At 34.5% G+C, this 72,089-nt stretch overlaps 3 protein-coding genes and 3 long non-coding RNA genes across 8 annotated transcripts in view; 1 reads left to right on the top strand and 5 right to left on the bottom strand.

Annotated features, from left to right (window-relative positions):
• LOC124451035 overlaps positions 1 to 9,584 on the bottom strand; it is a 10,056-nt gene extending 472 nt beyond the window's left edge. The window contains exons 1-14 of the mRNA XM_047001666.1: positions 9,422 to 9,584; positions 8,682 to 8,814; positions 8,212 to 8,327; positions 6,906 to 7,114; positions 6,543 to 6,729; positions 4,181 to 4,260; positions 4,025 to 4,097; positions 3,426 to 3,656; positions 3,139 to 3,180; positions 2,757 to 2,891; positions 2,559 to 2,619; positions 2,340 to 2,385; positions 1,982 to 2,114; positions 1 to 298 (exon numbers count right to left, since the gene is read on the bottom strand). The exon at positions 1 to 298 is cut by the window's left edge and continues 472 nt beyond it. Coding sequence (XP_046857622.1) covers positions 1 to 298; positions 1,982 to 2,114; positions 2,340 to 2,385; positions 2,559 to 2,619; positions 2,757 to 2,891; positions 3,139 to 3,180; positions 3,426 to 3,656; positions 4,025 to 4,097; positions 4,181 to 4,260; positions 6,543 to 6,729; positions 6,906 to 7,114; positions 8,212 to 8,327; positions 8,682 to 8,814; positions 9,422 to 9,478 — 1,801 coding nt within the window. The 5' untranslated portion in view covers positions 9,479 to 9,584. The remainder of the gene's footprint in view (positions 299 to 1,981; positions 2,115 to 2,339; positions 2,386 to 2,558; positions 2,620 to 2,756; positions 2,892 to 3,138; positions 3,181 to 3,425; positions 3,657 to 4,024; positions 4,098 to 4,180; positions 4,261 to 6,542; positions 6,730 to 6,905; positions 7,115 to 8,211; positions 8,328 to 8,681; positions 8,815 to 9,421) is intronic.
• An 8,982-nt stretch (positions 9,585 to 18,566) lies between these two features.
• On the bottom strand, positions 18,567 to 30,713 carry LOC124451432 (GDP-D-glucose phosphorylase 1-like). 2 transcript variants are annotated; one of them, XM_047002047.1, is made up of 11 exons: positions 30,673 to 30,713; positions 30,545 to 30,610; positions 28,800 to 28,916; positions 27,471 to 27,578; positions 25,277 to 25,405; positions 25,087 to 25,148; positions 24,297 to 24,399; positions 23,898 to 24,001; positions 22,186 to 22,337; positions 21,456 to 21,521; positions 18,567 to 18,832 (listed from the first exon to the last, which is right to left on the bottom strand). In XM_047002047.1, exons 1-11 carry the CDS (start codon positions 30,709 to 30,711, stop codon positions 18,711 to 18,713), a joined length of 1,068 nt encoding a protein of 355 aa, XP_046858003.1. In that variant the 5' UTR covers positions 30,712 to 30,713; the 3' UTR covers positions 18,567 to 18,710. The 2 variants fall into 2 exon arrangements, with proteins under 2 accessions (XP_046858003.1, XP_046858004.1); XM_047002048.1 differs by having other exon boundaries at positions 25,087 to 25,145.
• A 13,262-nt stretch (positions 30,714 to 43,975) lies between these two features.
• LOC124451016 lies at positions 43,976 to 46,650 on the top strand. 2 transcript variants are annotated; one of them, XR_006950311.1, is made up of 3 exons: positions 43,976 to 44,096; positions 45,109 to 45,212; positions 46,366 to 46,650. It is a non-coding gene; the product is annotated as an uncharacterized LOC124451016 (long non-coding RNA). The 2 variants fall into 2 exon arrangements; XR_006950312.1 differs by having other exon boundaries at positions 43,980 to 44,071.
• Positions 46,651 to 51,445: 4,795 nt separating this feature from the next.
• Positions 51,446 to 53,707, bottom strand: LOC124450945. Its single transcript, XR_006950271.1, has 3 exons — positions 53,628 to 53,707; positions 52,578 to 52,643; positions 51,446 to 52,091 (listed from the first exon to the last, which is right to left on the bottom strand). It is a non-coding gene; the product is annotated as an uncharacterized LOC124450945 (long non-coding RNA).
• A 3,291-nt stretch (positions 53,708 to 56,998) lies between these two features.
• Positions 56,999 to 66,612, bottom strand: LOC124451425 (probable ATP-dependent RNA helicase DDX10). Its single transcript, XM_047002042.1, has 21 exons — positions 66,390 to 66,612; positions 66,153 to 66,213; positions 65,421 to 65,551; positions 65,254 to 65,334; positions 64,179 to 64,377; positions 63,973 to 64,087; positions 63,299 to 63,332; positions 63,160 to 63,222; positions 62,976 to 63,080; positions 62,433 to 62,595; positions 62,245 to 62,329; positions 61,839 to 61,902; positions 61,505 to 61,542; positions 60,705 to 60,792; positions 60,537 to 60,625; positions 60,186 to 60,228; positions 59,957 to 60,121; positions 59,229 to 59,339; positions 58,437 to 58,616; positions 57,921 to 58,003; positions 56,999 to 57,804 (listed from the first exon to the last, which is right to left on the bottom strand). The coding sequence occupies exons 1-21, from the start codon at positions 66,555 to 66,557 to the stop codon at positions 57,660 to 57,662; spliced, it is 2,211 nt and encodes a 736-aa protein (XP_046857998.1). The 5' UTR covers positions 66,558 to 66,612; the 3' UTR covers positions 56,999 to 57,659.
• Positions 66,613 to 71,972: 5,360 nt separating this feature from the next.
• Positions 71,973 to 72,089, bottom strand: part of LOC124450824 — a 3,026-nt gene continuing 2,909 nt past the window's right edge. The window contains exon 3 of the long non-coding RNA XR_006950213.1: positions 71,973 to 72,089. This exon is cut by the window's right edge and continues 119 nt beyond it. This is a non-coding gene — a long non-coding RNA (uncharacterized LOC124450824).

Below are 72,089 nucleotides of genomic sequence, written 5' to 3'. Positions count from 1 at the left end.
CCAAATTGCAATTTCGTTGAATGTCAGCATTCGCTGCTAAGGAAAGCCATTTTGATCTTCCAATGCTTGTCTTACGATATTTTCCATCTGCTATAATACCATATAAGGATGAAGCTTTATATGAAATAGATATAAATCTTAAGTCATTTCCTTGTTTCATTCCTAAACAAATTTCATTAAATGAGGTGGTCCAGTAAGTAGAAAGTTTCGTTTCTTGCTCATCGAATCCAGTTGTTCCTCCTCCAACATTATGAACGTCTTTGTTGCTCCAATAATTGGATGAATAATGGAAAGTGTCCTGAAAAACATCACGTGTTTTCAGTAGCATGACAATGATTTAATATACAGATTTTATACTTTAATTACTTACTTAACTAGCTACTTACTTATAACTACTTACATATTTACAACAATTATATATTTTTTTAATCAAAGAAGCAAAATATCAGAGTATTGCATGATTACCACGAATCTTTAAAGATCAATTATTTTGGGATAAAACCATAGATATAAAAAACATAGATTGCTGACGTATATACAAATTATACGTAGCCGGCCGTAGCAAATTGAACATTCCTAAATGGCGGCTCAAGCGGGCAAAAAAACTCTAATTTGTATTACGAAAATTAGGTTTAGCGCGTTTCCGTCGTTGTACCCCTTCCTGGACCTTCTATCAAAGTTCTAGCCACTTTTTTGGAAATAGAAGGACATTTCAGAGTTGTTAAACGTAAACTTGGATGCATCAAAGGAAATAACACGACAAATATTGCTTCGTTAAATTTTTATCGAGTTGTTCCCTGAGTCCAACTATAGCAGTTTTGTTGAGTCTTGACTTATTCCAGATATTTTTATGAAAAGGAAATAATAAAAAGCTCAAAAATAGTGATGTTTCCTTGTTGGGTTTTTTAATTTAATTTGTAATATACACCAAAAAGAGCAGAAACAGCCGAAGACCTTATTAGTCAAAACACTTGAGGCTGAGGAGTCTGCCTGTTGCTTTTCACTACCCACAGAGATGGACAGGTCAAATCTACATTTTTTGAAACTACACAGTGCATGTGCATGGTGAAGCAGGCTGACTTATTATTTGTTTGCCAAAGTTAAGTAAGTTTGGTCAACTGCAACATCTACATTGGCTCTTTGATAGTATTATATGTTTGTCTGAGACTAGACTCTTGATGTTTGACACAATATACTAATCTCATAGAAAATGATGAAAAATAATGAATAAGAATAAATTATCTGAAGTCGGCTAAAATGCCTTTTAAATGATACGGTGAACGTAAAAACTTACAAGACAAAGTGCTATTACTAATGTTGTGCGTGTATTGGGGACACTTATGACACAAGTTGTTCAGTTCATATGTCAATCAAGATATGGTTTAGAAGCATAAATATAAAGTGTTGCAAGAAATTCTGCAGCCATGACATACTGAGGCAAATGGATTTTTTACTGTTTCATTATTCATAATGACAAACCACACTCATTATGTGGACTGTGGGCGTGTGTAATACTTTTGTGTTCACAGGACCATAATGTTGCCATAATATGAAATAGTAAACTACATAACTGTAAAATACTTCAATTCGTGTAAAATATTTATATTTTATTTCAAACATAAGACTTTGGTCGATTTTTCTTCAGTCGTTCAAATGTAATGTAATACGACATACACTGGATCTATGAAACATTGTATATTTGCTCTTATGGTTTAGTCCTTCATCATAAATCACCTTTGAGAATTTCACATTAAACCAAACTCGGTACTCCTTATGTTGTAATGCTCGATTTTATTAAAGGGACCACTTCATAAAAATTTGTGTAAGTGATATTTGTCGCGTTATTCCTTTAATGCATCCAAGCTTACAAGTAGAAACTCTGCAATGCCATTTCCCACATCTTTGGAATGTTCAATTCGCTACGGCCGCGCGATGTGCATCAGCAATCTAGGTTCTATTATATCTATGTATAAAACATCACCTTATGACCACTGATTTTCATAGTTAATGTCCATCCACCTCCAGAACATCCGGGCAGCGATGTCAAGTGACAATACACATTAGTGAAACCATTCGCAGGATATTTGATTTTGTAACTACCAGGTTTTGTTGATCTAAATACGAGAATTGGAATATAATTGTTCATTCTACAAACACAATGTGTAGCATTTTAGAATCACCTCTTTCGACCAAAAAGTATCGTCAGTATATTGAGATGCACAGGCAACAAGCATACTCTTTACATCAAGAAATTTTCAGCAAAAAATTGCATTTCTTGCTGCATGAAAATATAATTTAATGGTCATGACCAAGTATAGAAATTAAGAATATAAACGTACCCTGTTTTTTTTTTAACGTCCTTACATGATGCATAGTGTTCGTTCTCTGAAATAAAAAATACTCTATGTCAATAAAAATAAGGTTTCCAACATAGCAGAAATCATGGAATTAGCTGATACTTTGATACTTTATAGGGGAAAATATTGCATTATTGCCATCCTGATTTGCAACCATAATGAACATGGTGTGTTATATAACCAATGTATTAAACACGGTACCTTGTTCTACTATTTTCAACGTTTTGCTGATTTGTATTAAGTCTTTCTTCAATGCATTAATCTATAGATTAAACAAGTTAACACAGCTCATCATGTTATGCTTTTCATCAATGATCATAATTATATGCACATTCTTTCAGCACCAATATAATTCCATTAATCCTTTATCGATGAATGTATGAATTTTTGAAGATGCACCTGTTTTTCTTTGGCGATCTCATTCCACTTGTATTTTCCTCTGAAATAAATATCTCTGTTATCCATGCGATATGAAAGGAGTCCCTCGATATTTGGTAGAGCTTGCAATTTTGTTTTGTCTTGTACAACAGCAATCTACATTGTCAATGTCAGTAGCTAAGAAAAAAGTCTTGGCTTCTACGATTCAAGCCAGAAGATGAAAATTGCTTAAGGTTTTATAACACTGACTAACATGAATCAGTATAGTTTACATTCAATCCTAACTGTTTTGTCGCACTGCAAATAGCTCATTTGGCAAATGTGTATATATGAATATGTTTCGAGAAGCAACCATAAAGCAACCGGATCCATCTTTGGTGCATGGTATTGCTCACGTACTTACACCATTAATTAGTCTCACTTCTCCAGGATACGCACATGGTCCCTATAAGTATCGAATAAAGAATGTAAATCGAGCACATTTACTTTTCTGAAAAATAAAATCATTTGAATTTTTAAAAAGGTTGTCCATATTTGACATTTATGTGCTTCAACCTTGTCTTGCAAGTTTTAAAGGCAAATGAATTATATGCTGCTTTGTTAATGATACCTCGTTATAGTTTTGATTTTCTCTTGCGTTTTGTTCATATTTTTTGCTCGATTTTTTCTCAAATGAATAATCCATCCTACCTTTTGAGGAACTTCCGTTTCTTTATTGACGTGCCATAAAAAAATTTTCCCGTTCTTATCCATCTTTCTATATTCCATACATTTCTTCCAAAGACGTTTTGGTAAACCTGAACGCACCCAAAACCAAGTGTGAATTTTGTTTTTATTACTTATTACTGTACCACCGTTTATTGCTTTGCACTTTGGACCACAGTAGTCTCGGTTGCTGTCGGGACCATAACAAACACAACACTGTTTGAAACACAAAAGTTTTTAATTGTCATGTACATACCAACCCAGCCACCAAGGGTCTTTGAAAGGATATTACTATTGGGGCGACTAAAAATTGAATTGTGTGAGTCTGTGACAAAGGAATCATAAAAAGAAAGAGATGTGTCATATTTACAAGCATTTCTTCTTTTTTTGGGGGGGGGGAGGGGAGGGGGCATCTGTGCCGTGCCCAGCCTTCACTCCACAGGATTGCAACAATAACTTTTCACAAGCTCTCAAATAAAATTACCCCCATGAAATTGTTTCTCTGAGACCCTTCAAATGGGCAAAGTAATAGAAATAAAAATCTGCTGTCGTAAAGAGTTTGCTTTAAAAAAACTTTGAGTTACCTTTCCAGAATCACAACCAACAAATGCGGTTGAACTATCAGAAATGCCCGATCTTGGAGACACAGAGCTGAAACTGCAATCACGAAGATAATATATATGATCATATCTATTCACATGCACATTTTTTATGTCTATATTTATATATGACTTGTTTACCTAAATGAGCCAGTTGTAGATAATTTTAGATGAGCAAATCCCTTTTTACAAGGTGATCCGAGGCATTGATTCATCTTTCCCTATCATAAAGTTCATTTAACTAAATGGTTTGAATCTGGGAGTATCGTAAATTGTTTGTAGATGTAGATCATCCAGGCTAAGAATCCTGAGGACTGTTGGTGTAGATTTAACTGACGTTTTGACGACCATAGCGGTAGTTATGTGAGGAGTAAATGACGGATGTTGTCGAAACTTCAGTCATCATCAACACCAACAGTCCTTCTCGGGTCTCTACTTTCCTGAACAATCTATATATGTACAAACATATAAGATTAATTTGTTGCTTGATTATATTCTCATACTAAAACCATATAACAATAATGAATAAGACGAAGTGCATTAGTTTAGACAATACGTAAATTTTTTCAAGAGTTTAGTCGAATTTTTATGTATATATTTCTGAAAATATATGCGTAGTTTATCTCGTTTTTTTGTTAGTGAAGCTGCTTCTAAAGGTTGTCAATAAGGTGGCTTGAAAAGTTTGATCCACTGCTGAAAAAATCAGAGCCAAAGTTAAGCAGATGTTTAGTGACGTTTTGATGACCATGCATTTCATAGCATTTTGTCACAGCCTTCGCAGATTTTAATGAACGATCAAATCTTTCAACAATTTTGTTGTGTTCACTTTATACACAGCACGGGGGAAGCATAAGTGGAACCTTTCCTTTCTTCACGGCAGTTTAAAATTCACAGCTACGTATAAAATGCTTTTTTCTAGCGTCTTGAATGGCTAACAACTTTTCATAAATCCCCCTATGCTCATTAATAGACCATTATGACGGCAGTGTTGCGATGTCCTTGATGTATCAGGATTTGATATATTTTGAAGTGGGCTTTCTAAAGTCATCCTAACTCTTACCTATATCAGGTGAATCATGCTCTATGACAGATTGATAATCAAAAAAATCTTTTCTTCTTTTAGAATTTCGTGATCGTTCATAACCATATTTTTTTATCAACATGATTTCCTACATTTATGCGTTAGTAGAAAACTTTTTCCACCAAGAATAGACAAATCAGTTTACGTTATAGACAAAAAAAAAACCCATTTAGGCTCAGGACTCCAAAAACCTGAATAATCTATATCTACTAACTTGAAACGATAGTCCTGGCTCACTTTGATAGACATGTCTGTCTTTTACTAGCAAAAAAATCTAGCAAAGTTTTTTATTTTTTGTTTATTTCAAATTTTTTTTTCTTGAAAAAAAGTTTGTCGTAAACTAAGAAAGATTATTCTCGTTGTATGGCCTCAAAAAGGTATATGAATTGCTTAATATAATCTTTCAAGTATTGCCACTTGAACAGCAGCCAAAAATTTTTAAATCACCGTTTTGTTTATACATAAGACAACAGACAAATAAGTGAGCGATGTTCATTATTGTGTTTGATATTATGCATGATCGTATGAGATGTATACAGAACATGCATTTATAAGCAATGTAGTGGACACATAGTGGTTTACTTTGTATCTGTGAAGTGAGATTGAACTTGATTGAAGTGAGATTGAACTGAGATTGATTCCGTATGGATTTAAGCTTTGAGATTGAGAGACTATCAGGGATCATTATATCAAAATATAGGTAATATGACTGCTCTAAAGGAAAATGTAAGATTTTCAAGTGTTCGGAGCATCGGAGACTTGTGTAAGGATGGAGTGTGATTTGACCCACATATTATGCACGATAGTGTTTACACTTGATGATATAGATAATACAAAATCGCTCGAATTTCGGAATCTTGTGATTGAACGTATACAAAAAGACAAAATGAATGTGGAAAGACCTATTATTTGAGGGAAGGAATCATTGTAAAACCAGTTAAACCTGTGTAGGAAAAGTATAAATTAATGAGCTTAGTCTTGGGCACGGTTATACATTAGGTGTATATGTATAAAAAAATACATTGTGAACGTATTTCCCTTCTTGTGTGAAGACGAAACGTTACTTTAAAAAATCTCTTTGACATTCATTAAAGGCAATTCAAGTCTCTATTTTATGCGCTCATTTTTGTGTTATACACATTCGCATCTAACATTACAATCTAAGAAATTTTGAATCTGATATAAACTTTGCAAACCCCGTGAATTTTTAAATTATATGCAAAACCTACTTTCATATAATTCACTTTCAATTACAGACAGTAACTCTCGCCTTTCTGATCAAACGCAAAAGGAAGCTGCGCTACTGATTGCAGTATAATTTCCTTATCTTGTCTATTTTGCAATGTGGCGATTAAAAAGTGGACAACAAAATCTTGCTGCCAGTCCAGGTTTCTCGCATGCAAAACAAAATCTTAAACTTACCCAACCGAAGTTTTTATGAAAATGAGAACCAAATCTTGAACAATTAAAATTTGTCGTGATTATTTTGTTGCTTCTTAGGTCTTTTACATACTGAATATTTCCCACACCAGGAAAGAGTCTGCTGCAGCCTCCAGAATCCCGCAGGAGTAATTCAGTCAGTTTTCTTGGAGAGTGGAAATGATAATACCTAAAGTGATTGAAGATTTTATTGCATATTTTACCATCTTTCCATCTTACAAAAAAAAATTTTGTTATGTACATACAGGCTTGAGCATCGGCTATTGTTACAAATACAAAGTGTATGAAAACTTTTTAACCGTATATAATTATATATTTTTTGTAGTAATTTGAATAAATTCTAACCAATGTGCTTTGGTATTATCAAAACTCTTTGAAATCGATACTTGAATACGAAATTCTTGAATAAACATGTTTCCAAATGAGCTTGACCAACGCCTAGTATCTAATGGTTTTATTAGTTTTGGGTATGATGGTACATCCCAGGTTATTGGAGAATCTTGTACTCCTATCAACATAAATCCTCCGCCATCTGTTTCCATGTCACACCAAGCCTATTGTGAATATAAAACGTTTGAAATAAAGCTAGAGAGCTTGTAAAATACTTTTATTTGTCGCTTTTGATATAAATGGTCCCATTTTTTATTGCATTTTGCAAGTAGTCTGGATAACGCATCTCTTGTGAAAATTGAAGCCGGTAATTCGATCATTTGCTACTGGCTTCATGGAGGTATTGGTCCGACTTAACTATACAAAATCACAGTTTTTGCGTTTTTATTCCTTTTACAAACTTCTGATTAAGGCAAAATTTTTACGAGATGTAGAGGAAAACCGGTAGAGAGTTTTAACACTAAAGCTCTGTTTTCTTGGCTTTGTAACGACTGCAAAACAAGATGGCAAGTTGTACTGAAATTTGAAAGTTGAAGGTGAACGAAGACAATTTCAGCCGTGCGAGGCATTTTTAGAAGATTAATACTTAAATTACAACAAAGTGCAAACAAAGGTATTCACATCTTCAATATTTTTTTCTATATTGAAGCTGTTCACAAAGGAACTGGCTTAAAACTTGCAACACAGAGTGGTACTTTCGCATATTTTGATGATGTACATCTCGTAGAGCTTGATGTTTTCATCTTATTATTGTTCATCAAAATGTCTTTTTGATTATTTGTCTATGTCGATTTGTTTGTTTAACAACGTAATTTGAAATTATAATGATTTTTGCGATATGAATAACAACCTAAAACAAAGTGTTGTTAAATGTGTAAATTTGCTGCAATCTTCCATGAACGTCATTGCAGATGAAATTTTGGCAGCAGTAGTAGAATTCTGTAATGTTTCCACATTTTTTAAGAAGCAGCAGCATCATATAATCTCCAGTTTTTTTCAAAACAATGCAGGTCGACCTTGTACCATCTCATACTCCTGGCATTACAAAGCCAAGACAAATATTTCAGGTTTTAATATTTTTGCCAGTCATTCTGTACCTTTCAAAAAAATTTTGTTCGAATCAAAAGTTTTTAGAACGAATAAAAACTCACGTAGGTCAAAAGCAAGTGAGCCAACTTCCGGCTTCAATTTTCGTACTATATTTTATACATGGTGCGTTATCCAGTGTAATATACATATCAGTAATGTCCTGAAATACAACCTTTTGCGGCCCATGTTCTGTTTGTATCCAGTAAACGCCGGTTCGAGCTTCAGAAACTCTATCCATGATATCCGAGCAGTCCTTAGCTGGATCAAATACATTTCCGTATGAAACACCTACGACAGGCAAATAAATAATGGCCTTGCAATCGGCTAAAAAATCTATTCACACCGTATAACAAAAAGCCTTTTGACGACGTTCACTTTGGCAATCAACACGTCAATAAGCGAATCAAAAATTCTTTCAAATGCGTTTTGCGTTCTGACAATATAAATTCGTTAGTATAAGCGTACAATTTATGTTATATGTTCAATAACGTGTGAAAATACTTGTATCAATGGATATAAAATGTGAAAAAGAATATATTTTTATAATAATAATAGCCGCAATATTTATGCTAATTTTGGCATAATTATATAAACATACTAATAAGCCTGTAAGACAAAGAACGTCTTAAGAAAATAATTTACCATCAACCATCCTCCAACGAAATTCCTGTCCATCGCTGTCACAAATTAGAAGTTTTGCTTCCCCAATTCGATCTTCAACAACAGTCTTATTTCCCTCAAACTTTTTATTACAAATCCCAGGATTTTGAGGAATCTAAAATACAACTATACAGTAAAGTGTTCTTTTATATGTAAAATATAACACTAAAATAATTTAAGTACTCGCCATAACTATATGACTGGAGAGGAGAAGACAAAGCCCTGGAGAAAAATTGTTCGTTTAACGTGTAAAATGAAATATTTGCCCCTCATTTACTGAACCAAGTCTTATTTACCTACAAACGTGAATTACAATTCTCAATATCTACTTTCATTCAGGTTAAAGCCTCTGCCACACTGTTCGACGATAACGATAACGATAAACGATAAACTATAAGGATATTCCATGGTCACATACTAACGATAAATAGTTATCGTTATCGCTGCAATGTGACCGCACACAAGAGTTTGAATAACGAGCAATTTTGTTTGTGTCGTTATCGGATCGTTATCGAGTGCAGTGTGACCGAGGCTTAATAGTTAGAAAAATTGACGATTTTTTACAATGAAGGTTAACTTGCACCGAGGTTTATACAGAATAGAGCCAATTTATACAATGCTTTCATAAAGAAGTACATGCATATTGTTTTAATAACAAGCACAAACGTAGATATGTAGCACAAATTATACTTCGAATTACTCAAACGCACCCAAGAACTTACCGCTGCAAATGACAGGATTAAGCAATTAAAAAGAAGCCACAAACACGAATAAAGCATGTTGTAAATTGTGAGGTTGATTGCTCAACAAGTAAATTCTGAATGAAGTTCAATTATTAATTGCAGCACTTTCATGTCTAATAAGTTAGTGAAGATTCTTCCTTCAGCTCAATGCTCAATGCTCGACCCCCTGTTGTCTACATCTGTCAAAGAGATTAGAGGTTGATGCAGTGCAGACATTAATATGTTTGCTGAGGAATAATAAAAGCTTTTTAATGACATTGATTTTTATGAATATTGAGAGAGTGCATTCTTAATAATCAGGGATATATTGCTATCGCTTATTCATATATTCATGATATACTGTATTAATATCTTTTGAAATGTATTGTTATCTACGGATTTATAATATGCATATATTAGCAATAGCAATACATCCCTGTTAGTAATGGGTTAACGAAACCATGCTTTGTGATGGATTCGATAACTATGTTGTATCATGTCGAGTGAGAATTGAACGAATCCACTGCATATATCATACATTATTATCTGTCCTGTCTTCGAGCTATGACATGCATGTATAAACATTCATTTCTGCCAACACCTTTTGTTCAACCATGTAATTTAATATACTGCAGAAACTCATAAGTAACATTTAAACCATCTACACTATATTTGTAATTTATCAATGTCTGATCATGTCTTGTGAATGGAGACAAAACGTTATGCTTTTTATATAATAAGTCTTTTATTTAACTTTCTATATTAGTATTATTAGATGGCTCTTTCAAATGCAATCTGCTGAGCTTTGATATTTATGATTACCATTCGCTTCCTGTTATTTCTTTGGCAAACATCTCAATGCTCAATAAAAAGTAGAAGCTATCGAATGATTTAATTTAATTAATTAGTGTAGACTGCAATTGGGAAAATCTTTGTTTACTTACAACTGCCTCCATGTTTTATTTGAATTGAAAAGAAGTTTGTTTTGTGCTGCTTTTCAGACAAGTAGGTTACAGTAGTTACAGTGCAATTACATTTTCTAAAGTGCAATTACAGCTTCTCAAAAGTGCCATACGCATTTTCACAGTTTAACTAAAGACAAACTGCACTGCAATCAACCAATCAAAGTCTAAAAATATGTCAAGCATTATTACATTGGGATATTTTCATGTTATAAAGCCTAAGCTTCAGTAAATTTATCTTGTTAACTTGCTATGTACTGTTTAGATAGCCAACCTGTTTAGATAGCAATATTTTTTTGTGCATGAAATTGTAAAAAACCCAATTTGTTCCACATAAATGGGTTGTTTTGTGATTAAGTGCAGCAACGCGACAAGTTTGTCACGCCTCGAAAATTCATCCCAAAATGTCAGACACGATCGCAGCATGGTAAAGCTAAAACGGCCATGCCTCATATGTGAGTCCAAGTTGTAGCAGGCGGCATGGTTAAGTGATTTTAACAGAAAATTAAAGCAACTACTTTCTAAAAGTTATAAGTGTTCGATGAGGGAATTTAGCCATGTGAATCGATACTCAGAGAGTTTGTAAGCGCAATATCATTTGCAAAAGTCTCACAAGTCCATACAATTTGATAAACAGCTACGTTTTGTTCCCCCCAAAACCACGATACAAATCTTCTGAATTACAATCGTTTTCATTATTTCAAAGTATTCCAATTCGGGCATTCGAAGTCCAGCAGCATGTTGTCAAAAACATAGATGCCGCCATACGGCAATTTTTGGACGAAAATGTCAAAGGAGTTACACAGGCTCATGCCAGGGAAACTTTTCTCCCCCTCCTAATTTCAATCAACACTAAACTATAGTATTCATGCGACGATTATTGGCGACACTATTCCAAACCCTATAAAAAATCTATAAAATTTCAACAATAAAACATGCTGAAAACGTGTGTGATACTATACTTGTTTTACTATACTTGCAGTGTGATAGCATTTTTTTGGTCAAAGTTTTTCGCCACTACTTGATGTTTTAGTTGATGTTGGTTTTGGCCAAATCATTTCTATTTTTTAATTAAATGCATGTTACACGGTGTGAAACTTTTCGAGATGTGCATATCTTCAAATTGATGTGCAAATCAACAAAATTCTCCTATTATGGATTGAATTTAGGTTGTTTAGTCTGAGGAAATGGATTGGGGTCTGTTCATATTATTTTTGAGAAAATATGATGTGAAGTTAAGAATAGAGTTGTGTTGAAATTGAACTTGCCTACAATATTCAGCAACACTGTGGTATATTTAGTACCACAAAAATATTTTGAAATTAATCCCTAGCTAGTTTCGCAGAATTTGACAGATTACAAACAATAAAGATATTAAAGTGTTTATGAAACGAAATTTCAACTATTTATATTTAGTATGAATCAAAAGTTTAGAATGCGCTGAGTACGATGAGCGTTAATATTTTTCATAACTCCTATGGAGTAAATGGTTTGAACCCGGGAGTATCCTTACATGTTTGTAGATGTAGATCGTCCAGGTTGGTATAGTCCTGAGAAGGACTGCTTTTGTTGTTGTTCACTGACGTTTCGACAACCTTAGTGGTAGTCATCTTCAGAGTCAAAAAAAATATCGGTGGTTAAAGTTGCTGTTCTTAACGAAAATTGTATCCTGACATGTCCGGGCACTGGACACTACTTTGAAGTACCTCGTGACGTCAGTGTTTGTACTCACACTTGTAAATAATAAATACGCAATACAAAATCATACAAATCGAAATATTTTTGATAGAAAAAATTCATTGGAATTTTCGTCGAAAAAAGTAATTTTTGTCAGCAAAATGGTTATAGAGAAAACGAGGACTGTTTATTCTTCGAGGAATTTACTCTACTTATACTGGCGAGCAATTAGATAAGCGGAAAAGAAATGCTCTCGAAGAGTAATTCATGGACGAATATGGCTAAAGCCCGGTGCATACGAGAGCTAGTGTTTAGCAAAATGTTATTCGCGCCAAGTGGCGTAAGCAAGCTGCTCTCGTGTGCGCGTGCTGTTTCCGACGACTTTTGCCATTCCAAACATAACTGGCAAATATCTAACATGTTTGACATTTTTTGGCACGCGTGGCGAAATGCTTAGTCGATTTTTTCTTTTGCGGCGTCTTGAAGCAAATTGCTTTGGCGTTTCCAATACAGCGCATGCTCAATAAATTTCTTATCAAACCAAAATAGCGGCCCCGACTGAACAACATGATTCAGTCGAAGGAGTAATTTTAGATGATAAATTTAGATGATAAACTAGTTGATCTCTGGCCTTCGATCAGCAGATTTGAACGGAGACAAAAGAGAGTCTGCTTTTGAAGAAATAAGAAATCGTCCATGTTTTACAACAAGAAGCTCGTAAATGTCCGTGTCTACGAAGAATTAGCAACAGGCATACAAGTGCTACTTCGTCTTCAGAACCATAAATTGAAATTCTCACAGAATATGACTCATTCAGTTGATCAAGCCGCTATTTTTGTTTCATATGAAATTTATTGAGCATGCGCATTGAACATGAATCAATATCGCGCATTGAACGTGAGTTGCTCTCAAAATTTCAAATCAAGCACCTTACACTGAAGTGCGGTCAAAAGGCATTGAAAAATGTACATATTATCACACTAATTAATTCATCGGACAAGAAGGGGTGGTTGTTAGATCTAGTTACTTTTAGCCAGAGTATCTTTCTACTCCACCGTCAATGCAACCATGCATTGGAAATCCGAAAGGCTTCATTTTATCATAGCCGTCACAATGCCAAGCATAATTTGGGCCTGGATTTCGATATTCCCTTCTTTTCAAGCGATGTGCTCGTCTTCATTCAGTTCCTTCGGGACATATTTCACGCAAAATCTCCTGAACAGCTACTCGAGGTACTTGTTTGCCATTAAGTCGTAGAGTGTGCCAAACTGACCTATAACACTGAAGACTGCCATGACCATCAACAATATTTCGTATTGATTCTCTTACAGTAGTGACGTATTCAACTTGCCTTCTTCCTAGACCTTATTTCTTTATTCTTCTCTTTAATATGCTAATGCTTAATTATATGTCGTGGTATTTCTGTAAAAATCTTCTTATTTCTTCATAAATAAAATCTCTATAAAAATAGTATCGTATTATATCTTCATCGTAAAAGTCTTCATTTTCCTCAGCATCTAAGTCATCCATTGTTTTAGGTCGTAAAAACATTCGCATGTACTTGAAATAGCCTTTTGGAGAGTGATATTTTTGCCGCCGTCAAAAGAACTTTCGCCTTCGTTTTCCACCATATTTCATCAAAGTTTATCAGTCCCAGTCTCTTTATATATTGCTCTTGTGCCGTGAGATATTGTTTGTGCCGTGATGAGTTTTGTTTGTGCGGTGAGATTATTGTTTGTGCCTCGAGAAGTTTTGTTTGTGCCGTGACACCTATGGGCCACCGTAATCAAATGAAAGAAAGCAAAAAACTAATGAGAATAAATGAGCTAACATTTCTCTCGTAATCCGCTGAGATAATATATGATATATTTTGTTTCGTGCAGACTACACACTTTGATATCGAGCAAATCATTGAATGAGAGTACGACGCGCACATCTTCATTCATATGTGACCAACAAATAGCTCGTTCGTCAAACGGCATCCGTCGTAGAAGCCGACAACCTGCAGCCGCAGTAGACTCGCTTTTATGAAATTTGTTTTTACAGTGATTTTCATCATAAAATGCTTGCCAAATATGCGAAAACACATATACTTTTTCCTCACTCATTCTTATGGGGGGAGAGAGTAGTTATGAGATTTTCGAATAGTTACTGAACATCACTAGCGTCTTATCGAGGTTTTGTAGTCGGTTTTTTGAGCAAATTATAACTTCTCGGCAATGTCCATACTGTTGAATGAAAGCTTTAGGGTGCAAAACATTGTTTCTTTTCTAAACGCTAATAATTTGTTGAATTTAGTCACCGTATTTGAAGGTAAGTTGAAAAATTTCAGCTCACGGTTTCGTTTCATGTTTATTGAAATACAAATTGATGTCTTTCCAAGATAACAAAATCAATGGAGAAGACTTTTTTGCAATGAAATTGGCTGATATGAGCATGCTGATAGCAATTTTTAAAGATAGGAAAAAGTTCATCGCTTTGTGGACCTCAGTTACCGGCATGGTAAGTGGACCGTTGGTGAAAAATGTAAGATGTATTTGATATTGTGTGTAAATCAGCTTTTCAGATGTTAATATATGCTTTGCTTATTTGGTATGATAAGCAAACTGCACAGTTAGCATCGATGCATTAACGAAGTGCGGATTATAAATCATTAAAGTCCCTATATGAGTAATATCGCCCGCATATTTTATCTGACAAAAATTTTATCTTCCATGACTTTCTTGGTCTCAAAGTTGGCTTTTTTTCGTGTTTGACCGCGAGGTGGTGTGAGTCGGGGCTAGCTCACCTAATGTGACGTACATTGCAAACGCGCTGCTTTTTAACGCTGTTGTTTGTAGTGATATTTGTGGCAAAGTCGAGGAATGTATTTTTATACAGGCGATATAGGCACTTCAACGCCATTGAAATATAAGTACAGTGGGCCGGCGAAAGCGACAAAAAATTTTCAAACGGTCGAAAAAATCACCCTTCAAAACAGTTAAACAAATGTGAATGCGGGAGGAGCACTCTTTCTAAGCCGTAAGAAAATAAAATAAATTAACGCATTGAAACCTCATCAAATTCGTATAATTGTTCAAGATACGTGTATTTATGAAGATTTACGCAAATTGAGAAGTATTTCAATCTGTGACCGTCCATTTAGGAACTTGATCCCAATGGCAATAAAGCACCCGCTGACAGTAATTGTAAAGTATGTAAAACTATGAATTCTACATTAGTTTTTTTATAATTTATCGGTAGTCGACTATATTTGTCCTAAATACATTAATTTTTCAGTTCTTGAAATCTATTAATATATGATTGCAGTAACGCATGGAACATTTTGAATATAGACATACCACAAGTTGTCGTAAGATGTACGTATGAAGATACCTCAAACAACTTCCAATGTATTGTTCATGCCACTGTCGTTTAGTCAAAGTTTAAAAACAATAAAAAAAGCAAACAGAAAAAACAAAAAATCAAAAAAAAAAACACCAAAAAAACAAAAATCTGAAAAAACAAAAATCAAAACAAAAACAAAAATCTGAAAAAACAAGCAACTAAACTAGACTATCATGTGCTACTACTAGTTTGCACAAACTGATTGAAGTACCAAGAATGCAATGGATCTTAAAAAATGCTCATAGTGGAAATTTGGCAACATTTGGAATTTATAGACTCAGCAGTAATTAATCCTTGAGAAGGCCAAAATGTTTTGGATTTGCAATTTTCAATAGCTGCAAAACGTATGCATTATTTCATTCAATAGTGTTTGCAGCTTTTTCTTTGGCGATCAATTGTTTTTGAATCATGCAAATCCTAAAAGTCAGATGATTTCACAGATCAGTAGTTTTTTAGAGCAACTATCGCCTGCAGTAATTTGACATTCATGCATGTCTTGATTATGGTCTACAGTTACAGATCAAGTAAGATCTAGTAACAAGACCGGGATAAGGCAAAAATTTGTTTCATAATTTATGCAGTCAATGAGTATCGGTGTATGCATTGCATTTAATCGTGGATTACAGAAATAGTCAAATAAAAGACTTACCGAAGTCCTTACGGAGGAAAATCTGACCGTAGTCTTATCAAGCCAGAACAGATAAAACTCGTTGAACGAGGTTTGTACAAAAAGACAGCAGTCGCATATTTCGTCACGTGTACTTTGAAGCTGTTCGTCCTCAATTTGTTAAAAAATCTTTGGAATGGCTCAAGATGAACAACCAATTGTATTATTAATCAACATAAACAATATCAGTATCGAACTCACTAGTCCAGGGAAAAATGTGACATTCAAAAATGTAGATTTTGAGAAAAAACAAAACACGGAAAATATTGCCATGGAATTACCCAACATTGATATGGAAGAAAATGACGATCCTTTAAAAAAAGTGTAAACAAGCAACAAGTGAAACATGTTTGCAATCAGTGTTACCAAATTATCCTGTTTCTTTAGAAGAAAATAATGAAAACAATTCATTGGGAAATGAAGTTTGTAACATTGCACCTGGCGAAATAAAACATCCTATTTCAATAATGATGGACAAAAAAAATGTGAAGAGCTTGCGTTTCCCTTATTGTATGCCAATAGAAGATTTGGACATACAGAAGAAAGAAAAATCGAAGTGATTCCTGTTAAGTACTTCAATGCCAGACTTTTACATTACAGAGGAAAATTTGCAACAATCCAGGATATCTTTTCTTTGCACAGTTTGTAAATGAACAAAAGAAAGTATCAGAAAATATTAATATAGCGATGAAAAAAATCCAAGGTTTATCTATGACAGTATCACAAATGAGGTCAGATGTAAACAAATCAAAAAGTATGGTCTCTCAACATCAGGCATATTTATTTTTACGTCAAATTCCTGGTACACCACCATACTGGAAAAAATTTATGTATGAAGTGATTGCTATGTAGGAAATACAAAAATGTCCCTTCTCGCTTTAATTTCGGGTAATTTTTTACCAAAAGAACGATTGTGGCTGAGCCTTTTTCTGAGAATATAGATGAAAATGCTAGAATTCGTATATTAAACAAACAGAAAGAAATCCTCACGTCAGTTAAGAAGATAATAGAAGAAGCGCTAAATCCGTCAAACGAAAAGTAAGATCCAACTTTGACAGATACAGACATTTTGAGTTCAATTGGTACTAGCGAAGAATATTATTGGGCAATATCAATTTCCACTGATTCTGATGTTGACTTGCCCACTAAACAGCAGCTTTATTAACAACTACTTTGTTGCAGGAATTAAGGGTTTTGCTACAAATGTTTATTTCCAACCTGAGTTCAATCACTTACAAGTGTATAACATATGTTTGCTCTTACTTTACAAAAGATGAAACAGAATGTTCTCAGGCTATTGTTAATGCAGTAAAAGGAGCTAAAGCCACAAACCTAGATATACGAAATAGCTTAAAAAAATTGGTGCAGTGTTTCTTTCTACAAGAGAGATTAATTCACAATAATGTGTGTACAGATGCATGCCAGAACTCTGGTTGCGGAAAATATTTCCAAAAGCAATTTTTGCTAACACAGATTTGCCAGATAAATGACTCAGTGTCACTAAATCAAAAAATGAACTTGATGATTTGGATAAGGGTAGCACCGATATATTTAAATCCAATATTATTGAACGTTACAGTTTACGACCAAACACAATTCCTTCTGTTGATACATTATGTCTGGCACAATTTGCTTCTCATTACTATATGGAATATAAAACAGATTCAGACGAGACAAAAGATTTCCAACCACAAGTACTAGATGATAAATTACTTGATTTAGATCAAACAATGTCATTGCCTGGTAGAATACAATCCCTTCCAGATCGAATAAGATTAATAAACAAAAAGGAACAAATGAAGCGACGAAAATCTAAGGCTGTGTTAAGGTACCACAACAAAACAAAAGAACCTGAGTTATATTTCCACCGTTTGCTAATGTTGTATTTCCCTTGACTTAACGAAACAGATATTCTAAGTTCTCATCAAACATATGCATCAAAAATTAATGAAGCTGGAGTGCAAGATGTTATCGAACAAAACAGAGCAATAATTGAACCTGATGCAGACGCTATAAACGAGACGTTTAAGGCAATAAAGAAAAGTCCAGGTAACATTCATTCTTATGACGCCCTTCATGATCAAGAAAATTCAGATATCAAATTAACAGAGCTCAAACTATTTTCCTCTAGCGGACGTTGTTGCATGAGGAATTTGATGTCACCCAGACAAAGTCTCTACTTTATTATGAAACTATTAACAAATCTCGCATTAAATTTTTTTACACAAACTTCAACCTTAAAACTAACAAAGTATGCAAGCGTGTTGGCTGGGGACCCCCCCTCTCAAACCATAAAACAAGGAAGTTCTCGGACTAGCATGTATAGCGTATGTTATGTGCAAGGCAACGGCTAGGGGGAAAAGGAGAGTGACACTGTCTCTCACAAGATTCAGATTTTTATAGACTCTTAAATTTTCATCGAAGCATGTCGTATTTAACATAACACATGGAATTCATTTCTGCTGACGCCAGTGTATTGAGCTCACTAACAGAGAAGTAGCACGAACAGAGATGTAATGTATTGATAAGATTGTGAATGACTGACCTTTCCAGCCACAGACCCCTCTATGATCAACAACCTCTGAGCAAAAAAAATTTATGGTTGAAGTAATAAAATTATGTCTTTTCTTATTTGGTCGTAATGCCTTGATTCTAATGCAGCAGTTTTGAATTTTTCACAAACATCTTCTTCTGTCATGTTATCATACCAAGAACGCTCTGCAAAGTAAACAGTGTCATCAACAACTACTACGATTCATCGCCATTTTTGCCTTAGAACGAAAAAAGCTCTTCCGCGCTTCTTCCAGACCTGTTGACCCCATTCTCACCTTAAACCCGTTGACCCACTTCTGTACTCATGACTTCATATTTGCTGCCTAGGAGCGCCCTGATGTGTGTCGCCTCACAGAGCTATCAAAAATGTAGCTCTAAGTCGTGTAAATTCTAGCTCTAAGTCGTGTAAATACCTTTGTTAGTAACAATACTATAACCTATGCTAGTAACTAGTACCACAACCAATACCACTACCATTACTACTACCATCACCAATACCACTACCATTGCTATTACCATAACCATTACCACTACCAGACCAGTACCAGTGCCAGTACAAGTACCTGCAGCAGTACCAGAAATAATACCAGTAACATTATCATAATCAGTTTTTATGCTAATAGTCCCACAACTTCGTACAACTTCGGTACTGGCACTACGTACTTTAGTTGTGTCAATACCATTGTCAGCACGAGTACGAATACCATCACAAATACCAGCCCAAGTGCCAGTATCAATACCAGCACAAGTGCCAGTATCAATACCAGCACAAATACTAATGTCAGTAACAGCATGGGCGTAGAAAGCATGGGGGCAGTTACAAATGCATGTTACCCAAGGCCCTCTATTTGTGAGAAATGGGTCAACGAGTCTGGGGCGAGCGCGGAGTCGCTTTTTTTGTGGAAAAGAATAAAGCAACCGCGCCATGTTTCATGGATATATTTTCATATATCACAAACACAGCCATGCTTTTGGCATATTTTTTAAATTTAATTTTATGGACTTGATCATATAATCGCATATTTTGTCAACCATTACTACATATTGTTCACAAAGGGCGAATGAAGAATAAACAAGATTTTTATATTTCATGATCCTAATATTTTGTTGTAAAACAGAAGATAAATTAAACTGCTATGTAGTGAGTACTGCAAAAATTCATGTAAATAATTCAATTTTAAACTTCAAAGATTTGCATCTTTGGTGATCACCGTTGATCACCCCTGACTTCAAACATTTTCCTACGCGCTTGAGTAACAGCTGAAATAACAAAATGCCTATCGTTTTTTATATTTTAAAATGCTAAATAAGAATTCACTAATGTTACATATGTGTAATTCTATCCCGTCATCAAACTACGTTACTACGGAGTCACATGACAGAGATGCACATGCGCATAGCTAGTCAGTGTTAAGCGTCTCGCTGGAATGTGATCAAGAAGGTGAGTATATGTTTGAAAATGTTGATCGTCCAGGTTGGTATAGTCCTGAGAAGGACTGAGTCAAATGAACTCTGAAGATGACTACCGCTAAGGTTGTCGAAACGTCAGTCAACAGCAAACATAATTATAGCCTCGTCTGTAAATAGATGGAAAGTTTATTGCTAGGAGCGCAATATTGAAGTTTTTGAACGGGAACTCAAACACCCTAATGAATTTTTTGGCTCAATGTTTGCTGCAGGAAATGACTATAGTAACGTAAAAACTGCCCGCTCGGAACTACAGTAATGGCCTGTATAGACAGTTTTAAGTCGGTGAACATTCATTGGTGTGACGATGCATGACAGGTGTTTTTGAGCTGAAAGCGGCTTTGCCTAGGTATTCCGAAATTTGGGACGTCAAGGTAGTTTTGGATTATTTGAAAACATTTGACCATGTCCCAAGATGCCCACAAAAGAACTTACATTGAAGCTCACTATACTACCATGTCTCACTACGGGTCAGAGAAGACAGATCATTCAAAACATCGAGGTCAACTGTGTACAAGAGCTACCAAAAAGATGTCGTATATTTTTTAATGATAAGTTAAAACAGACTAAACCTGGCCGACACCTGAAACTATTGGAACTAAGAGTTTTTTATGAGGATCAAAAATTCTGTTGTCCGACCTCTTATAGAATATCTATGCCGAACCAAACGATACAGGAAGGAACATACAAAACTCTACTCTTGAGTTACATTAAGCCCTATTATCCTGTTTCTAAGAGCACGATATTTAGTTGGGTTAAACAGATCCTTCTATCAGCTGGAATAGACATTAGTAAATATTCAGCGCGTAGTATTCGTGCAGCTGCCACATCCAACTGTAAGCAGAAAGAACTTAAAATCAACGACACCTTGGAAGCAGTAGGATTGTCCATGATTAACCAACAGACAATGCAAATCTAAACTGGGTACTGTTTTGTAAAGACTGTAAATTGGGTCACGCGATTGTAAAGATTTCAAAGAATATGATTATGTCAAGTTGAACGAATTAGTTCGTAGTACAGATCTTTGAAGTCTCATGTGACTCCGTAGTGACGTAGCCTGATGACAGGATAGAACTTTAAAATGAAACAAGGCTTATTTGGAAGTCGAAGTTTTATTATGATTCTAACTTGTTATCAGTAAGGAACGAAGGAGTCACATGCAAGTCTCTACCATCCCTTCCGTCTCCTTCGTTCCCTTGTTTCTGTACTATTCTAGCTGAACACTGACCAAAAACTTCCACTTCAAAGTAAGCCACGTAAATTTTAAAATTTCAATGCTTTCATATTTGCTATTTATTAAATATTATTTTAAATATTTCACCTTTGATTGGTAGAAATCCTGCAAGTTCACAAACCGCCATGTTGAACATGTTCTCATTTTTTATACCTACACAGGGCAAAATAAATATCCATAAGTATCCATAAACGAACTGCAAAATATGAAAAAGATATTTAGAAGCCATAGCAGCAATAAAATGGAAATCAGGCAATTCGCGATTACAAACAGAAATATTACAATTTCTTGCGATTATCGCCGATCATCAGCGCTGCCACCAGAAGAAAACAGTTTTTTCTTGCGATCATCGCCGATCATTGCCGAGAGCTATTTGCTTTAAAATATTTTAGAACGACAATCTGCTGAGCCGCGCAACTTCGGCGACAATTTGCATTATAAACAATTGAAGCTGCACAGAAATCATCAACTTTAGATTAAAAGAGCCATTTTTTTTTCTTTGGTATGAATATCAAAGGGCATTGGCATGTATATGATCGCCGATTTATGCAAAACTTTCGTGCACTGGCCATTACAGATCATCGACGATAAACGTCGCCGATTCTTGCGACGTTTTGCAATGAATGAGAACTAGGCTTTACAACAGATTCTGAAGCCTACGGATAAATTGAGCATGACGTCATGAAAGCCATGTCAATTGTTCCCAACACCTGCTAACACATACTAACGAGAGAATTTATGTAAGAATAAAAACATCTTTTTACTATAAATATTTATTCCAGTATAGATCAAAGAAAAGTCGGCGACATGTTCTTACCAGTTGAATTTTTTCGAGCCCAGACAAAGATCCTTAACACTTCTTTCTTGTTACCATCCATTTTTTTTAAGGACAATGGAAGGCCACGCGTTAAGAAAACATTGTGTGCTATCTCATTTTCGTACAGGTAGGAAGTCACTTTGTTAATTCGACTGGATGTAGAAAACAAAATAAAACATCAAATTTAAATTTATTTTTTAAGAGCAATGATTCTCAAATATACACACTATTAAAGTTGTATAGGTAATATAGTATAGCTTCGAGTGCAATTACGTATAAACATGCACGAGTGAGTTTTTTAAACACTGCAGCGAAATAAGACGAGTCCGAAGAGCGAGCGTTATTTGCAGTCTTTAAAACTCACGAGTGCATGTTTAGACGCATTTGCACGAGAAACTATACTATTATAAGAAATAAAAGATGTTTACTGTGTTTGCACAGGCTTATGCAAACCGAGAGGACCTTTGGGAGAACTCGAGAGCAGATCAGTGCAAGCCCGAGACTGAAAGTCGAGAGTTCTCCCAAACGTCTCCGAGGTTTGCATACGTCAGTGCAAACGCGAAAAACATCTTTTATTTCTTTTACAAAATAACAATAATGCAAAACAGACAAACATTTTAATTTTTACTCTAAAATGTATTCATGATCAATTTGCAAATACTCTTTGACTGATTGATTGTTATGATTGATTTGATTAGTTGAGCTCGGATGTGTTTTGCACGGCTAATGCAAACACAGCTTTAGACCAATCAGCGCACGCTTTTCATTGTCTTTATTTTATAATTAATAATAATTTACTTTGACATATTTCTTGAATGTACCATCTAGCTTTTTCTCGCTTCGTTACTCTCTATCGTTTCAGCAAAGACTCCTTACGCAGCCTAACTTTTAAAAACATTCATTCAAAAAAATTATATTTGCTGTTTTGTTTTTCTTGAACTTCAAACGATTTTAATTGTGGAAATCTTTGTTTACTTACAACTGCCGCCATGATTTTTTGAAATTGAGAAGAAGTTAGTTTGGCTTTCATTGCTTTTCAGCCAATCAGGTTACAGTATTTACGGTGCAATTTTTCACCGAGCAATTACAGATTAACTGCACTGCAACCAACCAATCACAGTCATGAAATATCATTAAAATAGATAATAGCATGGTTTCGTGAGCAATACTTGGGAAAACATGAACGAGAGAGTTTTTAAAGGCTATTAATATCGCACGTGTCCTAAAGACGAGTGCGATTTGAGTTTATTGAAAAACTCACGATGGCTTGTTTTCCAAATTGCACGAGAAACTATGCTATTATAATATACATGACAAAATTTCTCAATTCCGTTGATTTTTCAGAGCACGTACATTTCAGCCGGCAAGTAAGTAACGTCGAGCAGCTCGTATTTTCCATATACGTCAGATATTATTTTTCACAACACCATATCTTCCGCACACACAGCAAAAACAATGTATCTACTTATAGCAGTAATGGTATTTTTGGCTCGAAATGTCTTGCAAATGCTGAACTGTAGACATGGTTACCAAAAAATCAAGCACTGCGTATTTTCAAAAACATTTGCATCATATTTCCTTTTTTTTTGCACTGGTATTTACGATAAATTGCACTAAACCAACGAGAATTGAGAAATCTTTTCATGTATATTATTTAGTTAACGGAAAAAATTTAGTCGAAAACACATTAAACTGCTGATTTTGATCCATACCTTGCTGCAGCTGTCATACTTTGATGATCGTAGACTTCAAATGCAAATGTAGTGATGGGAAAATCCACAGTTTCATAAACACCATCGCACAATGAAGATACGCTCTAAAACATAGAACATGCAGAGTCAGTTATGGATAGAGATGGATATTCTACAGCAATATTATAAGAAAGAAATGACGCGCTTTTCTCTAAATTTATTGAGATTGATATTGCATAAAAAAAGAAATGAGGGGGTGTAAAATGTTGATGTTTGACTGATGCAAAAACATAAAGACTTTAATGATTGCTATACGCACCACTATTTAGACAGGTAAAGTGTGAGGTGTATAAAATGCATGGAAATGTTGAGAGTTGACTGATGTAAAGCTACAAAGACTTTAATGATTGCTGTACATACCACAGTTTCAACAGGTAAAGTGTGATGCGTATAAAATCCATGGAAATGTTGATGGTTGACTGATGCAAAGCCACAAAGACTGTTGAATCCCAAACGGAAGTCCCTAAGAAAATGTGCTGTACATTCATCAAGATGAAGTCCAAAAATTCATAAAATAACAATATTAATAATAAATCAAGAAATTGATTTAGAGTGTTTTGTCCCACATAGTAGTACGACAATGTTTGTTTGTGTAAAAATCTAAAATAACAATTCTATATCTCTGAAGTAAATAGCTGCATAAAAACTTTAAAACAACAGCAATGAGCTCATATCATTATTGAATGAACTTGAGCATGAACTATTCAAATTAGAGTATATCATGTATATACTCTGATGATGGCTTTGGAATAAAGTCGAAACACGGTGCCATCCAGTAAACTGTTATAGTGGCGAGAATCTCGCGTCCATACGCAGTTTAAAAGAGATTTGACTCGTCTCCAATCCCTGTGGGCTTGGTAGCTCAACAGGTAGAGCGGCGGACTAGTATCGCGAAGGTGCGAGTTCAAATCTCGTCCAAGTCACATGTTTTTCATGTGCATATTAAAAACCGTGTTAAAATTAATATATTATTTTCTATAACTTGAGCAAAAAACATAGTGTAAAAACGCATGCAAATCTCTATGAAGATTCCGCCAAAAATACTTCATGTTGGCAGTTGTAACATTAAAAACTACGTCATGCACCAACAGATAATTATGAACTGCAAATCAAAGTTATGTTCAAAATCATATCTTGATGTTTTCTATACCTTTTTCCACTAAGGAAGACTGTTTCCATTGCTAAATGAATCGCTTTCTCCGTTAGCACCTTCTTACAGCAAAAAACACTAATCATACACGCTTCACTCAATATGGAAAGTAATTCATCGTTAGAAATATTTAATGTTAAACATATAAAGTAAAAACGTAAAGATTCATAAGTATAAACAACCAATGTACCTGAGGTAACTGGCCATCAACATTGGGGACAAGTAGGACGTTGCCATATTCCAAAGGACTGATGTTTATAACAACAATATTTCTTTCTCGACTATCTTCGTTTTTATTGGATGATAACGTAAACAAGATCTGTAGAAAAACATATAGATAGAACAGTTTTCAACGTGAGGTTGGTTACACAAAGATTTGATAGCGTTATCTACCAAATAGTACACATTGATAGTCAAAAGAACTGCTCAGATTTTATTTAGTAATATTGGATGATGAAGAACTTCATCTAAGACTGATTAAATTAGCTTTGACAGCAGGCGTAACTGATTTTAAAACTGTCAGAAGAAGATCCATTAGTAATTAAATGTTATTTTTTCATGTGTATCTTATATCTAACACTTTGACACGATGTCCCAATTTTACCATATGAGTATAAAATTATAACAAAAAGAACTTCTTTAATAATAATAATAATATAGAAATAAATAGTCAAAGTAAAAAATCAGAACATAAGTATGCTTAGGTAGGTCATATAATGGAAAAGTCGGGTGTAAAGACGACTTTCTCAACATCTTGGTTCAAAATTTAAAGTATGTCTCCCATTTGGGGCAGATCTGACTTTCTCGTATTGCAGATCTGCTTTTCTAATATCACAATTGCTTGGAATAAAGACTTTCGATACTTTTTTCGATTGTGTACAAAATCCTTAAAATACAATAAGCGACGATGTGTGTATGTACATTAGAATAAAACATTAATTGATAATAACAAAGTTTTATTTTTCTCAAGAAAATACAAACAAAGTTCGTTTATCTACGTGTGAGGGATGATATCCAGGGTTAAAATATTACATTCATCCTGGAGGAAGAAAAATGCCGAACGCACACATTTTAACTACTGTCGAAAAGATTCTTTAGAAAATTCTTTTCGTAAAGAATAAAAATTTTCCTTGCTTGTAGTTCTGCTAGCTTTGTGTCTCCACGTATTTTAATCATGGCATCCATTGTTGTAAATCATTCATTTCCAGTTTCTATTATATTGTAAACAGCCACAAAAATGACGTCAAAGTAAGATGACGCAGGCAAGCAATATCTTATATGCTACTTAACATTTACCAAACGGTTACTGTGTTAGGATGGTCTGACCAAACATTCGAGAATCAAGCGAGAGTTAAGAAAAGCTGTTTTTACTCGGCTTTCCTTAGCTCGAGCAACATTCCCAAGTGTTTGACTCAGGCCATCAAAACACAGTAACATTTAAGTAAATGTTTTATGAAATAACAAAGAGGGTAGTTTTGTAGGCTTAATTTAAACAAGCGGAAATATGAAAGCTAAATTCTCCCAAGCGAACGAAGCCGTAAAATTTAGTAGACAATGAAGTCAAAATAAAAAAGGTATAATTACAGCGAGATTTATTCACTTAAAAAGTTTTGGAAAATCACAAATCTTGATTTTCGTTTGCATATACAATAGGCCAAAAATGAACTGCAAGTAAATTTTGGTAAAAAATCTTTGTCTTCAGGTATGTTGAAAACTCTCACGACAACATTCTGACGACAGCAATTCTAATTTCCGTGTTTGGATGGCCTAATCCAAACACGGGCATTAACCAATCAGAGCAAGCGTTTTGCTTTGGTTACTGTATAATTCTATCAAGCATTTGGCTACAGTCAGAGATCACGTGAGAAGCAAACCTTGTGGATTCGAGCAAAGTGCAAAGTGTAATGGTTGTTAAGTTCAACAATATATAATTAATAATATCACGTGATTTCTGACTGTAGGCAAATGCAAGGTAGAATTGGAGATCAGACGAGACTAACCTGTAAGTTGAAATTTGATGAAAATTCTACCGAAGCATTTGACGCAAGGACGAGATCACATCCCTCCCGTAAGCTCATCTGCTGTTCCGTTCCCACACTACAAAGTAAAACATTTTACTCAGCTATAAACACTGAACTTGAAGGAAAAAAGCGTGCTTCTCGCGTGATCTCCTCCTTGCAGCAAATGCTTCGGTAGACTTCATCAAACTTCAACTTACTGGTAAGTCTCGTTTAATCTCCAATCAAATTTCCATTTGAAGATGCTAAACAAACAGGAAACCAAACTAATGAAAGGGAGTCGTGTTTTTCCGTTGAAATAAAAAATGCCAGATGAAACGATCTCTACCAAATAGAAAATTTCTCACTTCAAAAAAGATCACAAACCTCTTTTTCTGGTATTTTGGTAAAGTTAAACTGGTCAGCATTGTATGGTTGGTTTAGACTGGATATATTTTGAGGAGGACGTCTCTGAGTAAATCTTTTCTTATTAAACTAAAAAGTAAAAATAATAAAGGAGTTCTTTTACCAGTGTTGTTCTTGATTTGCATATGTGACCACAGACTTCATGGTCAACGCAAAAAGGCTAAATGAACTCTAGCTAATGATCTAATTGATTTTTATGTGGTCCGATGTGGGGTTCTTTCGCAAGAAGAGTTAAATGATGCTGTTCAAGAGGCTCTTTACACGACCTTTTCAGAAAGGGCTAGCCCTTCCGTATATTTCATCTCTATTTTACATGCAAATTCTAGCCCTATATCAAGAGGTCTACTTCAACAGCGAGTTTTGGCGCTAAAATACAGAAACTGATGAAATGAAACAAAAGAGTTGTTGCTTTTTACTTTTTTGCGATTTCTTTGTGTATAAGCTCCCGTTGATGCCGTTTCTTGCAACTATTGCAGAAAAGCAATACCTTATTATATGCAAATGTTTTAAATCTTCAGCCTACAGGGAGGGCTAGCCCTGCCGTATGCGTTTATATGGGAAACTCCCAGCCCTACATAGCGAGATCTCGGCTGGTAGGGCTGGCCCTCCTCTCATGTAAACGAAAAACAATTTTATATGGATTCTTAACAGTATGCAAGATCTCGCTTGTTAGGATTAGCCCTCCATATAGGGCTCATGTAAACAGCCACTTACTCAACAACGGCACCTTTGAATCTCCACTAATATGATCAAAAAGAAATTCCAGAGTCCTCAAAATGTACTTTCTTTGGCTAAACAGCAGTTTGTAGTAAAACAAGCTTGTCGTTTGATGGCAGGTTTACCACATGGAAAAAATTCCAAAGGTCGCTTGCCCCAGACCCCACTAGAGTGACCTCGCACACAGCAGTTGAAATACTTTAATACGGGCCTGTAGATTTCCCAGTGGCCAAGTAAAACAATTTGCATATTACGTGGGTTGACAAATAGCGAAAATGATCTCTGTTCGCTCTGAATCTTTTTAGTTAATTTATTCAAAAATTTCACTATACAATTCCATTTCGCCTTCATAAATTTAAAAGTTTCATCAGCTTTAGCAAACATCAAGCAACATTACTTATATCAATATATAACACATAGCAAGGTATTTATATCAATAACTTGAAAAATGCCAGAAAAATTAAACAATGTACAAAATATATATGTGACATCATGAAAAACTTTTGTTGCCCAAAAATATAATCCTTGCAGTGCCACTGTTGAGAACAAACTATATGTTAAGATTATCATTACCTGAGCAACAAAGTTATATTTTCCAGAAATAATTCGCCTTTCAACTGACTCCAGGTTGTACTTGAAACATCCCAACAACATGGCATGATCCCATCTTGATAATAGTTCATTATCAAACTATAACACGGTAATGAAAATAATAGTGTAATACTAATAATAACATATTTAATATCTATACTGTTATAATGCATTATGTTTTTATTGCTATATTATGATAAACTATAATTTTTATGATAGTGAAATTATACAAATGAGTATCATGGTATAGTGATTTTAGATGCTTTTATTCCACTATCAATGAAAAAGTGCCATGCAAAGTTTGATAGTTAGAGCATTATGGTGATGGCTTTGGCAGGGACAGATTTTCCTGGGGTGCACACCCCAAATTCTCTAGCATGACCCAAAGAAAAATTCTAAAATGATATAATAGTGCAGATCATTATTACAATAGTATTGGAGTTTAGGAAATTGCACATTAAGACTGAGTGAAAAGTCGAACTTATCATCTCAAAGGAAATTACATATTCTATACCATCCCTATTTGCAGTTGAGTTACTATGTATCATGTGTGTTTTTATTGAAATATCAAAATTGAAATAAATATCTATGCATTCATTAACAAAAAACGTAATTTTTTTTAAAAAGCTAATAACACATTCTTTATGCAAGATTCACCATCTGTAAGCATAAAAATCTACAATAGCCCGAAATAGCCCAAGGTCACTTTAGCTTGGACAACAAAGCACCCTGTTGACATATCTGAACCAGTCCTGTCAATTGAGCATTGGCCCGCCCCTGGGCTTTGGGAAGGTTATTGGTGCCATAAAACTTCAATATTTCTTACATAGAAAGACAATGAGATGATTTTATTACAAGCTGCTTGAATTTGCAGAAATATAATAAAGTATTGGATTGGCATAAATTATGTCTCAAACATAAGACATTGCTTGGTGAAAAGCGAAATTAACCTATGAAAGTCTGTATTTAAGTTACTCAAAGAATTTTGTTTTGGTGAGTTTGTGGAAAATTTATTTGACTCTTTAACTTCTATTTTTATAATAGTACTTTCAATGTTTTGTTCAAAAATGCAGAGATTCAATTTGAGCACATAAAACCAGACACAATAAAACAAATGAAGTTGTTGCAGGGATGGACCACCATGACCTGCTCCAGGAATGGTGTAAAATCCATCAATGATGTCCTGGTAATGAGAGAAAGTTATGAAATATTGCAGACATTTTCCTTATGATATAATTTATTCCAACACATGGTAATCCAGTTGAAAATGCAGCAACATAAAAAGTTGAAAATTTTGGCCTGCATCATGAATTCTAAACCATAGTCTTTACAACAAAAACTGTTTTCTGTCCACACAAGTTAAACTATTATATAAAAGCAAAGTTTCATGAAATATAACCAAAGATCAGCTAGTGTGCCAAATTAGTGTGCACGGACATGGTCATGTAGGGTCTTTTTTAAGTTACATTTATTTAAATGAGGTTCATAGGCATAACAAAATAACTTGTATCAACAAAATAAAAATGTGGTTGAATATGAACAATTTTAAACAGTCAGTCTTGAGTTCTTCACACAGTAGAAACATGAAAACTTTTTTTACTACAAGAATCTTCCATTGTATTTCAAGCGTAACAAACATTACAAATTTTGTCAACTTGAAAGGTGTCATTCTAAAATTAAAAGTTTACATATTCCGAAACATTTAGTACAAGAGTTCATTAAAATACCTTGGTAAAAGCGTTCAAACTTTGAAAATGATAATCATTCTCTTCACAGGAAAGAACAAATATCTCCTATGTATAAAACATAAATATTTAAGAATAATTCTCACACTCTTCGTCCTCAAACATCTCACCTTTGTACAATCTTCTGCCATTTTTTGGAAGAGCGTCATGTAAGCAGGAACAAATGATATTAACTTCTAGGGGTGTCAATTTATTTGAATATGGTTGGTAAGTTCTTTTGCATATCAAATTCATAAATCTTTCAAATTAAATACGTACCAATAAGTACAATAGAGTTTTTATGACTAACTCTGCATTCCATTCATTTTTCAACTCTGACAGACTTAGACAGAATTAGAATGCCGGTCGGGCAGTTATTAACAAGGGCGGATCAAGTTTTCATTGGGCCTTGGCAGTCCAATAGCTCCCCCCAACTGACATATTTTATCCACAAAAACTGTAAAAAAGTAACAATTTTTTATGTTTAGAAAGAAAAAAGTATGTGCAATTAAACTTGTAATATTTACGAAGACTGTTTAGATGAAGCGTTTTACATTAAAGTTGCTTTTCCTATCTCCCGTGTTGTTGTTTTTGTATTGCTCTTGCTATGTGTAAAGGTGACATTCCTTTAAAATATTTGTTCTGCGCGGGGCCCTCAAAACCGGCTGCTGGCGACCGCCCATAACGCCCTCCCCTTAATCCTGCCCTGGTCATTAACTAACGTAACAAGACTGTCTGTAAACACAGACATGTATAGTAATTTTACTCAGTTTATTGCAGTACACGGTAATCAACTTCAAACAGTAGGTCATATACCTATTTAGAATGATCAATGCATTACTTTGGAAATATATGAAACATTCGGAGATTACTTTCACTTCGTGGACTTTCTTTATAATCTTTCTCTGCGTGCTAGTTTGAATAATTACCGACGTTTTATGCATACACAGAAAATGTAAAATTCAAGAAAAATTTTCCTGGGAAGAGATGTTCATATCAAATTTTTACTTTTATCCACCATAGCAACAGCGACAGGAGCAACGGATCATTGTTGACTTTAATGCCAAATTTAAAATTACTATTCTGTAACCAAGAAGACAATTGTTGATAAGGCTAAATATAAAATGTATGGTGGTCAGTGCCAGTTTGATGTATACCAAACGTACTTTAAATATAAAAAGTATGTTAATTGCTAAGGTATTCTCGTTGAGCGCTAAGCATTAACCAGGATGCATTTCAGGATTCGTGAACAAAGTCAAAATCATTGAACCAAAATACATGGAACGCTACCTGTAATACAAAACCCTAATAGTTTTTTGAAGCCGTGATTTTACCCCAGACACGCGAGACTCTACCCAAGACACGCGTGTGAAGTCAATCAATAATTACTCCGCGAGAGAACCTCGAAACACTAAAAACGCGTCTCTGGGGTAAAATCTCGCGTGTTTGACGTAAGATATGGCTTCAATTATTTGCTTGAGGTTGCGTTCCATGTATTTTAGTTCAATGGTCAAAATTCAATATGACACCAAAATTACAGGAGGGGCTCAAAACCTCTATTTCTACCTGCTCAGTATGCAACACCTGAGGTAGAACAATTTGACGAAAGCATGTCTTACAAGCATTTATTATAAAAAAACGCAATTTTTATCATTTTAAACAAACCCTTTAAAAGCTGCGTGTTAGGCTTATTTTTACACAGTCGAACCAGATTAAAGCAGTGAACATTGTTAAGGTGTCATGGACATCTTGAACGATCACGTCCATTAAACCTTTATCGAGCAGTGATGACATGCAACAACCAAAATAGCAATGCAATGCATACAAGAGCGTAGCCTGTCACGTATATAGCTACAAAATGAAGTAGATTAAATTTAAATAGTTTCAAATGTTAGAACAAATATCTTCAAGATTCTCTGCAGAATTCTTATATGATAAAAAAGAAACTGACGACAAAACATATACCAAGTACGCATCTCGTCAGATTATTATTATTATTATTATCATTATTTACATTTATTTTGAACACGGTAGTATCTCAACTTGGATCCTAACATACAACTACATATAAAAATAAAAAAGTTGATTTTCAGATAGCCATGTGATAAAATAAAATTAAAAAGTATACTACATCTAGGTATAAAATAAAAAAAAAACAAAAAAAAAACAAAGTATGAGCTATATAAAAATAAAAAGTATTAAATATATAAAGTTTATGCATGCAATGGATATTTTCTTTTATCTTCAATGTTATTCCAAGCCTATGCACCTCTACATGCAAAGCTACGTTTTAAGGCATTTGTTTTTGGTTTTGGCTAGTTGAGAACGTGATTGTTATTTCGTAATTCATACATTTCATTCGTACATATTGAGAAAAACTGTCGAAGATAATCTGTAGAATTGCCTTTCATTATTTGTATCATTAAATTCTCTAATTGCGCTTTTCTCCTTGCCTCCAAGGTGTCCCAAGAGAGTTTAGCTCTTACAGAGTCTGAGGCAGATTTATAGCAATCACCTGTAATTATTCCGCCAGCTTTATTTTGAAGTTTTTGTAATTTAATCTGTAAACTATTGGAGCAGTTGTTCCATACCAAAGAACAGTAATCAAAATGTGGCAATACAAAAGCATTATACATGACTTTAAGCGTGCCTTTATCAAGTTTTTTTTTATGTACGCAGTACGCGTCCGTCAGATCTGTAAGGAACTCCTGTCATTACGGCATTTGGTGGTATAAGATCTCCGCGATGAGCTGTAACAAAAGCGTATCCAGTATCCAAGAGAATATCTCCTTTTTTCTCGATGTGTTCACCCCAGTAGGTATACGTCAAATGGTAACACTGCCCGTTCTTTACGCTCCCTTTGCACGGCAGTCCTGCACGTGAAACTACACGACCAAAGTATACTTCTCTATCCAGATTACTGCACCCGCTTTAATTGCCTTCTTTATAAAGGAAACAATTTTTAAAAAATATGACAGAAGCAATGATTTTTATCGTCCACTGAACTTACTTTTGGTACGATGCATTTGCTGACATCTCGACTAGAATGCGAGAGTAAAATTCAGGTTTCTGTAATTTGTCATTTCTTAAACGAACGTAGAGTTTCTCCACACCTCTAGTTTTATTTGTCACGTAAATGTTATGCAGCATAGCTGGTGAATCTGTCAGAAATATTAACTGCGAGTGAGTTTGATAAAATATTACATTGCAACGACTCATTTACACTTTCTCGTTGTAATGTCAGCAAAACGCCATACGTAAGTAGTATGTATCGCGTCAAATATTGGTCAAAATTCAATTTTTGCATTTTAGGTTGAACATTTTTCGTATTATTGGACTTCTTATGTTCTATGTTCAAGTTTGTATTCTACATTTAAATTTTAATTTTTAAGTACCCTTGCAGCTGTGGTGGCATGATTAGCAGATTGCTCACCCAGCTCCTCAGCTCATTATCATTTCAAACCACAAGGTTGATTTTCTCTAGGATCATTAGCATCATCTGCTCTCAGAATACAACCATAACTTACTATCACCTGCAAATCTTGTTGAGTATGCCAATGCTAGACACAGATCTGGAGCTGTTTTGGTAACTGTTGGGGTTTATTGATGGGACAGTTCGTCTAGTCTGCAGGCCTGGTGTGAATAGAAGAGTGCTGTAAAATGGCCATAAAAGGGTTCACTCTATAAAGTTTCAAGCAGTGGCATTACCTGATGGCCTTGTTGAGAATGTTTATGGCCCAGCGGAAGGTAGAAGGCATGATAGGGGCATGCTTGCTTACCTCTTACAACATCTTGAAAGATTCTCTTTTGTACCAGCAGGAAATCCTATGTGCATCTACGGTGATCCTGCATGCATATCCATTAAGAATACATTTGCAAGGTCTTTTTAGAGGAGCTGTTGTGACAAAGCGGCAGCAAGACTACAATCAGTCAATGAGTACTGCAAGAGTATCTGTTGAATGGATTTTTAATGACATATTTGACTACTTTAAGTTTTTAGATTTTAAAAAGAACTTAAAAGTTTTATTAAGTGCAGTTGGTAAAATGCACATAGTTTGTGCCATTCTTCATATTGCTCATTCCATTTTGTATAAAACTACAACCTCAGAATATTTCAGAGTTGATCCACTTACTTTTGATAGCTATTTCACTTAAGTTGAAATCATTTGCAAGTAATAAATATGAGAAAATAGCTTCCATTTACTTCAGCTTGTACATGTTGAATTACTGCATCCTCTCAAAAGTAACCTGGAACAAAAGTAACCTCAAAAGTAACATGGCATGACTCCTCTCAACAATTATTATGATTTATTCTAAGCATATCCAAATCCAGATTGTAGCACATACATTGCTATTACTTAAAATACATTACTGTAAAAACATGATAAACAAACATATATATTAAATGGTTTGAACCCGGGAGTATCGTTACATGTTTTTAAATGTAGATCGTCCAGGCTGGTATAGTCCTGAGAAGGACTGTTTTTGTTGTTGTTGACTGACGTTTCGACAACCTTAGCGGTAACCATCTTCAGAGTCAAATGAGGAGTAAACGTCAGGTTAGCCGTATTTGTTATCTGGTTCTTACGTCATTATATTGTTTATAAAGGAAATGTGTATTGTCATTGTGAATTCGTGTGAATGTTTTTAGTTGTGATGTGTGATTTAGGTGTGATGTTTTTAGTTGTAATTTTTTTATGTCAATTGTGTATTGTCATTATGAATTAGTGTGAAGTGTAATGTTTTTAAAGTAAATGGTTTGAACCCGGGAGTATCGTTACATGTTTGTAAATGATGATCGTCCAGGTTGGTATAGTCCTGAGAAAGACTGTTTTTGTTGTTGTTGACTGACGTTTCGACAACCTTAGCGGTAGTCATCTTTCAGAGTCAAATCCTTTGAAGATGTCTCCAAAATGAAGGAAATGCCGTCTCCGACGCTCTATAATGCGAAAACTTTCCGGGGAAGCATTCCCCAGGACACCCCTAGCTCGGCTCGCGCCTTCAGCGTTCGGCACCCGTCACAAAAACGGGTACAGTTCGTAACCATACATATAAAAGCACAAATCTTTTAATGTAGTAGAAAGAAAATTTAAATTAGAAATGGAAAGAAAAACTGCTGCATCTTAAGTATTTACAATCATTAAAACAACCTTTGCTAACTCGACCACCGTTCGAGTTATCGTGGTTCTATTCTAAAACCAATAATTTTACAAAAAGTTACTAATTATATTAATTAGAATATAATCATTACGTATATCCAAAACTTGGCGTTCAATACAAGAAAACGAGGACAATAAAGAAGAGAAAGCCTAAAATGAACTTCACTGGTGGATGTATCGCTCCTCCGTTACACAGATCATTGTTACAACATGAACACGATTGCAATGAGACTTGTCTAGTCCTACTTTGGCAAGTATCTGCTCCCTTTTGACAATAGCGATCTGTTGGGGAAATGTCACATCCCTTTTCAACAACATTTATTCCGTTAGACCGGGTATAATTCACCGAGTAGCAATATCCGGTGGGGCACTCAACTGTTGCTCCGGAACATTTTTGAAATGGTTTTGCATAGTTGGATTGGTAATAACACAGATGACATCGGTTTAGATTGCTTTTTGATTTGAGTGGTGGGAAATTATTGTTGCAATTATCTGTTGTGCAACATGTGCCACTACTTGAAGTAATGGAAGATAAGGTTTGTTTAGGTAAGAAATTCTGAAAAGCCACGACATTGTTGGAACATATCGTTTGCGGTAGTCCCGGCCTTTCACGTGCACAGCCACGTTTAAATATTCTGCTGCCATCACGTGTGGTGTATTCATATGAATAACAATAGTCGTTGCCGGCGATTATGCATACGCCGCTATTCCCACAACTGTGCTGAGCATTCGATGAACCAGCTAGGACACTATTACACAAACGGCAACGTAGAATTTGCGCTGAAATAAAAATTTTAATAGTAATAATTGATTTCATTAAACAAATAGTGACGTAAAGATTTATAGGTAAAAAACTTAAACATATTACATATCTTTAACAAAAGCTGTAGATACCTTGGTGTATGATAGAGTCTTTATAAGAACTGTTTAAAGTGCTCATGACAAGAAAATTTTGCTATCTGTGTTGTACTTTTACTAAAGAGATCTTTTGAAATGACAAGGGACATTCTAAAACAATTTATGCATATCACTTTTAATTCTTGGGATATTTAAGTTTTTGCTTTGTCCGATTTATCTATCTTGTGACGTTAAAATGCATAATAAGAATTAGGAGTATTAGATATATTTAACGATACTTTACTTCACAATGACAGAGTTTCATTTTGTTATGACGTGGTTAATGGTACAAAATGCTGCTTATTAGTATCAACCTAAAGTTGTCAGGAAACTGAAGAAAATTTGAAACATTGGGGGAACTCATCATGCAGTATGATGTCACAAAGTAGATAAAATGGAAAAAACAAAAACTTCAACATCTCGCAAAGGAAAAGAGATATGCATTAGGTGTTTTAGAAAGTATATACACTGTCATTTCAAAAGTTCTGGTCATTGCAAACATAATTTAAATAACAAAATTTTCCTTTCATAAGCAATTTAAGAACTGAGCAAAACTCTTTGTTAAAGACTACGGTCATTGCGCAGATTTGAAAAGATTTCTTCCCATGTTACATTACATTGACATCAAAATTTCGTGAGAGCACAATGGTTATAAGACATTTAAAACAGACGACAAATTTCTTTATAGCAAACATGTTTCGGCATACTTTATGCCATCTTCAGTGCGAAGTGAATAAATATAGTAAGTTTACGTGATAATATGTTATAGTGACTAAGCGGAAGCATTGACATCAATAAGTAAAAAGTGCATCGAAATCCGCTTTGCAGAAACAAATTAAAAGTACGAACGTGATCAGCGCAAACATATTTTTGTCGGCTGTACAAACAGGTAAGATTAGCAAACAGTGGATGAAATAAATGTATTCGCTGCCATTAGTAAATACACAAGCAACTTTTAATAATTTTCTATTACACATTTGTCAAACGGAAAACAAAACAATAGAAATGATTAATATGAAGATAAATCATCGAAGACCAACCTGAGCTAACGTCGGAGTTTGCCATGAATAAAACAAATGCAAAGAGTTTGTTAAAAATCGCCATTATAACTACAGTTAAATAAAAAGAAAACATCCATAACTGAGGGTGAATTTCATGTTGAGTTGAAAAGAAAATGATTTACTTGTGCGATGCTTCGGTCATGGAATTTATACCTTAATGGTTAAGAAATAAAAAACATAAACAGCACTCCTATATGCTGTTTAATAAAAAGCAAGAACATATTTTAACTTACTTGTAGTCGTTGAAAAGCTGATCAGAAAATCTACCAGCATCTATGATTTTACGAGGTTGAATAGAAACTATATATGAATGCTTTGACGTCATTTTGACCTTCTTCTCGTCATGTTGATTGGTTAGGAAATAAAAGTTTTTGTTAAATAAGAGTTCTGGCACAGTAATGAAAAACGTACGTTCTTTATTCATCGCAAGTCGTCGTTAAGTACTATTGTTAGTTCTGCGAACGACATCAGTTTGTTTTAAAGTACTTGAAAACCTAAACAACAAAATCCATGCGATCAGTTTTGTCCAAATTAGCTAGTTTATGGTCAAACAACCAATTCAAACTATGGCTTGCATATTGATACGCAAGAAATCACACATTAGTTTAATATCGCCAAATAATTTTTCGTGATTTTACGCCCGGCTTTCCTGCATCGCAAACAATGTTTCTCAAAGAGCATTCATTATCACTGAGACGGATACGATATTCTTTCACAGAGCATTCGTCATCACTGAGACGGCTACGATATGAGTCTCTGGCAAAGAAATTAATGAAACAAAATGTTCTTGGGAGAAAACAGATTACATGTTCTCCCTACATGTTCGGCATGTGCTAAAACATGGAATAGACTCTAGACTGTGGTTATTGACTGAAGGAGGATAGATCTTTTTCTATTACGCGTAAACCGGGGGGCAAAAGTTGACAGTTTTGATCGCAAACCGCTACGTCATGAGAACTTTTCTAAAGCAGTTTAAATTTTATATACCGATGTGTATTAGTTCAAGCCTCTTTTAGAAAATTTTTTTTAATTTTGTCAAATTGTTTCATTTTTATAAGGCGTCAAATTCACTAAAATAGTATATTCAGCTCCTACTAGGGGTGCTTTTTATAACTATCAACAAAGGAGCAATTTGTTGGCTACATATGAATGCCGATGTACGTCGTTTTTTTAACCAGCGTCAAACTTATTGGCTCGGTTTAACTATCTAGTCTATGGAAAAAACGTCACTGATCTGATAATAAACTGGATATAGCTTCTATAAGTATCAAAAGTGAAGCTTAATTATATATGCAAAATGCATTTCCGGTTACCCAATAGAGATACTAATTACTATAAAAATGTATGGTGGATAACGTTTACATACAAAGATTTTAGAATATTTAAGGCATTTCGTGACCTTTTACTTATCTGAAATATCTGCAATGAATAAAACAAGTTATTTAAATTATTTTGATATTAAAAATAGTACGATACCCGTAAAATATCGGCGTTCGTGTTCATTTGAAAATTGCTCGTGCAAGAATCGAATTTTTCCTATCGTTGCCAAGGCAAGATAATTCACAGCTCATTTTCCAAGTTTAGAGGCAGTTATCAGAGCCCTCTATTGGGAGAGTTGGGACAACGGGTCTGGGGCGAGCGTGGAGCCGCCATTTTCGTTCTTACTTGCAAGTTAAACTTATTTATTTATTTATTTACGTTTATTTAACACGATAGTATCTCAACTTGGATCCTAAAAATTGTATCATTAAATTCTCTAATTGCGCTTTTCTCCTTGCCTCTAAGGGGTCCTAAGAGAGTTTAGCTTTTACAGAGTCTGAGGCAGATTTATAGCAATCACTTATAATGAAACTGTGTGAAATCGGCTAAATGAGCAAAAGAATGAAGCAATTCCGCCTTCTCTAATAGAAATTTTAAATATATCGGAAACCACAATCAAGCTTTTGGCGTTTTTGTGAATAATTATTGCAAACCAAACTCATGCAATTTTATGGATTTGAGCTACATTCGCAGTTGACTAGTTCGTGCTTTGAAACTAATCGTGACCCACTTCTAGGCGTTTTTACGTACGTGAACGTATATTTTGGCAGTTTTCACCAGAAGCACCAAGATATTTGTTTTCATTGCTTATAATTTACCAGCGATAAAGAAAATACTCCACATTTCGGTTGCATATTCTTGGCCGGGAAAACACGTAACTAAACATACGTCCAGATCTGAATCAAAGCTTTGGCAGGTATAAGGTATGTCAAAATAAATCACTGCAGCTTATTTTTGGTTGTATTTAAATTTTGAAACCGTAGAGCGACTTAACTGGTAAAAATATATTCTGTAGAAATTCATCACTATTATAATTCATCATCATTCATTATTATAAAACTAAAAAGTATTTCGAATTTACAATTGAGATGCTATAATTTATTTTGACTTAAACTGTGTCTGCTATTAAATCAGTGTTTTCCATAGTTGGACAAGGTTTTGTTTTGAAGCACTGTAGTCATGAAATTTTGCTTAGGTAGTACATATTTTGCAATGTAATCCAGGCATGAAAATTTAATGCAGACAGATTACAAAAAGTTTTTTGGTGGAAAATTATGCACTTAAAATATTTGTTGGATGCAGTAGCTCTTTAATATTGTAATAATCTAATGTGAAATTTTTAATTTCTTTATTGCTTGTGAAACTGTGATTATAGCTAAAGTTGAATTTTAATGCAGAATGGTATATTCTTCTACTTGGTGAGGCATTTGTTGAAAAGAAAATTCTTGTTTGTGCATTATAAAACAATTCTGTTGTTGAAGAACAGTCTTGCTACAATGTAACTGTTTGTACAGACTTTGATATTGCATATGAGTCTTATCCAATTTTTAATCTAGCTTAAAAAATTAATAAGTTGAGTAATGACAAAACTTCTGCATGTTTTTCAAAATTATAAAGACCAAAGACCACACCAAATCATTGACTATTTAAAGACCAGATCAAAGCATTGATAAGCCAATTGAACATGCTCTGGTTTAAAGTACAGACAGCGTGATACGTGGTGAAGAGCTTGTAAATTAGAGTCAGATTTCAGAACATAATGATAATTTATAATCTTTCTATAAAGCACAGGCTTTTGATGTTGAATACTATTGAATCGTTAGCATTAGGGAAAACTTTTCTAATGATTTTTGACTCGAAGACAATCTTCGTAAATAAACCTTCAGTTAAGAGCAGTTTGACACAATGGTCTCTACGAGCAATCCAATCTACCGTAAAGCCATTTCTTTCTACTTTCCTTATTCCTGGATTCAGGTGATATGTAGTTACACGTTTTAGCTATCAAATAATCAATTATTGAAGCTATATCAACAGTTCACTATATGAACTTTTTTGTTCACAAAGCTTCAGCATGAGAAATTGTATTACCTTGTAATAAACTACTATCCGAAGTTGAAAACACCTTTATGTTTTCTTTCATATTGATATAACAGTAGCTGTTGGTTTGAAACAAAGTACTTCTGTTTAAAGACAGGACAAACATAAAACAAGACGATACTTTGATGATGATCAAGATTATAGTAATGCAACCAGCTTTTCCACTGTTTCTGAATTTAAAATGATTGCAATACCATACATGGTGAAATACACAGCTCCAAATAAAACCGCCTGCCCTACTTTGTTAAGAAGCTGTTGATTCAAAAAATTACAAAAGTGAACCTGTTTCCTGTCTTTAAAAGACAAGAGCATTTTGTTTTAAACCAAAAGCTATTGTTATATAAATATGCAATAAAACAGAAAGATGTTTTTAACTTCTGATGGCAATTCACCACAAGGGAATACAATTCCTGATGCTACAACTTTGTATAGACTGTACTTGATGCATGTTAAATACCTTTGTCGAAAACTATGGAGGGTGTTCTCCGCCAAAATTAAAAGCTATATTTTCAATTACTAATGCGCATTTTGTCCTTTGCAATGTGCATGTTGTCTTGATCATATTCCATTCTGGAATTTCATAATCGGATTTTGTCCTGTACAATTTCTGTTAAAACGCATTTTGTTGTTGAACATTCCATTATGATGACGTAACATTATTCGTGACTCGCAAAACATCAAATTTTACTCAGTCACATTATAATTTATTTATAATTTTTACCGCCAAAAATTGTTAATATCAATAAACTATTCTGTTGCAATATTTTATGCAATAACTACAACGATCTTTGTCCTTCGAAGCAACTTTAGTATTCTGTAGAAAAGAAACGATTTTTTTGGTATGGGGGATGATAATGGAGCGAAAAATCGATAGGCAGCAGCTTTACTTTGCCGAGCAGCAAATTTACTGAATTCAGACTCTTCTGGATCAGCAAGTCTTAGATCTTCATCGACTGCTCAAGATGGTAATCTTACTACTGTGAAATTGGCACCACATTGGGCCACATTCAACACAACATTTATCACAGCATTCATCCCCACATTCAACTAAAATTTATCATTCAAAATGATAAATTGAAAAATCGTCTTTAAAATACGTTTTCCATCAAAAACAACAGTAAAAAACAATTCTTAACTACTTATTACTATTTTACTGTCCTTACAAATCCCAAAAAAGTATAAAAGTCAAGAAATTGAAGAAAAACTAAGCTTTATGTTACAGTGTACTCTTCATTTCTTTTATTTAGCGTATAATTTAAAAACTACAAGGTAGAATTTTTTTAAACTTTTGCATATTGTAGTTATTTATATTGTCTAAAATATATCCAAAATCTGGAGAGTGCACAAAAAATAAGTTGTAGAAAATCATCCACAAAGTTGGGTGACTAATATGTGCGTAATATAATGTTATATATGAAAGAATGTTGTATGCAGTGCGGTGTTTTGAAATTAAATGAAGATATGATCTTCGCACTTTGCTGGACAATTTAAGCAATTTAAGTTGGTCAGAGCACTGCACCGGCACCGCAGAGGTCATGGGTTCGAATTCTGTTAAGTCACCTGAATTTTTCAGGTTCATGAGACAATTGCTTAAATTGTCCAGCAAAGTGCGAAGATCATATCTTCATTAATAATCTTATTTAATTAACTTCCTATATCCATGTGTTTTTAAACAAAGGCCTGTCAATAAAAAACTACACCTATCTCTCACCTATATACATTTAGTTTGATAATAAACATGGCGGACGAATTAGGTCACTTTTATATAATCTGCTTGAACATGATCGTTTATAGCATCATAAACATTTTTTGCAATGTATGAAAATGCAGATCTTGATATTCAAAACTGAAAACTTAATGATCTATATGATTTCCCAGTGGCTAAAAAATGTACGGTCAATGTTAATCTTTCTTGTTTGTAAATGTAGATCATCCAAAACATGTAACGATACTCCCGGGTTCAAACCATTTACTTTGTTAATCTTTCTACAGTTGTGATTACTTTGTGACCACCACAGAAAGCAATGTCTTTTTCAATATATCGTAATAACGTTTAAAATCGTCATAGCTCATTCGCATCATTTCTTTATATCCTATGGTATCTTCCATTCTTAATTCCTGAACAATGTTGGTAAAATAGCCCTTTTCCTTTCTTTTCTTCATCCATGGTCTTGTCTTTCTTCTTATCCAAACTTCTTTTATTTTCCTCTAGAAGTTCTACTACACATAACGCAGCTACACAACGACAAATTTTTTGATATCGATGAATTTCAAAATTAGTGCCCGCCATATTTATTCGAATTGCGTAATGTTTAACCATCAATGATGTAAAATGTTGTTTTAGTTCGACCAGTAGGGCACAACAACGTACAACATCTTCCAACGAAGTTGGATGGTGTCAGCGGAAAATGTTGCGCTCGTTTCACCAGGGCTTTATGCAATGCATACAGGTGTCAGTGCGTAACCTATCAAGTATAAAGCTAAAAAATGAATAGATTAATTTAACACATATATATAAATAAAACTATATATTTAATACTATTTACGTCAATTTGTTTAAGATTTGAAAATGTTCTTAGTTATATGACCAAGTAATTGTTCAACCCTTTTTGCATTTTCTGAACGCCCTAGTTTCGATTGCATGTTCCGTGACTGTGCTCACACGCCTCACATGAAGGCAAAAGACGTCATTTACATTTCTCTCCACCTTTAATTTTTTTTTCACCATTTTAGCTATCTCTTTGTTTCACAACAGTTTTCTAAAAAAATTGCTTCCAATTAGCATATAGTTTTAGACAAAATATGTGATGCAAATTAACATATCTTATGATTATAGCATGATTTTATTACGACAATTTTTTCCGAACACAAGGCAGTCATGCAGAAAATTTGATCCCGTAATGCATAGCTTTATTACTTATGAATTTAGTCACGAACAATTTATTTTCATTGAGTCTTCAACCGTGGATATATATTGAACAAGTCAACTGAAAGAGGTATTGAACAAGTCAATTGAAAGACGTAATAAACTGTTTAATATGTATTGACTATAGACTTTAAGCTAAAATAAATCCATCTTTAGCTGAATGCCGCAATTTTTACATCTCATAAAAATTGTCATCACTCGTATTACTGTCACTAAATAATTTTGATATCACTAATTTCTATATCTATAATCTTTTACATGCTTCAAGGCAAATGTGAAAATTTATAGTAATAACAGTTGACTTACTAAACTGGACGGCACATTTGGCAATCTTTGTAGTGTACTTTTGTGATTGAATTCGTGAGCTAACAAGTTGTTTTGCTATGTTTATCATGAACGGGTTGCTTTATGAAATTTCTATTTTTTGTAATTCCTTTTGATATTTTATACATATTGCTCAAAGAAATCATAGAATTAACTGAAGATCATTTCATAAATTCCTTGTGTCTTGTGGTAAGAGCAATCACAGTTTATGATCATAAGGTTTCTGTTCTAAACATGAGTTTGCCGTTGGATTAAGAAAAGTTATCGAGTGATGTTGCTATAGGTTTTTTAAACGTACTCAAGTGAAAAAGAAAGTCCTATTTAGATTTGCTCGTGCTTCTTAAAAAGTTATTTGGCAAACATTGGGAAGTGTTTGGTATGATTTCTGTGTACATATATTAAATTACTTCTTAATGAAATTCAGTCAAGTTACTTTGTCGCTCATATGCGTAAAGTGCTTCTTTGTCGTTTGCCATAATCTAAATTATATATTCAAATGTCCGTTTTTTGATGCAATATTGTATGTCGTTAAGACATAGATTTTTTTTACATATTTACTAAAAATAATTTAGCAATTCTTGGTTTCACCGGGGAAGTAATGTATTTTTGTGAAGCTTGATATGGAAAATATAATTAGCAAAATTCGAAAGTAAACCTCATGCATGCTTCATGGTTTGATGTTGCAATGTTCAGACTGCGTTATTGACTAACTCGTGTACTGTGTTTTAAGTGCTTTAATTTGATGTGTGTTCTCTATCAACTGTTTTTATCTTTATGTTTTAGCAACGACGAAATGAATTCTTTGAAGTGCATCATGCTTTTTCTGGCATTTGTTCAATTGTCGAAAACCTCACCTGTTATTTTCTGGGAAGACTTCGAAAAACGAGGTAAATTTTATTTGAAGAATAAAAGTGGGAGCGTACTTATAATCGAAAATGTAGATATTGCTTGTTGTTTTTGTATTAATGTAAATATGCTATTTAGTTTTGTGATGTGATGTTTTTGACGAGTATGTTTAACTTAAATTTGGACTAACTTCAAAAATTCAAAATTACAATTTATGGTCATAAAATTATGCGTCTCAGATATTTCACGCAAAATGATATGCTTTGTACAAAAGTAAAAGTAACAAGAAAACTAATTTTCCAAGCTAATTTATCTTCAGTGTTAACCTTGTTCTAAGATAATGAAAAATGAGCTGGCAATCAGTGCTTAAAACCTTCATCAATAGCATTCGTATTTTCATTAATTTAAGCTTCCATTTATCCATGTTTGAAAACAATTATGAAAATTATAAAATGGCACTTAGAAAAGGGAAAAATGCAAAATAATCACTTGCAATTTGAATGCCTATATAGCGTTCACGTACGATTTAAATACGTACGCGTAGCCAAATTTCCTGAAACTATGTTAGCTTGAAAAAATGTGCCATATTTCAACTCCATTCTTTCTATTTGCTTTTCAGCTTTGTCACTTTTGTGCGCAAGCTATTTCAAAAGTTTTTCTACATAGCACAATCCACACTCTAAAATTGCTATTGTTTGCAACATTTTTACAGTTAGATGAAACAATGGAAGTCCCATCAGGCACGTAGCCAGAACGATAATTTGGGGGGAGGCATATTCATTTATGCAGGACATGCCGTATCAGTTTCTTTTGAAATTAATTATTTTTTACGGACTATAAAACGAATAAATGATATGCCCCCCCCCCAATTATCGTTCTAGCTACTTGCCTGAGTCCAACTACCTAATCCAAAAATGGCTTTTGCAGATTTTGAGTGTTGTTCACTTTAGTGATGTTTTCCTAAATATTCAGTTTTTTTACACACCTTAATTGCAGCTATAGTTCTGTTCATTTATTCACGTATCAATAGTCGTCAATGAAGGAATGATATGAGCTTGTGTGATGAATTGAACACTCTTTTTAAGCGTAAGGTGGACAAGCATCATTTATAGACGTAAAAAAATACAGATTGTTTTCTTAGTGCAAGAAACAAGGCAGGTTAAAGTATAAATGGTTTATTACTTTATTTTTTAGATAAAACAAATGCATCATGCCGTTGTTCAAATGGAAAAACTGGTACTTTTCGGTATGCTCAATGCTTCAATGGGGAGAAACGCTGTAATGCCGATGTAGTCACTTTCTTTGTATGCTGCATTGGACAATAACTGTACTGTAAACGATTCAGGAAATTGAACTAAAACTGAAAATGAATGTCATTTGCTAATTGAATGTTAAATCATATCATATTGTTATATTTGGATTCTAAAATGTTCTTTAACTATGAAGTTTGCCTTAAAAATGAAAAATGCTAAGAGCTCATCGGCCTGCCATGTTTTTTGTTGAAACATTCATGGTATGTTTTTTTATTGCACACATCGGAAGCATGTTGCATCATTATACAAACACTAAACTAATGTTTTTTATAACATATATTAAAGGTATGTTTTTTCATTGCATACACTGTAAGCAGACGCGAAACCAGAACGCTATTTAGGGGAGGGTGCCTATTCATATACTTGGTTACGCCCTGCTGATTTCTTCTTAAAGCTAATTTACTTACAAAAGAAATCAGTAAGGCACAACTGAATATATGAATATATTTCCTCACTCCAATTAACGTTCTTGTTTTGCCCCTGACAGCAGGCATAGTTTTTCTACATACATATTATAATCCGATTTTTATGCGGCATTCATAAATAAATGCTATTCCTATTGATTGTCGACTAGTGCTCTTGATTGTTCCTTTGTGTCGATAAATATGCTACAGCGTTATTCATAAGTCAATGCGTGTAATTGAATGTCCAATGTGCTCAAAAGATGGATAAATGAGGGTACAAACGGCTTATTTCATCAACATTCAGCACAACTTCTTAAATATTTCATTTCAAAGGAACTTAATTTGGCAGTATGCAAGTATGAGTACCGTAACTGCTCCCTTTAGCGCCGCACTCAGAATCCAGAAAATTTATTTAGCGCCACTTCCGGTTAGGCACCGCATCTGAGTAACTTTACAGTGACTTTTATTGTTTGGAGTAATTAAAATATTTGGCGTGAACCTTAAGTTAAAAATTATTAATAAGCGCAGTTCCCACCTAAGCACCGTCCCGGGTAAGCACCGCATTTAGAATCGGAAATATTGAATGAGCACCATGGTCACAGAACAGATACATAACAGAAACGCCACTCGATGTCGGAACCTTTGATGTTTGTGTCCCCTGTTTTGAGTTCTACAATCCACCAATAGAATGCTTGAATAGCAATTTGCAAAACATATACTGTCATATGGTCCACATGACTTAACTTTGTTATTTCTGCCTTTTTAAATTCAATCAGGAGATTATTTATATATTTGACATAGATGCTTATTGATGATGTGAGAAGTGAACATAAAAAAGCTTCCTGAATGCTTTTGTGAATAGGGTTGGTGTTGGCATGGTACAGTTTCCCCCTGTTGTCAAATGTTTTAAAAAAGTTTCCTGGTGTATCTGTGTTTCACCGTTTGGTAAATATTTTACTGTGTAAAGTATTAAGATTTAAATAAAGACATTACGAGTAACTATAACTGGTTTTTGTCACGTTAAGTTCTGTTTGTGACATGATTATTTACAATAAAAATTTTAATTTATTGAATGAAGTTTATGGATTTTAGCAAAAATTAATAGTTCGAGCCCTTTGTTGCAATAATTTTTCTCTGCTGGTTGATCAATGTGATGAATCAAACATAATTCTAATCATTTTTCACATACAATTGTTGGTCACAACTCACAAGGGAAGTTTAACCAAAGAGCTAAGCTGTAGGAGCTTGACAAATGTTTGACAAAATGACAAAGTTGTTCATTTAATTGAAACAAATTTATCAATAACTTCATTCTTTAAATAATTGCAATTTCATATATTTTTTATTAAAAGTAAGACAACAAAAAAAATCTTTATCTGTAAGTTAATACAAATTTGACAGACATGATAGCCACAGGAACTCAATACACAATTACAAATAAAAACTTTCAATTACAATTATGCAGACAAGCTACATTGCAAATAAAAAGCCACGATTCAAGAATCAAATATAAATTAGTTTAGTCAAAATTTTATACTAATAACGTCTTCATCTAAAGAACGTTCTTTACGCACAGTAGGTCTTTTATCGCTTCTATCAAATCCATGGACCATTCTAATAGGAAACTCTTTACTAGAAAATACGCAAATGGAATCACACTAAATATATTTATTATCTTTGTCCTAAATTATAAATTTTTAGGGCAACTGCCGTTCAATATAAGAGACATTTCTAAACATGGATCTCGCATACAATTCAAGGCAAGAAACTATAAAACCCGTAAAATTATATTTGACGAACGTACTTTACAACAAAACTGTTATTCACCTTATATTCTTGGTATCCTATCCGATGGCATTAAAAATTTTCTTCATAAGTGAATTTACATGCGTCAAATTTTCGAAAAACAACTCTTCATAATATTAATCTATATACATTCTGGCCAGTTTATCTGGCTGGAGTAATGGCGGACGCAAAGGATGCGCACTTAAGAACTGGGTACAAGTAGGGGACAGATTTTTCGCTGAGTGGCGTTTCTGTCATGTATCTATTCTGTGCCATGGTGCTAAAGCGAATATTTGCGGTGTGCCCCCCCAAAAATATTATCGGGTTACTAACGCCACTAAGCAGGTTTGGACATCCAAAAACGGAAATCATTATTAAACACAGCGCAAAGCACAGTCATTTATAATAGAGTTAAAATGACTCGTGATTGAAAAGGTTTTACAAAAGGAATCATTTTACAATATTTTGTTCAAAAGTTTGTGTTTGTCAAAACTGCTTACAATGCAAAAATAGTAAGAAATCTCAAAGGTGTTTGGTATTCAACTTTATTTAAAATTTATGATAGCTTCGCCTCCATACACTAATGTTTTATTCCAGCTGTGTTGTGGTTTGTTATAATACGTCAGAAATAATGGTTTGAAGATTTTCACAAAGTTCAAACTTTTCTTCGCGTGATTGACGCTGAAATGAAGCGCTAATACGATAATGTTTTAATTGGGCAAGAACTTAACGTTTGAAGAGATCAAGACAACAGAAATTACTGTTAAGTCCGTTCATCTCATTTGCCATTATAACGAGCAGTCTACAAAGCTGGTGGATCTTGTAAATTATTTTGTCGTGGAATTAAGAAATTTGGTTGTAATTCAAAAGTAAATGAAATATAAATGTAACACATACGTTTGGGGTCGTGCATTTATTACACCCTCGATTTCAACCACAATAGTCTGCAACTCGTCGTAGGATACATTGGTTCTTCCTATTACCTTTCTTAACGGACGTTTCACGCTTCGGATCAACCTTTCCCAGAAGCCTCCCACCAAGGGGCCTAATCGACGATAAATTGCCATGTAACTGATGGTTTGCAAGATAGCGTAACACTTCCTCAGAACCACATAATTTGCGAATTTCTAAGCATGCAGCCCAAAAAGTCTTAGCATTATCGGATATAAGATCAGCTGGCAAACATTCATGTGGGTATTAGTGATCATAGCTTAATCTATATACAGAAAAAAATCCGTTTCGTGTAAGGAATCAAAAGTGATTAAATCAAGAAATTTCGAGTATTATAATCCTAACAGTTTAAATCAGATCTTTCCACTTACTTGTTTGACCCAGTGTTTTATGATTCAATGAATGATCGAAATATGTGAGTTTTTTTATTAATGGCAGATTTTCATGCACCGGAGAAAACTAATAGAGTTTGAAGCAAACATTTACCTTGGCTTACAGCTAATATTAAACAAACGATGCATAAAAGAGATTTCTTAAAGAAAAAGGCGGTTAAACACAGGTTCTAAGACATGATGCTTATAAGCGCACACGAAATGAATAAATAAGTTAATTAAGAACACAAAAGCAATTTATTTCGCAAATTCGATTAAATCTTTCACCGATCGTAACGTGTCACAAACGTGGACAATCCGCATTACAAAACATACAGCAAGATGTTTAGGCGTTCTCTCGTGTTTCAAAAACGGCTTCAGTAGAAACTAACGCCTACTTGTTATTTGATTGTGAAGCTCCATAATCGGCAAAACGCAACAAAAGAAAGAGAGACGCTTTAGTAAATATTTACTTAGTGATGAAACACATCTTTTTTACCATTAAAATTTTGCATTACTTCTTAACATGTCTTAGGAAAGGTGGCCCGGGTGGGAGGAAAAAATTTTGGGGGGTGGGAGATATTTTCTGTGATACCGGAGTGATTATTCAAGTGCTCTAGATACCATAAAGCAGGGTAAAACTTATAACTTCAAAACCTAATCCAATTCAGCTGTGACACGTCTTATTCGGTGATGTAAATACATAGCGGCTAAAATAACCGCAGCCGTGTGTTTATAAAAAAACTGAGGACAAGACGCTTGAGTGAATCTGAAATACACGAAACCCAAATAACATGCTTTTCGCTTAATATTAAGCAATTATGGGATAAAATTGAGCATGACATCAAGAATTATGCAGACCGAGGTCAACGTTATCTGCCGACGCGCGAAGCTGAGGCAGATAACATTGACTGAGGTCTGAATAATTCTTGATATCATGCGAAACATAAATTTATTATTCACTTTAATTACTGAAGTATTATCAAAACATATCAATATAAATATTTTTCCAACCTCCGCTAATTTGCTTTTGTCAGACGGTTTGTTCAATTTCGTCGCATTTAAATATGTTGTAAATGTGTTCAAAGCCAGCTTCGCCGCTTTTTTAGTGTCAATTTCGTTTACAAGCTTTGTCAGACGGTTTGTTCAATTTCGTCGCATTTAAAGATGTTGTAAATGTGTTCAAAGCCAGCTTCGCCGCTGTTTTCGCATCATTTTCGTTTACAAAAGCTTTCACATCGTTTTTAGAAACTGTGGCAAACATCGCTGTAGTTTGATTTGTTTTCAAAACCGACGTTTAATGGCGTCCATATTGGTGAAAACTATTATCTATAGATATGACGTCATAATTGTAGATATCGAGAATTATCTGCACGTAGTTGACCAATCACAGCCAAAATTGATTAACACAGCGAATAATAATACAAATTAGATGCTTTGAAAAAGAACATATGACAGAAACCATCAAAAATTTATTTCTTGCGATATTGATTGGTTAGAAAGCACTTTCATGAAATACAATTAAACTGTTTACAAACTAAAAATGTGTGACGTTATATATAAAGGCACAACATAATTATCGTTATGAAAGACATTTTTTTATTCATCGGAAGTCAAATTTCTTTGTATAACTCGCTCTCTATTGTCGAACGGCTTAAAATTTATCAGACCAAAGTGTAAATTTGATTTGAACAATAACAAATTGATCAAATTATACACACAATATGGCTTTAAAGATACATGAATAAAAGTTCAATACAAGAAGAGGACAATTAAGAAGACAAATCCCAAAATGGTCTTCAATGGTGTATGTATTGCTCTTCCGTTACAGAGATCAATTTTACAACATAAACCAGAACAAGACTTCGTGGACGCTAGATTTTTCAACCTTTTGCATGGGTCTGTTTCATTCCAACAAAATCCAAAAGGTGGTGCAAGATCACATCCCTTTGCAACGAAATCTGTTCCGTTAGTAGTGGTGTATTTCACCGAGAAGCAATATCCAGTGATGCATGAAGTTCTTAGATTAAGGCATTTTTGAACTTCTTTTGCAAGATTGGTGTTGTAAACACACGAGTGACAATGGTTAAGGCCGCCTGTAATAATATAGAAACAAGGGTTTTTCAAGCTTTCTACAAATCAGAGCTAGTGTTTTAGAAGGTTATGTTTTATTAGTAATAGATTATCAAATAATTTTCAACATAAAGATCTAGAGGTAAAAAACTTAAATATGCTTTTAACAAACGCTGTAGACATAAGAACAGAACAAATCTCTTTGTTAAAAAGCTTGATGCACTTCGCAGATAAAAACAGACGTCTCTGCGGTGTTTTTATTGACATCAGGAAGTACAACGCAGATCAAACCCTGCTTTGCGAAAACGAATTTAAAAATATTCGAAAGTGATCAGCGCAAAGATGTTTCTGTCGGCTGTACAAACAGTCAAGAACACTAATGAGCGAATAAAGTTATTCATCTACGCCAATAGTAAAGACAAAAGCAACTTTTTTAAGCTTTTACATATTTGTCAAATGGAAAAAACAATATGAACGGTTGATATGAAGTTAAATCATCGATCACCAACCTGAGCTAACGGAGATCGTCATAAGTAAAATAATCGCAAAGAGTTTATTAAACATCACCATTACACCTACAGTGAAGTAAAACATAAATGAGGCTGAATTTGATGTTAACTTGAGATGAAAATGAGAATGTGACTTGTGCGATGTTTCGAAATTTATACTTTTTAAAAATTATAAAAACATAGACAGCAGTCCTAAACTGTTTGTTAAGAAAGAAAACACATTGATGTAATTGAAAAGCTGAGCTTTGATGACCAATTATTCTATACCATATTAAATGTAGAAAGTATACATGAATGTTTTGACGTCACTTTGACGTTCTTGTGACATCATCAAAATTGATTTCTCGCCATGTTGATTGGTTGGGAACTAAAAGACTGTTTACACCTTATCCTGGTCATTAGGGGATAATATTAATTCATTTATTACATCTGTATGCAATCATTTAATAGCGCAAAAATATCTTTAATTACACTAAGCAACAAGCATTTGAACATTCACGTAGAAATTCAGCATTTTCATAAATATTCAATTGCACAAATAGGCAATCAATTAAAAAAAAATAGAGTATTTAAGTCGAGATAGGATAACGAGCGTTTACATGAGATAGGATAACCCTACTTGCGGAGTTTATCTTTTTGGGCAAGGTGGTTGGACTAAAGGACGGCGCTAGAACGCTGATTGGAGGTGGTGTATATTCATATATTCAGTCGCGCTTGACTGACTTCTATAGAAACAAAAACACTTTGAAAAGAAATCACTCGCCAACAACTGAATATATTAATATACACCCCCAAATTAGCGTTCTAGTGCCATCGCTGATTAGACCACAGCTCTCAGGTCTGTGTATTATCAAAGACGGCGGCATCAATTTTTAGTAGAAATGACTGCAGAAGAAACATTTTGGCTTTTACAGGAGGCATATTTTTATAGCTCAATGTAATTAGGCCGTATTCTGTGGTCGATTATCGTTCAAGTTCGTATGTAAAAATATATGACTACGTAAAAACTACATGAATTGATTGCTTTTTCCATAACTAACAAGAATTTACCTGTTTACACCTCCAAATCTTGCAATCTAGGGAGTTTTAGCCCTCGAAATTACGAATTGAATCCTATTGTTTTTCTATAGTCCGCCATTTTTTTTTGTGGAAGACCGCTGTATTATTCGCAGGCTCAGATAGAGAAAGAGGCGGCAAAATCGAGGATATCAAAATCATTTTAGTTTTTTTCCGTTTTTTTTTGCTTGAAGTATTTTATATATATATTGTTTATTAATTTAAAACAGAAAAGTGAGAAAATATATATTTAGTAAACTACAGTATTTGATCAAAGTGAGTATAGTGACATTTAGGATTTCAATTATTTCTTATGTATTTTAGCAGTGCAAAACTGCGGGAAAGCGGTATCTATCTGAAAATTTGCACATTATAAACAAAAGAGAAAGGCTCAATTGTTCTGAGTGGATGACCTCAACCCGTGCGCTTACATCATTAAATACTTATATAATATTATAGAGAAGATTACTCATTACTTGTAAGCGTCCTAGTAAGACCTTTTCTTACTAGCTATTTTCGTTCAAATACAATGCAGATTTATATGACCTTTTAAATGGTCTAATTATATGAGCAAATAATACATAACATTATATTATTATATGACTAATTATACTAAACGTGCGACCTGAATCGACAAATTTGATGTGATGCGCGCATATTCCTCAAGCGATAATCTATAAATCTGTAAATCTATTAATCTTCCTCACTATCGTACTCATCGTCTTTATCATCACAATCATCATCATCATTCTCATCTTCTGAAAAATCGTCATCTCCTGCAACAAAATTACAGCAGTCCGCGCAGCCACACAAGTCGGTACATTTAAAGTCAGACTTCAAACATGAGCATCTAAAGGTTTTGCACCCAGTTTTACAATGGCAGGTGACGACCTAAATTAGGGTGTCAGGTGCTGACGGCCGAGTCATCCATAGAACTTTCAATTGGTCGTCTTCGATGAGCCATCCGTTTCCACACGGGGGCTGGAGTCTCATTTTCGGCAGAAGGCATTTGTTCCAAATATATGCTTGATAGTTTGATCTCTCGATGTGCAGCATCAGACTGTCTGTGTTAGGGGGGAGGCAATCGTCAGAACATTTCCCAGACACAAACAAGGCGAATGAAATTACCTATCATCTTAATATACATACTCCAGTATGCAAACGTTTTCGATTTTGCCGACGATTCAGCAACGAAATCATCATATGTCTTTACTAGGTCTTTGAATTCTCGAGACTCGACGAAATCTTGTAAAGTTCCATTCAAATAAGCTTCTCTTGCGGATATTATGACATAATAGGTCTTTTTCTCTGATTCTTCACCCAAGCTATCAAAGAACACATCAAATCTCATCTGCTGAAGAGCCTCGTACAATACTTTGTGGCATGACATGGAACGATTGTAGTGCTTCCCACTGAGTACACCCTTAATGGATCCCTCACTTATCAAACCTGATTCTATAAATAAGTCCTGTAAATGAAAAAGGGACTCCGATTACATTCACTTGCATATATAATGGTATTATGAATTACCCAATAATACTTTTTTGGGTTCTTTTATGGCTAGACAGGGAATGGAAAACTAGTACTATGATTACCACGGCATGATCATACCTTTAGACCTCCGTCTTCGAAAAGTTTTGAAACCGCACCAAGATATGACATAATTGCATGAAATTCTCCTAGGCGCACGACAAAACAATTGTAGTAGTCATCATTTTTCCATCGAACGTGTTGCACTTTAGCGTAAACAGCTTCGTCGAATACTAATGTCACATATCTGAAAAAAAAAACATATTCAGAGAAACTTAAAGATAGAATTTTAGCAAACGACAATGTACCTCAGTTTTAGCTTGTCTGCAATTTCGGTGCTTTTGTTCAGTATTTCGTTTATAGTCGAGTATTCGGTTGGAGAACCATCGATGACTGGTAAATATCCGACTCTTGAAACATCTGGCATTTCGTCACGGTAAAGAAAAGTATTGAATCCTGTCCATGAGGGAAGGCAATCATCTTGATTTGATTTGACCATTCGCACCAAAACGTACGCTAAATCAAGCTTCTTTGCAAGCTCGCCACGTGAGTTGAAGGTAGTTACAGAAGTTCTTGCCTTGTTGAAGTCGGAGTCTTTTGACGCCAATAGAAAAGGGCAATTTCTGAGTCTGGCATCTCTATAGATCTCTGCGACTTCTTTATTTTGGTTTTGGTTGGACAAGAGGTGGCTCAGTGGATTCTTTGATCTTTTGTGCAATTATCCCGTTTGTTACATGGGTTTGATTCTTAATCTCTTCACCAAAATCGATATTGTCCCATCCAAGGTTAGTAGCTACCTCTTCAAGAAATTCACTAGGTATTAATGCTGACGTTTCCATAACAGTCTGTGCTAGGGCAGTATCGTAGCTCATTGTCGAAGATAGGGACACACAGTGACCTAGACCACTTAAAATCCTTATTAACATGGAGCATCCTGACATTTGTCTGACAGCCGTTGCCAAAGCGAGTGATTTTGGGGTTTCTACCTTTCCTTTTGAACTACTGTACACCATATCCTGACACAAAGAGAAAAGTTTGATCCTCAAGTTCTCGCCAACATCAACATAGTTCGTATGTTCAGGTTCTTCTGAGAAGCCAAGTACCCATGCCATGAAATTAAAGACCACTGGAGAAACAACTTTTTTAACACTGTCACCGGTTATATCGCTCGATAACGGAGGCCAATCGTTGTACCACTTAGTGGGATAGTCATGAATAACCCTTCTCAGCTCTAAAGCGGCGAAATAGAGACCATGTAAAGAGGAGTTTGCTGAAGGATCCATTCCATAATGTTGAGTTTCCAGCTCAGCATCACTTATTTCCTCTTGCTCGGCACTTTCAGGGTCGTCACCGTCTACACACATCTCCACTACACTACCTTTACACAAATCCTCTGCATATACTATCTCACTTCTATTACGGACTTTTGGTGTATGGAACACAAGCTGTGGAAATCTTTCTTTTAAACGTTCCTTGAGACTAGTACTTCTATATCCTGAGGCATCTTTATTTTCAATGTTCTTAACTGTGTCCACAAACTTCATCGTAAGCATTTTCATATAACATATCCCATGATCAACAATAATAACCTTTTTAATGTACTTGCAGAATTCCTCGAACGACTCACTATACAAAACTTTGCGTCCAGCATTAATCAACGCACTTTGACCATTATAAAGGAAAGATGTGTAGGACTTGTAGCATTTGCCAGCGGTTTTCATAAAAAATACAGCTAAAAACAAGATGGCGGCAGGAAAAATCAAAGAGCGAGTTCGTCACCTAAAAAGTGCTATTACAGCGTAGATTGCAAGTTTCAAAGGTGTAAACATCTCGAATCTTAATAAGTAAGTTTTATTAAGTATTTCTGTGTGATTTTTATTTAGTCATATATTTTTACATACGAAAATCGTTTTCTAAGCACATTTTCGGGGCACAGAATACGGCCTAAATGCCCCTAAAAATTGTTCAAGGTTAGATCTCTTGCTAGCGTAACCCTTCTGGTAAGGTCTGAAAGGCCAAGATTTTTCCGTGAAGATTGAAGTTAAACATTAAAATCTCTGTATTAAATGTCAGACGTTCATTATCAAAAGTAAACACAAGAGTGCAAAGCATTACTTTTTCTTCATTGGGTTTCATCTACGAACTTTAGGTTGAGTGGTTTGCAGTCCTTCTAGATATTTGAAAAGATTTGCGTTTTTTTTGCATTTCCCGTATGGGAAACCGAAACGTCACGCAGTTGGAAATTTATTGTAAATATTACTACGTGGAAGATCTACTATAGCTAATATATAAAAATAAATCAATATTTCTACTGGTAAACGCCTATAATAAATTTCAAACAATACAAATGATCAATTCAAACAATACGAAGATATTCGTGAATAAATATTGAACCCACAATATACTTAAGATGTACCAATTCAGACAGCAGAGTAGATATCTTTAATTTTCATTCATAAGATGGATCGCAACAAAATACCAGAAATAATTATGGCTTCAGTCAGTTAATAATCTTAAAGCTAATTCCTCGTCATCTCGCAATGACGTATTTCCGTCCTCGTCCCATAGTGAAGTATTTGGTCCATTTTTAATGTCATTCGTATGTCTTTCGTTATCTCTTCTTCGCTTTTTCCTCGGTGATCTTGAAGTACAAATGAAGAGTTTATGATTAAAAGTTAAGACACAAAATCAAAACGACATTTTGAATGTTTTGAAGACCACTAAACAATGTTGTAAAAGCTGTGATTTCATCATTACCTCATATCATCTGTCTCACTTTCCGTCCCTGGATTGATGGAGTCTTCAATAGGATCATTTAACGCAACTTCTGTGACTTCCTCCTATGTTACAGATAGAGAGTGTAATGAAGCTGCAAAAATGGCTGCAATTCATACATACTTCAGTATAGCGTCTTCATCAGGAGTGATCTGATGTTGAAACTTGAGTTCTTATATACTCCAGTCTAGTGTCTTCATCAGGAGTGATCTGATGTTGAAACATGAGTCCTTATATACTACAGTCTAGAGTCTTCATCAGAAGTGATCTGATGTTGAAACTTGAGTTCTTATAGACTCCAGTCTAGCGGCTTCATCAGGAGTGATCTGATGTTAAAACTTAAGCCCTTATATACTCCAGAAAAGTGTCTTCATAAGGAGTGATCTGATGTTGAAACATGAGTCCTTATATACTACAGTCTACCGTCTTCATCAGGAGTGATCTGATGTTAAAACTTGAGCCAATACTCCCCTAGTGCAATTTAAACATATTCTGCACCTCATCATGTCTTCTATTCATTTTGTCTTTCATCTTTCTCTCGCGATGCTTTTGTTTAATTCTTTCTCGAAATTCCTTCTTATCTAGTTTATCCTGTTTGACGAGATATTGAGAAGACTTCTTCAGATCGATTCCACCCTCATCATCTGTGTCCTGATTATCATCTATTCTCTGAAGTGGCTACGGAATAAAGAACAGGTCATTTCAGTGGCGTCGCCAGGTTGTTCAGACTAAGGGAGACGATGCAACCGTAAAAGGTGCGACACTTAAAAGGGGGTTCGACTGAATGCTGATTTTTAGTTGTACGTATATTCTCTAAGACGCTGTTTCTTTCATGCAAGTTTTATAATAATCTAAAAGCCGCGCATTTTAAGAAACACAGCTTTCTGTTAGATATGCCAACAAGCGTATTCAATGCAATCTTATAGACAACGATGCCTGAAGGTTGTTGTTTATTATACTGACTTTGCCAAGTGACCGTTAAAAGGAAGCAACTATTTTTGGAAGCTGCTTGAAATTGGATTCATTGCGCACTCCCCTTCATTTCATTTTACATTTTTTCAAATTGCTATTTGGAATAAACGGGGGGGACACGTTGAAATTAACATCGCAAAAAAAGAAATCAGCCGGGCAGAGCTGAAGATGTGAATATATACCCCCCAATTAACGTTCTAGTTATGCCCCTGCCCCTAACTTCGCCTTCCTGCCGAGGCCACTAGGTTATTTTCGAGGCAATTCACGGCAAATTTCTTTTTGTACCAGTGAGATCCCTCCCCCCAGCAGAAAACCAACCTCTCCATCGTCGTCAAAGCTAATTTTGCTATTCATTTTGATGCTTTTTCTTAAAACTTTCTTCGCGGACGTAATTTTTGTCTTCATTTTCTTATCCACTTTCTCGTCAGTCTAAAGCGATAAATTATTTTGGTAAAGACATCGTAAGATTTGAAAATATACCCTTTCTTTGCTTTCTAGTGTGGCACTGTAGCCATGCTTAACATCACTCAAACCATCCTTAACGTCACCCAAACCATCCTTAACGTCACTCAAACCATCCTTAACGTCACCCAAACCATCCTTAACGTCACTCAAACCATCCTTAACGTCACTCAAACCATCCTTAACATCACTGAAACCATCCTTAACATCACTGAAACCATCCTTAACATCACTCAAACCATCCTTAACATCACTCAAACCATCCTTAACATCACTGAAACCATCCTTGTCATCACGTAAACCATCCTTGTCATCACTCAAACCATCCTTAACATCACTCAAACCATCCTTAACATCACTCAAACCATCCTTAACATTACTCAAACCATCCTTAACATCACTTAAACAATCCTTGTCATCACTTAAACCATCCTTAACATCCGTCAAACCATCATTAACATCATTCAAACTATCCTTAACGTTATTGTAACAATCTTTTACGTCACTTCATTTTTATTAAATGTATTTTTTTAAGTTGTTTTCTACAAACTCAACTTTGATTTGAGGCCAAGAAAGACACCCACCTTCTCGTCAACTTCTAGAGGTAATTCGACATCTCTTCGTTTCAACACAAGAAAGTCATCTTCAACAGTCGTCACGGTTTCATCTTGGATTGATTCTCCATCGTTAGATTCATTTTTTTGTTCGTTTTTTGCAACTGTCTGACCGCGTTCCTTCTTGGCTTTCTTCTGCATGACAACAGAGAAACATTGTAAACAGTACGTAAAAAGTTTCTTTTCTATTATTTTCCACCTGTAAAAATCTTATTCTTGGTGCTGTTGACAATCCCAAAGATCTGTATAGAAAAAAAAATAATAGTAAAACTACAAAATACTTTCTATGTAAAAGTGTATACCTTTGTATTTCGTATAAATGACAAATAACAACAATGGGAAATAGATAAATTTAAAATAAATGTTTTTATTTTTCTCTTCCATGTATTCACGACCAACAAGCAAATTCTCTTTTATTTATTTAACTAAGATCTGTTTGCACAGACTGATGTAAACTCATATTAACTAATTGATCAGCGCACGCATTTTATTGTTTCTATTAAATACGCAATAGATAATATCAATGAAAATATGTAATGATTAATCTTACGCTGCATATTTCTCCACGGGTAATTCATCAACTTTAAATATCCTTTTATTGGACTGAAGATACACCGATCTTACGTAAGATACGACACTCTGAAAATAAACAAAAATTTTGTTGGGGACTGGATTCCAGTTCATTGAAACGAATCGAAAACTACTCCATCGCGCAAACCTTTTGAGCCCAATGTTTTAAATCTTGATCCTGAGCACATAATCCGTCCAACTTCTTGTTTATGTTACAAAGTTTCTTTGGATTTGCTCTGCAATAGAAATTGCAAAGCTGCATAGAAAAAGATTCATATATGCTTTTGAATCGTCGGTAAAATGCCTAAATAAGTGTAGAGTTTATATTCCAGAAGCCTTCAGAGGGCCAATCATCGAAACATCATTCCGAATGTCATCAGAAATTTTAACAAGCGTCTTTTTGAGGGTATTGTTAAGCCGTTAATTATTACTTTTAATGACATTAAATTCATCCTGATCTACGGGCAAACCCGTTAGAATAATACTTAAATTAAAAGGTCGGGAAAATGGCAGAAAATTATATATTTGCTTGTTGGCTTCATAGTTTGAGGGTTCTTGCTCATATTCTCGGTGGTTGATTTCTTTCAATGCTCCCGAATTGTCGTTGCTGGGGGCACCAATCGAAATTTTGGATTGTAAGATAAATAAATTTGAGCATGTCGGTCATTGTAGAGAAACACATAATCTTCTGAATCATAGAAAACTCGAACGAACCTGAGTATAAATGTAGTTAAGTGGGTTAAATGTCATATCAAGTTCCTTCCTAAACAAACTCTAGGTGTCTTAAACGCATCTATGAAGAAGTTTCTGTCACTGTGCAATGAGTTAAGGTTCTGCATCACCATCAGAGGGGTAGAGCAGCTCAACCAAATCGACAAAACCAACGCAATATTTTTGATCGAAGATTAGATGTATAAAAGGTAAAATAATCCACACAGTTTTACTCACTTTATTTCAGTTATTGGAACTTTCTTCTTCTCCAGTTCCTAAAGTGACACAAGACAATAATTATTACGTACACTCGATATTATATGCTTACGTCATATATAACTAATCATTACCGCTTCCCATTCCCAACACTCTTTCCATCGTAGTGCCAACTCTCAACATTTGTATTACTAACCCCCCCGCCCCGTAGTGCATGCTATCAAAATTGTCTACTAACTCCTACCCCCTCCCCTACCGTAGAGATAACTTTCAATATTTGGGTAACTACCCCTCCCCCCGTAGGGCTTACTTTCAACAATTGTATTACTAACCCTTCTGACACAGTAATACTTACTTTCAACATTTCCGATTCTTCTGATGGAAGAAGAATTAACAACGAATGGCCTCCACGTTGATACCTGTGGATGAAACATTGACGAAAACATTATGCTGAAGTGAAGAAGTTCGTGATGAATTAAAGATGAACTACAAGGAGAGTTGGTTAGAGATACAATGAATTGGAAAAATCAGAAGATATGGAGCGGTAGACATTACAGAAAAGATGAAGGAATATGGTAGACATTACAGAGAAGAAGAAGGAAGAAAGAGTATGGTGATGGGAAGATGAAATAAGAAAAGATAAAACAAGAGTTTGACAAAGATATTATGAAATGAAGAAATGAGAAGACGTGGAGTGGAAGACATTACAGAAAAAAAGAAAGTGATGAAAAAGACAAAGAAATGTGTCAATATCAATAAACCTCGCTGTTCTACCAGCGCGATGAATGTAGGTATTAGAATCTTCTGGACAGTCAAGTTGTATGACCCAATGAACGGCGGGAAAATCTGTTTAAAAATGTAACAAACTATAGCAGCAACGTCAACAAAATCACTAGTATTTCTTGTCGACGGTATTAGATCGAAAGCAAATGTCTTCATCGGGTCCTACCTAGTCCTCGTGCGGCAATATCAGTAGCAAAGAGCACGGCTGAATTTTTGTTGCAAAAATCATTGTAAATAGCGACTCTCTTGATTTGATTCTGTTTTCCATACAAAGCCAGTAACGGGATACCGGGTCTTAAACGCCGATAAGCTTCGTAGATATATTTCACCTGTAAATTCAGATATATTCGCATATGAATAGGCAGAAGAGAGAAATCTACCCTAAACACAATTTGAACAAAGATGGAGAAATGTCGGGTCGTAAATGGTAAAGATTTGGGCAACTGTCAGCAAATAAAAAAAATGTTCACAAATTTACAGAAGTTTGGCGATTTGAAAATTACTATAAAAAGTTGAACGTCCCACTTTTCTTCAAGCTATGCGCGCATGGAAAGGTTAAAAAAGGTATAAATTTCGCATCGAGATGAATTTATTACAATTTACTCAATCAATAAACACGGGCAACAAAAACATCATCATGTCAACTTTATGTCCCCCGTGTGTTTTTTCCTGTAAAAAGCAAGCCAAAGCAGAACGAGGAGAAGTCTACCTGTTTGCAGCTGGACAAAAACACCAAAATCTTGCTCTTCAAATGGTTTTTAATAAATGAGTAGATAAAGTTTGTTTTGTCTTGAAGATCACAGATGACATAACTCTAAAACAAAAGATGTTATGGATAGATTTACGACAATTGCAAGATACTTTGCAAACGATATAATGGAAGCTATCTTTACTTGGATTAATTCTTGTGGAGTCGTCGATTCTGAATCCTTGTAAACTGACACATACTCAGGATCCTAAAAAATTCGTAATTAGGTTTGTCATCATGAATAGTCTTACTTCATAAGTCGTTAAATCTCGCTGTCAACTTACATGCAAACTTAGCCTTGCCAAATCATTGACTGACCTGGAAATAGACAAAAATTGTGCGTTAGTGTAGGTAGTGATGAGCGATAAATAGAAAACGAGAACAGTCTTTACACTATATTAAATATTTAAGAACTAAGATAACGTGTGTCAGTGTAGGTAATGATGAAAGAACAATGGAGAACTACAAAACAGTCTTTACACTATATTAAATATATAAGAAATAAGATAACGTGTGTCAGTGTAGCTAGTGATGAAAGAACAACAGAGAACTAAACAGTCTTTACACTATATTAAATATTTAAGAAATAAGATAACGTGTGTCAGTGTAGCTAGTGATGAAAGAACAACAGAGAACTAAACAGTCTTTACACTATATTAAATATTTAAGAAATAAGATAACGTGTGTCAGTGTAGCTAGTGATGAATGAACAACAGAGAACTAAACAGTCTTTACACTATTTTAAATACATAAGAAATAAGATAACGTGTGTCAGTGTAGCTAGTGATGAAAGAACAACAAAGAACTAAACAGTCTTTACACTATATTAAATACATAAGAAATAAGATAACGTGTGTCAGTGTAGCTAGTAATGAATGAACAACAGAGAACAAGAATACTTGTAATATATACAAGGAGAATGACATTAAGACGTCATTTTCAACACCTTTGTTTGTACCTCGTTTGTGTAGCAGAGTATAAGAGAGTTTGCCTTTCTTGTGGTAGATTTTCTATTATAGCATTGACTGTCTCACTAAAACCCATATCCAATATTCGATCGGCTTCGTCAAGAACTGTGAAAACAAAAACATTCAAGATGAAATATAGTATTAATGTGAAAAAGAAGGGGAACATTTCTGCTTATTAATCAATTACAACACCCACCCAACATTTTTAGATTGCTGCAATCAAAATTTGGTGTTTCATCCATGTGCTGCAACAATCTTCCAGGAGTACAGACAATAATGTTGGTTTTCTGTATTCTCTGCTGCTCAAAACTCACTTCTTTACCACCAATGATGAGACCTGCTGATAGATCATGGTGCTTGCCAATCTTACGCAGAACTTCAAATGTTTGGTAAGCCTAGGGACGATTGACAATTTATTAGACTTTTAAATATTAGTTAAGTAAATTTGCTACGTTGAATCTAAAGTGTTGATTTATCCCAGTCTAGTGTCTTCATCAGGAGTGATATGATGTTGAAACTTGAGTTCTTATATACTCCAGTCTAGTGTCTTCATCAGGAGTGATCTGATGTTGAAACTTCAGTTCTTACATACTCCAGTCTAGTGTCTTCATCAGGAGTGATCTGATGTTGAAACTTCAGTTCTTACATACTCCAGTCTAGGGTCTTCATCAGGAGTGATCTGATGTTGAAAGTTGTGTTCTTATATATTCTAGTCTATTATCTTCATCAGGAGTGATCTTATGTTGAAAGTTGTGTTCTTATATATTCTAGTCTATTATCTTCATCAGGAGTGATCTTATGTTGAAAGTTGTGTTCTTATATATTCTAGTCTATTATCTTCATCAGGAGTGATCTTATGTTGAAAGTTGTGTTCTTATATATTCTAGTCTATTATCTTCATCAGGAGTGATCTTATGTTGAAAGTTGTGTTCTTATATATTCTAGTCTATTATCTTCATCAGGAGTGATCTTATGTTGAAAGTTGTGTTCTTATATATTCTAGTCTATTATCTTCATCAGGAGTGATCTTATGTTGAAAGTTGTGTTCTTATATATTCTAGTCTATTATCTTCATCAGGAGTGATCTTATGTTGAAAGTTGTGTTCTTATATATTCTAGTCTATTATCTTCATCAGGAGTGATCTAATGTTGAAACTTGAGTCTTTATATACTCCAGTCTTGGGTCTTCATCAAATATCATATAACTTACACCTTACACCTTACTGTCAATGTTTCACTTTATTTCAGAGACTCACTTAAGTAAAACTTACCAGTTCTCTGGTTGGTGATATAACTAAAGCCCCAAGGCCATCAATTGAAGACCATTTCAACTTCCACAGGCACTCAAGCATCTTGTCAAAATGAAATTCAACAAATCCCCACATAAAATGAAATACCACATATGGTTGTAACTAATAAGAGGCAGTAACAAACTCACAGGTATTAGAAAAGCCATTGTTTTTCCTGATCCAGTCTTGGCTGCACCAAGCACATCGAGACCTTTCAATGCAACAGGAATACCTTGTTTCTGGATCTCAGTTGGACTTGTATAACCACAACTTTGCAATGCTGTGGGTTTAATGAATCAATATTATATTTTGAAAATCCAGACTAGAAAGTTCATGGAGCACACTCTAGATCTCAGGTTTGCAATTTTGAGAATTCTAGGCTTTTATGCATGCATATTTCGAATCTTGGGTGTGCAGTTTACCAACTTTCAGTCTCGGTGAAAATGGCAAAAATAGATTGTCTTGTAAAAATCACAGTTATTTTGCCAACATGAAATTTTGTCAACTTGCTAATGACTAAGATCAATGTGGTATTGCTATAAAATTCAAAACAAATATGCCTCTTTTCCCATTGCAGTATTACTTGTGTAATTAATGAGGTTTGTCATAATATGTAATAATATAATATGGTATCTCCATATGCCTTTTCCCTCGTGAATTAACCTTGGCAACTTGCATTTTTTAAATAAAAGCTTGCGCTGTAATTGCCCAACTGTGTTAAAATATGCAAAATTGATCAGGTATAAAAACAGATTTCTTAGGTTAGGGGATGCAAATACAGAATAGAATCTGTTCGCAAATTGACATTACACGTAGACTTCGTCGTTGGCAAAACAGCATGTTAGCATTTTGTCAAACACATGTTGAAGAACAAGACTCACCTCTTTGAGTACGGTTGGATAATGGTATGTCCGAAAATGTTCGGACTGTTGATGATTCAAACTGTAATGAAAACAATGTAAGCGATGAACAGCGAAAGGTTGAGAGAAGTCAGAGACCTCATGCAGGGCAAAAAAAATAAACGCCGGAGCAATCTTAGCTGGCAGTAGGCATCTAACAATAGGTAATTTTTTTACTGGTCGAATTGAAAACCATTCTAGTACTTTAACAACACTCACATCAGCTATCGTTTCATCCAAAGCCTTCATCTCGTCGTCTTCGTCTTTGACCTTCTTCAATCTTGCTTGTCGTTTCGCCCATTTCGTTTTGGCCTTAGCCTTTTTATCGCCACAAATTTTGTTTTGCTTTTGTGATTTATCCATTTCATGTGAAAACGTGCTGGCCATATGTACTATTTACATCCACTAAACAATATTTTACATGGAGTACCTAATAAACGATTTTATCACAAAATCAATACCACTGATATGTATATTACACTGGATAACGCACCATGTATAAATATAATAAGATAATTAAGCCACGAAGCTCATCTGATCATGACCTTCGTGGGGGGTATCGGTCCCACTTAACTATACTTATGTATTACAAAATCACAGTTTTTTCGTTTTTATTGGTTTTACTAGCTTTTGATTCGAGGAAAATTTTTGTGAAAGGGCAGAACAACCGGCAAAGATATTTAATCCTAAAAAGTTTGTCTTCTTGGCTTTATAATGGCAGAACATTAAGATGGTACAAGGTCGACCTGCATTGTTTTGAAACAAACTGGAGATTATATAATGCTGCTGCTTCTTAAAGAATGTAGAAATATTACAGAATCCTACTACTGCTACCAAAATTTCATCTGCAACGACGTTTATGGATGATTGTTACAGGGGCGGATCTAGAGTATGTCAAATCCGTCGCGCGACTGATGTTTGAAATTCAAAAATTACCTATTCATATTAATTAAAAATCATTAATTATTCTTACTTTATTATCGCATTTACTTCGTGATAAAAATCCAGCTTTATTTATTATTGAAAACTAATGACTAATGCAACGAATATCTCCTTGGTAACCAGATCAGTTGAATTTTAATTGACCTGGAATAACCCACTGATAAGCGGGGTGGCTTGACTGGTTCGACTTATAAAGGAGTCTATGAACGCCAGAAACGCTATTTTATTGGTCAATGGCCAGATCAGTGGACAGTCTGGAATAATCTCGACCGATAATAGGGGTGGCCGGACCTATAAGGGAGTCCAATTGCTATCTTACAATTGGTTCATTTGAATTTTTGTCTTACTGTGATTGGTTTGACCGATTTCGACTGATAGCCAACTGAACTAACATAGTCAAGCTCAATGTCTGAATTGAATGTTTGATCGTTCATAGTAATTTTTATAAGCATGATAGAAACTAAACTACAATCAGATGGAATTTATGGAAATCTTATACAAATTCATATGTTGACATGAATGCTGCTTTCCAAACTGGGAATTTTTTCAAGAGGGTGAAAAATTTATGGATGAATTGTAAATGCTTGGCAAAGACGATCTCGCGAGCGACATTTCAGTCATTGATGTTCAAAAGCAAGCCAACATTGTTTTGAGTTTTATCAGCAGAAATTTACATCGAAAATCGTAAGTAAAGGAGAGGTGAAGTGTATGTATGAATGCAATATATCAAAGTCAATTTATGCGAGTGTGTGATGCGATTTATGTTAATATGGCGTATGGTTAGCAGATTGATGCTTCTAAAATTGTTGTTGCCGAAGGACTTTTAGCTATGATTTCTTTAATGCTTGGGGAATCATGGCCGTTATATGGCAGCGAAATCCTACATTTCTGCAAATATATTTCAATGGACAAAAAATCTGTAGCCATAAGGCGCCATACTATTATTTACTTTATCATAAACAAATCTTTGGGGCTTTTCAGTTTATGATCATTGATCATTCAATCATTGGACAGTTATACTACATATTGTTTAAGATTTGAGAAAACTAACATTGATTACATGAGAAGCTGTTTACTATAACCTGTGATTTTGAGTCTTATGATCCATGAAGCTTTTTATTTTGACAATTTGACTGGAATGGTATTAAACCTGAGTATTTCACATACATGAAATGTTGTCCCATGTCACATATTGTCCCTTTTCTAACTGAACACCTCATGTAGAGATGTAAAGGTGTGTTAATCTACGGCTCATACCAGATTGTTTGCCATAAATTCCAAAGGGCTATTGATGTATGAATAGCATTTTCTATAAAGTAAAAATGTCTTCCAATGTATGCAGATAAACCTTGAAATTTGGCAAACAGCAAAGTATTTTTCATGATCACTAGGTAATTTTTCTGATGATCAGTATAATTTCTAAACTAAATTATTTCAGATTTACATTTAAACGAGCTTTGATCACATGAAAAGATATTTATCATAACCAGTAAGCATGACACATGAACCAATTTTAACATTCATGTAATTATATAATTAAAGACATGTTGGTTACATTCTGTTTGTATTTGCAAATACAATGCTACTAGTGATTGCTATATAGCACACCTTGCATATACTTACAGAAGATAATAGTCTAGTGAAATGCCTAAGAAACATTCATGGCATTAAGCTGTCCTTAACTGCAATTTTTCACTTTGATAATTTTCTTAATCTTTGACAGAAAAAAATTTTGAGTTTTTTCTCAAAAAGTTAATTTGCTGGCTCTGATGTGGAGATGGGTAAAGGGTTACAATAAACTTGCATGGTTTGAAGTCTGAGCTTTTCTATATTTATGAACTGTCACTTGTAGTACCAAATTTCTAACTTCACTTATTACATAGAGGTTTGAATGGGGGTCTCTAGGGGGGTCTATGCCTGACAACTTGGTAGAAATCTTTAAAGACTATATCTGTTTTTGAATAGCATTATTGTAAAATAAATTTTAAGTTCCTAGACATGCTAATGAGCCATATATTTGGCATGATAATGAGCCTAAATATTTGGCAAAACATTCAAGTATTGTTCACTTCATTTGTTTTGAAAAAAACGTAAGCAAAATGTGTTGTTTTTACCGAAAAACGATGCCCACAAAATACATCTTGTATTGCTCTAAAACGCTGAAAATGGCATTTTAGAGGTTCTGAAATTCAACATTTCTCAGGGGAGAATGCCTCAGACCCCAGGCGCGGAGTGCCTCCGACGTTTTATGACTGATGTTTGAAAAATCCTAGATCCGCCCCTGGATTGTTACAAATTTACTTATTTAACAACACTTTGTTATTCACATCGCTAATATCATAAGTTCAAATTACGTCTTTATTAATTATAACAGTGAAGAAACAAAACAAATCGACAAAAAAGAGAAATAATCAGAAAGACATTTTGATGAACAATATAGTAAGTTGAGAACGGTATCATCAAACTCTACGAGATGTACATCATCAAAATATGCGAATTAAAGTACCTCTGTTGTAATTATGCGAAGCAAAGTTTTCAATCAGCTCCTATGTGAACAACTTCAATATCGATGAATATGTTGAAGATATGAATACCTTTGTTCTTACTTTGTTGTAAATTTGTAATTTAAGTATTCATCTTCTAAAAATGCCTCGCACGGCTGATATTATCCTCGTCACCTTCAACTTTCAGATTTCAACTTGCCATCTTATTTTTCAGTCGTTACAAATCCAAAAAACAGAGCTTCTGGGTTATAACTCTCTACTGGTTTTCCTGTACATGTCATTAAAATTTTGCCTTAATTAGAAGTTTGTAAAACGAATAAAAACGCGAAAACTGTGATTTTGTAATACAAAAGTATACTAAAGTGGGACAGATAGCCCCCATGAAGCCAGTAGCAGATGATCGATCTTCCGGCTTCAATTTTCGCAAGAGATGCGTTATCAAGTCTAATATACATATCAGTGATCAATACCATTGAGTTCTATAATAACTAAAGCGGCTAACTGTTCTGGGGCGAGGACGCCAAAAACATGCATGCCAATTGCCTATTTCTGCTGAAATATTCGCTTTGCAGAAAAAAATATATCGACCTCCCCTTGTTGTCTATAGAATTTATACGTATAGATAAACAATTGTATACTTTTTCTTTGTATAAACAATAAAGTTTAATTCGTGCAAAAAAGTTTGAATGTTTACGTCGCGCATCCGCATTGATTTGCAGCCAACAAATAGCTTCTTCATTAAATGAAGATATGATCTTCGCACTTTGCTGGACAGTTTAAGCAATCGTCTCAGGACCTGAAAAAATCAGGTGACTCAACGGGATTCGAACCCATGACCTCTGCGGTGCCGGTGCAGTGCTCTGACCAACTGAGCTATGAAGTCACACAGTGGCGAGCAGGTCAATATTGTTGCGCTGATGTTTTCTCGTGAAGGAATGTCGTATGAACGTTTTATGATTTTTTCAGGTCCTGAGTCGATTGCTTAAATTGTCCAGCAAAGTGCGAAGATCATATCTTCGTTTAATTTCAAACACCGCACTGCATAAAACATTCAAATAGCTTCTTCCGTAATTATCAAAAGCTTCCCTTGTAGGAGCCGACAACTAGCAACCACAGTTGACTCGCTGTTATGAATTTTAGTTTTTACCTTGACTTTCATCATAAATTTGCTTTTCAAATGCCAAATACGAAAATACTTCTCCCTCCCTTTCTCTCAAGGGGGGAGTGAAAAATTGCAAAATTTTCTGCAAAGCAGTCAATTTCGGTAAATCTCAGCGGAAATAGGTCAATTCCTCCATTTTTTTGCGTCATCCGATATCTAAAGTCGCGCTTGAGATAGCCGCTCCAGTTATTAAAGAATTTGATTACGATCTTTTATGACTTTTGTCATGGACAAAACAACCAGTTCTTGTTCATTTTATTCTATCAAATAACATATTTCATTCTCTTGATAAAATTTGGCTTGATAGTATAACTAATTCGATTCGAAGCATATGTTTGGTATCAATTAACAAATTCAGTTTTAATGACCGGTTAATATGTGGTAGAAGAGCCCCCCTAGCTGGGATGACTTTTCTTGCCAAGCTGTGTTTTGAGTCTATTTCATATAAAAACATTGACATTTTATCAAGCATCAAAACGTACACAACCATCTTGCTATCTGTCTTGGGTTCTTGAACTTTAACTTCAAAGCATTCAAGGCATCCTTAGTGAATCCATTGTCTACATTCATAGAATTTGACCATGTTCAAATAAATAACTCTGGATAACTCTAGAAGTTCTAGAGTATTATGTATTCCGCAGCGTTTAGGGATGGTGCAAGGCTTTCGACGTCAGAATCAGGCTGTCAAATTCAAACGATAGTCAAATTCATAGGCATGCTAATGAGTCCCTAATTGATAGTTATAAAATACGCTTATTATCCATCCTAAATTTTAGGAAATTGCATTTCCGAGACAGTAGAAATCAAAATTTCCGAAGGAGCATGCCCCTGGACTTTCTTATACGGCTTTTCTGATATTTTGCCTTGACAAAGTCAATGAATGAACGGAAGCGACATCAATTTTTTTTTGAAAATAGACAAGTTGAAATTGTCACAACACAGAATATTACTAATTATTTGGAAAAATCATTTTTCAGCTTTGCTGGCATACAAAGTTGTCAAATGATGACATCATTGGTCTTACTCCTTATGAAAGTAGCAACACAAGAGCAATTATCAAAGTTTTCCGTTGTTAAACTAATTCTTAATGAATCAATAATAAAATTGAGCTGTTATTTTTTTGAGCTGTCGTAGTATAAGTTCCTCACACGAACTATAAATCAGGTGTTTTTACAAAACAGTAAAGGAACACTATTGATTATTTAAATTAATATTATATCATTCAACAATTAAATATTGAGCAAATAACATTGTACTTATTTTTAGTTTCAATGAAATGTACTTAATTTATTATAGTACAAATATCTTTTG

The sequence above is a fragment of the Xenia sp. Carnegie-2017 genome, unplaced genomic scaffold, assembly GCF_021976095.1.
Source record: "Xenia sp. Carnegie-2017 unplaced genomic scaffold, XeniaSp_v1 HiC_scaffold_24, whole genome shotgun sequence".
Classification (NCBI taxonomy): domain Eukaryota; kingdom Metazoa; phylum Cnidaria; class Anthozoa; order Malacalcyonacea; family Xeniidae; genus Xenia; species Xenia sp. Carnegie-2017.
The sequence above is the reverse complement of the archived record's forward strand: the minus strand, read 5'-3'. Positions and strand labels throughout refer to the sequence as shown.

Bases quoted from the DNA above. Each gene is read 5' to 3' on its own strand.
- LOC124451432 (XM_047002047.1), bottom strand. From the start codon at position 30,711: ATGACGCTCTTCCAAAAAATGGCAGAAGATTGTACAAAG. The intron at 30,611-30,672 runs GTGAGATGTTTG...TTTTATACATAG, and splicing joins TGGCAGAAGATTGTACAAAG to GAGATATTTGTTCTTTCCTG. The intron at 25,406-27,470 runs GTTTGTGATCTT...GTTTTTCTACAG, and splicing joins CCAAAATACCAGAAAAAGAG to ATCTTGTTTACGTTATCATC.
- LOC124451425 (XM_047002042.1), bottom strand. From the start codon at position 66,557: ATGGCCAGCACGTTTTCACATGAAATGGATAAATCACAAAAGCAAAAC. The intron at 65,552-66,152 runs GTGAGTCTTGTT...TTAAACCCACAG, and splicing joins ATCCAACCGTACTCAAAGAG to CATTGCAAAGTTGTGGTTAT. The intron at 64,378-65,253 runs GTAAGTTTTACT...AATCGTCCCTAG, and splicing joins TATCACCAACCAGAGAACTG to GCTTACCAAACATTTGAAGT.